This window comes from Panicum virgatum, chromosome 2K, assembly GCF_016808335.1.
Source record: "Panicum virgatum strain AP13 chromosome 2K, P.virgatum_v5, whole genome shotgun sequence".
Classification (NCBI taxonomy): Eukaryota; Viridiplantae; Streptophyta; class Magnoliopsida; order Poales; family Poaceae; genus Panicum; species Panicum virgatum.
The window spans coordinates 17,769,474-17,824,262 of record NC_053137.1 but is presented as its reverse complement, the minus strand read 5'-3'; the positions used below and the strand labels follow the sequence as shown (position 1 = coordinate 17,824,262).

The window sequence follows — 54,789 nt, the reverse complement described above, 5'->3', positions numbered from 1 at the left end:
GTTCATCTTCTTTACTTGCTTGTAGAGGTTGGGGTGCATTGGCTCTTTATCATCACTTGAGAAGCTTATTGCATCATCTTCTTCCTCGTCACTTGAGCTACCTTTGATGGCCATCTTCTTCAACTTCTTGAGTTGTTTGTATGCAAGAGCGCTATGTGTTGGTGAAGAAGAAGGCGCTTTTGCCTTGATGTCATTGCGTAGCTCATGGGCGATCACCTTGTTAAGGACTTGATTTGGTGTCATTGTGGTGAGATCTTTTTCATATAGAATTGTTGTCACCAAATCATAGTCCGGCTTTCGGAGTGAGTGAAGGATCTTGCGAATGAGTTCCAAATCTTCAATTTGCTTCACACCTAAGGAATTAACCTCATTCACAAGAGTATTCAATCGTGAGTACATAGATTCGACATTCTCATCATCAAGTTGCTTAAAACTATTAAGCTTATCAATGAGAACATGATATCTTTCGTTGGTAACATCATCCGTGCCCTCATGGTTCTCGATGATAGTTTGCCATAGCTTTTTAGCATATTCACAAGAATAAACACGATTGAACACATTATCACTAAGAGAAGACAAAATTATGCATTTTGCGGTGACATCATATTTCTTCTCTTGTTGACCATTATTTTTTATGCCCTCACTCACAACTCTCCAAACGTTTAGTCCCGTCGCTTGGAGATGGGCTTGCATTAGCACCTTCCATCGTTGGAAGCCCGTGCCGTCGAACCGTGGAGCGGGTCTAAAAGGATCCATCCTTTCCCCCTAAGAGCTAACTCACTAGGCGATGAAGCCTACCGATCTAATGAGCCGGCAAACACAAATTTGTCAATAGAATTGGCTTTCTTTGTGAGAGAAGTGAGAACCTGGCTCTGATACCAATTGAAAGTGATCGAGTGCTCTAACCTAAGAGGGGGAGGGGGTGAATTAGGCACTATTAAAACCTTAACCTATGGCTCCAACTAGTTTGCACAAAACTTAAACTAAAACAAGCTAACTAGATGTGCAACTACGGTTCACCTTAGTGTGTAACCCTCATCCCAAAAGAGATTTGCAACCTATAGCCAATCCTAGCAAGATACTACATTAACAGGGGCGGAGAGAGGGGGGCGGACAGGGTCCTGGCCCCCCCTATGATCCCCAAATTTACACTACAAATTTAAATTTTGATTAAATTTTTATATAAATTTGTATGGTTGGCCCCCCTAACAATAAAAAAACGACTTCCTGGCTCTGCCCCTGTACATTAAGAAGGTAAAGGCACACAAGTTGCAATATAAAATGTGGAAGCTTAAAGAGAGGGATGAGAGAAAGCGGACTCTCGACACGAGGATTTATCCCGTGGTTCGGATTGCCACAAAGGCGCCCCTACGTCCATGTTGTTGAAGCACCCACGAAGAGCATCGCTTCTCGGCAATCAAGTCTCTTCCATGAACATAATCACGGTCACCTTGATTCCGATCTTCACTAAGGGAGATTGCCCACGAAGGAGGGGTCTCCGTCCCCCGCACAATGTCGTCGACGCCGCTCCACCCCAAGCCGGAGGGTCGTTGACTTGCCGGCGAGCCACCAATTGCTCCAAGGGGCCGGCGCACCGTAATACAAGTGTGGTTCACTCTAGAACCAGGCACAAGGATCTCAACCTTGCTTGTTCACTCACTCAAGAGCTAATCTAGCACTCACACTTTACAAAGCTAGTGCTAAAACCTAAGGATATGATCAATGAGCTCTTGTATGGCTTGGAGGTGTTCTTGGGTGTGTATGAGATGTCTTGGGACTCCAGCAAACTTCAAATGGCCGGGGTGAGGCGTATATATAGGCCACCATGTCTTGTAGCCGTTGCTCCAACGATCAGCAGAAAACAGCATACCATCGGATGAACCGATGCCTCTGTATGGGACGGCGTCGGTTCATCCGGTCACTCTCAGACCTGAAGTAGCCGTTGAGCTTCTAACGCATTGTCTGCGACACCACCGGTTTAACCGATGACTGTGTGTCGGTTAAACCAGTCACTCACAGCACTCAACTAGCCGTTGGCCTCTTTCTCTCCTGCTGACGTCATTACACCGGTGCTATGCTCCGATGGACCACGGGTTCAACCGGTGCTGAAGACTTGGCTCCTGCGTGCTTGACATCGTCTCTGGAACATAGTACATCCAATGCACCGATGCCTAGCTTGACGTTGTCGGTTCAACCGGTGACTTGGCTATCTTGACTTGGTCTTCGCTTGATCTCCATTTGGTGCTCAGATTTGCACCGATGCTAGGGCGTCAGAACTTCCGACAACCATCGGATGCACCGATGCTACATGCATCGGTTCTTCCGGTGCTCCTGTTTTCTGCAGAACTCATCCAATTCAGCGTTTTTTTGAGTTCTTTCTTCGTGTATTGCTTTGTATGACCTTTTTACTTCATCACTAGGATCTAGAAATGTTCACTTAACAAAATCATTAGTCCCATTGATTACGTTGTCATATGATCACCAAAATCACTCGAAATGGCATAAATGGTACCATATTCGTTACATTGCTGCATGGAAATGATATTAAGCTGGAACGAGTTCTGTACATGACAGTTGTTTATTCTGGGACTATCACAAAGGTACAGGGAGTCGGATTCTCAGAAATGAAATCCGGTTCCTTTCAGTAGTGTTGTCAAAATCAGTCTCTTGTAGTTTTAAAAAGAAAATAATCTATTTTAATCTCCTCAACAATTCATTTTGTCCACTTAGCCCCCCTAATCAAAATTTAGGCTCAATTTACTTCCCCACACTAATTCAATTAGTCTAGTCTACCCCTACTGAGATTTCTCTTTTTTTATTTCTCCACATACAAGTGGAATTTCAACTTCAAATTGTGCAATGTAACTTATAATATGATGCCCTATGCTACAAAAATACATTATGACTTTTACATTAATATTTTTCATATAGGATTGTATCTCTATGGTAAATTTTGTGTTAAAATGTTTCCAACATATGAAACTAAATATGAAATTTTTTAATATATTCGCTTAACATAGAGAATCATGTTCTCTATCGACTCACAAAATTTGAGTCATAACTGAGTCTAATTTTTTCTCAGGGGGTTAAATGGATAAAATGAATTGTTGAGGGGAGTAAAATAGACTTTTTTTTTCTCTTAAAAACCTCCACTTGGGATGTCTTTTCTAAACCGTGGTTTTGCACATCTTTAACTTATAAAATTACTGTTTCTTGAAACTATAGTTTTCTAAAACCATATGCCCTAACTCTAATGGCAGTAGGCACATACATATGAAGCGGTTGAGTAGAGCATCTCCAAGAGACTTTTTAAAAGAAGTTGGATAGGTAATAGCCAAACTGGGGTGAAAACCTTATCCAACAGCGTGAAAGTAGTTGGATAGGTAAAAATAGCCAAACTGGGGTAAATCGCAAATCCAACAACCTCTCTATTTTCCAATCCTCCTAGCTAAATTGAATGGACCGTCAAAACTGAAATGAAGGCACTTCACCAAACAGACTAGACTAGGTAAATCTTAAGAACGTAAAATTCAAAATTGAATAGACCGTCAAGATTGAAATGAAGACACTTCGCCAAACACTTAAAAATTCAGTAGTAGTCCTTACAGGTTGCCCTCTTTGGTGCGTACTGTAATATTTTTTTGCAACTAATTTAACAATCATTTCGGATAAGCTGATTCAACATTTCATAAGAGGTGAGGTGCATTGCACTACTTTTTCCATCTGTCTTTGCTTCCCCAGCCTATCTTAACTAGTAAAGTACTACGTGTAAGCTAACTTCTTACAGAACATATGGATAGGAAATTGGGTACAAAACAATTAAACAAGGCAGCTCAAAGGGCTATCAGAAACGTAAAAGTTCATCTTAATTTGTGCAGGAGGCCCAACAGGTGTCAGCCTATGGCCCCATTTAGTTCGCGATTTTTTTTTGGATTTTGACACTGTAGCACTTTCGTTGTTATTTGACAATTAATGTTCAATCATGAACTAATCAGACTTAAAAGATTCATCTCGTGCTAATCAGTTGGATTGTATAATTAGTTATTTTTTCAACTATATTTAATAATTTATATATGTGTCCGAACATTTGATGTGATAGATAATGTAGAAATTTTTTTGAAAATTAAACCGGGCCATATCTAGATAATATGACCTGTCTCAGCTTCTGGGCATTGGGGTCGGAGCCCCACCTGGTCCATTTGAACAAAATGTGGTTGAATAATGTAAGGCAATGCCGGCCTTTTCAGGGACATTGGTCAATTGTCACTGTAGCAGCTTATTTCCTCCGTCTATATCATGTCAGGCATATTTTAATTTGGAAAAAAAGTTAAACTTTACAAATTTTAATCAATGATTTAGCTGAATTATACTATGAGTTCTGTAGGTAAAGTCCATCAAAATAGTTAGATTCATATAAATTTATGGAAAAATAGGCGATCCCTCTGCTTTAGCCAGAGGATAGAGTTCGTCCGTCATCTTTCAAATCCGTCAATTTAGTCCTTCAGCTTTTCTTTATATCAAACTTATTCTTATACTGGTGTTACACTTTATAATGACATGAATTAATGCAGTGTCGGCGGTAGGATCCCAACCTTTGGGTCCGCCCTTCGATTAATGTGAAAAGTCCTCTTTATGCAGACCAGTTTATTGTTACATTACAAATATTTTTTGCCAAAATTTAATATGATCTTGATTTTGTCACAACTAACTCTAGTACTCTGTTAATTTTGAGCTCAAATTTTTAGGAATATATCAGAAGAGAAATTAGTTAAAAAATCCTAGCCTTGAAGACTTGGTAAGAATGTTTTATATTGATCGACGGACCGTACACTCTAGCAGTGCACAACCACATGAACAAACATGGTGGCATAGAGGCCGAAGATCATCCCAAGCCAGAACGGCAGCCCAAAAATATCGCTTCCAACGGTCTCCGGCGCTTTCACCAGCTGGGGGTTGCCGTCACAGTACTCGGCGTGGAGGCCAGGGTTGTCGGCGAAGCTGGAGCACGGGAACGTGGAGAACTGTGCAGCGGCGGGGACAGGGCCGCGCAGCTGGTTGTGGGAGACGTCGAAGCACGACAGGAAGGTCAGCCCCGCGAGTGACGCCGGTATCTCCCCGGCGAGCTCGTTGTGCGACAGGTCGAGCGTCTGCAGGGCGCTCAGGGTCGCGAGCGTGGCCGGGATCGGCCCGGACAGCGCGTTCCAGCTCAGGTTGAGCAGGTTGAGTGCCCGGAGGTCGCCGAGCTCCGGCGGGATCGCGCCGGCCAGGCCGTTCCGGCTCAGGTCCAGCGACGGCGGGATGTTGCTGTTGTACCAGAGCTGGCCCCGGTCGACGTGCCAGTTGTACAGCCGCACGCCGTACTCGGACATGGACACCTGCGCGCCGGGGGAGCTGCCGGCGAGCGATCTCAGACGCGCGAGGCCGGGCGGGATCTCGCCGGCGAGATCGTTGTTCGAGAGGTCGATCCGGTAGAGCGAGTCGAAGCCGCCGAGCCACGGCGGGAGCTGGCCGGCCAGCCGGTTCCACGACAGGTCCAGCACGCCCAGGCGGGCGCTGGTGCGCAGCCACGGCGGCACGGCGCCGCGGAGCGCGCAGTTGGCGATGCCGAGCAGCCGCAGGCTTGGGAACCCGCGGATGGCGGCGCCGGCGCCGGGCATCGCCTCGCCTTGGAAGTTGGTGGTGAGGATGAGGACGGCGAGGGCGCGGCACTCCTGGAGCGCCCGGAGCGCCGGCGCTATGCCGGTGACGCGGTTGATGCCGATGTCGAAGAAGGACAGCGCCTGCAGGCGCCGGAAATCTGACGGGACCGGCCCGGAGAGGTGGTTGCGGCGAAGGTTGACCACCCTGAGGTCCCGGCAGCGCGAGAGGCTTGCCGGGAGGTGGCCGCTCAGCCGGTTCCAGCCGAGGTGGAGGGCGCGGAGCCTCGACATTCGAGAGAAGTTCAGATTCGAACCAAGGTTGCCGTGGAGGGAGTTGTTCGCCATGTTCAGGTACTCGAGCTCCGAGCACGACGACAGGGAGCCGGGCAGGACTCCGGTGAGCTGGTTCGACTCGGCGGAGAACGTCCGTAGCCGTGGAAGCCCGAGAAACACGCCGGCCCGCAGGCTTGTTAGCCTGTTGGAGGAGACGTCGAGGTGCACGAGCCCGGAGGCACCCGACGGATCCGCGCCGCCGAGCTCGCCGGTGAGGTTGTTCTGGCTCAGGTCCAGCACCTCCAGGCGCGGCATATGAAGAAGCTCTGGCGGGAGGTCTCCATGGAGCGAGTTCCGGGAGAGGTTGAGAACGCGCAGCTCGTCCAGTCCAGCCAGCGCGCTTGGCAGGGCGCCGGTGAGTCCCCGGCCGGCGAGTTCTAGGCTGGCCACCCGGAGCTCGCCGCCGTATGCACCGAGCCGGCAGCAACGAACCCCGAGCCACCGGCAGCAGTCGTCGGAATGCTGGTTCTCTGCGCCTGGCCACCCGTGGATCGCCGTGTCGATGTTGTTAGAGAAGCTAGAGAGTGCGATCCAGTCGGCCCGAGCGCAGCTCCAGACGCCATGAGGGAGCTGGCACATCAAAGAGAAGATCAAGATCGACCTGCTTGTCACGAGAGAGAGCTCGCTGTCACGAAGCATCGCGCTGTTGCTGACGGTGTGAGAAGCTTAAGCGTTCGGACATGGTTATAGCTGGAGAGACGCACAATTCTGCACGGTCGTCAATTCCACTGCCAGACACACAAACACAACCCTACGAGATGAAATGGAAACTGACGGATACGACATCGCACTCATCAGACCCAGTCAGTAATTCTGTATGCGCAGAATTTTCTTCCACAGATATCAGCTACGAAGACTTAGCTTCAGGGTGACGCTAAAGTGTTGGACTGACGATAAATTGCCTATATGGACCATTTCAGGCTAAAATTCCTGCTCGTGCTTTGACTTGTTTGATAAGGATATATGTCTCAATTCGATTGAAAAAAAACTTTCACAACACCACCAATAAACTTGGGCTAGCTAATACTCCGCAGCTACGCTCATTTTATAAAAAGTAAATTTTATTGGCGGTTCTTAAACTTATCATAAGTTTTTATCCCGGTCCGGTACTCATAAAATGCATATAATAGGCTTCAAATTTGTCCCATGCTCTCATCCTGGTCCTTGAACTTATCCCGAGTTCTCGTCCCGGTCCTCATACTCTCAAAGTACGTACAATAATCAGTAAACTTGTCCCATGCTCGTATCCCAATCCTTAAACTTGTCCTACACTCTGATCCAGATCAGTATGCTTCTAAAATGCATTATTTATTTAAAAGAAACTTTTGAGATTATTTTAAATTTATTTGGATTTCAAATCGTGTTTGACTCCCACTCAAAGTGCATTCAAAATTTATGGATAAATTATCATGAACTGAATGTGAAACATCAAAATTTCTAAATAACCTAGATTTGAATTTTTTTGTAAATTTTTCATGAATTTTTAGGGAAAATGATAAAGATTTTTAATATAATTTTAATATGTAAAATAAAACCAACTATTAAATAAATGTATTGAAATAACAATTCTAAAAATCATCAAATATTGTATCCAAGATGATTGCCTCATGAATTTTTTGTCAATTTTGAGTGAGATTAGAACTTGATTTGATATTCTAAAAGTTTGAAACAATTTGTAAGAACTTTTTTCTAAATATTTTGAAAGTATATAGACTTGTTTGAGACAGTGAGATAAGTTTATGGACTATTACATGCGTTTTGAGAGTACTGGGACCGGGATGAGAACTCGGGACAAGTTTAAGTACCGCAGTGAAATTCACTCTTCTAGAAATTCTATGACAAATCAACGAGAAGGTAAAATGACCATATTTAACCCTATTTATTATTCATATTTACCACTATTTGATTTTTGCATTACTTAGACTTCCTAAAGAGGATAAAATAACTTGTATTTTAAGAATAAATTTTAAAACCTTGAATACTTTTTAAGGGAGGGAGTACACCCACGCTGAGGATGACACATCCACAGCCTACACAGTGCCGCTCCAGTCAGGGTGACGTGCCTGTACCTTGACTTGTTGCTGAGACGGAAAAATATTGGACAGGTACGGTCCTCATGGATTGGACTTCAGCTACAGTCCTCATCTATAATTTTTTACTTCGTGTCAGTGTCACCCATTAACTGTGAAATTCAATTCTAAAAGATGTATTGCTGCATATAAAAAAAGGGAAAATTCGATTCATGCCACCACAACTCCGTGAAATTGGGTTTCACGTTGAAAATCATGCCACTCAATGGCATGGATTTCAACATGAAATCCAACTTCGTGAAATTGTAGTGGTATGAATCCAACTGACCCATAAAAAAATAATAAAGTCTAACTTTTTTACTATATAACCATATAGCTCAACTCGAATACTTGATGCACTCCCAACGTAAGTAAATAGAAGGTGCTGAGTTGAAGGTGCATTCGAGAACTAGGAACGGGGAGCTCTCCAATTTTTCCGCCCGATTCTTTGGTCTTAACTTAAGAATTCTGGTTTTCAGAACGAACTCTCCTTCTAATTTACTCAAGCTTCACCACGGGCTGCATATACGTGCTCAAATTAGATCTTGTCCAATGGCAGTTAATTTCGGATTGCCTCGACACAGAGGGTGAGAGACTACTGGAAAAAGTTCTCTGCGGCGGTGCCACACCGCGCGTTGTGCGACACCATCCAGATGCTGGACGCGTGGCACCCTGACCCACCATGCACATTTTTTTTGGCGAGCTTATCCCGGGGCAGATCGAGCCGCAGCTCCCTCACCTGTTTGAGCCGAGGCCCTGTCGGTGTTTTACCACCAAATATCTTTGGAATAGTTGATTGTAGGCAGGGAGTCACCGATATCTAGAATTTGAAAGTAAACGCAAGGATACAAGACACAAATTTAGACAGGTTCGGAACGCAAGAATAGCCTAATACCCTACTTCATGTGTGGTGGTTTGGTATATTACGCTCTGCACTGGTTGTATATTTTGGAGGGGTCCCAGCCCGCCCTTATATAGTCTGGATAGACAGGGTTGCATGAAAAGTCCTAACCGAATACTAGTTGAGTCCTACTCCAATAGGGTTGGGTAGTTTTCTTGTATGTCGACTAGTCCTACTTCTATACGAGTAGCTACTAGAGGATAAGGTACATGCCATGCGCTATTTCTTATTTTAGAATATTCCACACCTTTAAGCAGTCCCGTTGTCCCGGGTCTAACAAGCCCCCGAGCTCTTTGTAGTCGAGTCCTGCAGGCGTCGAGTACTTCTAAAGACGTCTTCAAGTGTTTTGAGTGCTTCTGAAATCTTTCAATACTTCATCGAGTGCTTCGAGTAGTCTTCCGTGTACTTCCTTGGCTGTATCGAGCGAGGCTATGAGGTGCTCAAGCCTCGAATCATCTTATTTTATATGATGCGCAATGAACCCGCGCTCCATATGGAGTAGCCCCCGAGCCTTAGGTTGAATCGTAGAATCAGGCTGAGGTTCAAATTAGTCTTCAATCTTCTGGTCTTTATCTTCCAAGAATTTGAAAAATAAGTCGCTGATGACTCATGTCCCGCAGCCCCTGAGCCTTGAATTCAAATTTTAAGATTTGGAATTAAGAATCCAGAAGTTGTGGCTCACGGTGTATAATTTTTCTTGCCTCCAGTCTTCACATGGAACAGCGTCGAGTAGCTTTGCAGCGTCCGGCCCCCTAGCTTGTGAGCTAGGAAGAGTCGTAGAAGCCACATCGAGTAGGTTTTTGTGTTCAGCCCCCGAGCCTGAGAGCTAGACATGCTCACCCAGCGGTATGCTTCAGGTCCAATTTCCTGCAAGTCAAACATAGAAATATGTTGTAAAATGATATACATAATATCCAATCCCAGCATTGTATAATGCATGTAAAAGTTTGGGAGAGCATTGAAGTAGACAGTCCTTTACAAGAACTTAAGTAGATCACTCGAGATCAAGTAGGCGTGAGAGCCCAAAAACTACTCGATTCTTGTTTCTTTCCATTGAAAGGTTGGGAATTCAAGTAGAATCAGGTAGGTGCTGCAACCCGCAACTACTCGATTCTCCTTCCTTTCCTTTAAAAGGCTGGGAATTCAAGTAGAATGCACTTTACCCTACTCGATTCTCCTTCTTTTCCTTTGAAAGGCTGGGAATTCAGGTAAGATATCCTTTACGCTACTCAATTCTCCTTCCTTTCCTTTGAAAGGTTGGGAATTCAAGTAGATTCAGGTGGGCATGGTGACCCGCAACTACTCGATTCCTATAGCTTTCCTTAGCTTTCCTTTGAATAGGTTAGGAATTCGAGTAGATAGTTGGCCAAAGTGTGGGTCAGGCACAAAATAGTCGGCGATAGTCCGGGTTGCGCACGAAATAGTCGGCAAAGTGCGAGCTTGCGCACAAATGGTCGGCGATCACGGTGTAGCCTCCGAGCATAACTCCGGTCGAGAGGCTTGATTGAACACTACAAAAAATCTGTTGATCCATGACGATTGAATTTCGTCACAGATCACTAAAAAACTGTCATAAAATAATATCTATGACGATCTCAAATAGCGTCATGTATTGAGCATCACAGATTACACCTCGTGACGTTTCTTAAATTTTGGTCATAGATTGGTTGATCCATGACGTTTTAAAACCGTCATAGAATGTCTCCGGGCCCCCTGAAGCCCAACCCAAGCCCGGTTTCTATGACGAAAATTAACGTCATAGATTCAATTGTCACATCATGTAGTGGCTGCTGACATGGCAATGATGTGGATTGTGGTCATGATGTGGCTTCCACATGGATGCTGACGTGGACAATGATATGGGTCCATTGCATATAGCCCATTTATGTATTTGCTAATGAAAAAAACAGCCCATTTACATCCAGCCCATTTTTCTGATCAATCCATCATCATTTCAGCCCATCTCAAGATATAAAGAAGCCCATATATAAATAAATTCTTATCCAACATCTGATCACATACATACATCAATGTTTTTCGATTCAACATGAAATCAGTCTAACTCTAGTTATCTAGCACAAAATCTCATAATACAGCAAATAAAAAGTAGCTTCAAGCAAACCCATGCTTCAAGGCCTGCCCAAGTTTTGTATTCATGCTCACATCCACAAACACATATGCTGATGCCCAGACCTCTTTGCCGATGAATCTGCAAGTTAAATTATAAATAAAAGACAATCAAAATGGATTACTTAAACAGCCAAATGGGAGATGATTTATGTGGCAGTGACCTGTAGAGGTAGAGGTGATCACCAAAAAGAATCAGCACACACATCTTCAATATATCTAGCTTTGGCGTGCTGCAAAATATAAGGGCATTACAGTTTGTACATGTTTATGCATTGACATGTGAGCAACAAAAGAGAAAAATCATATGGTCTTTCTAAGTAGACATTTAGCTAGCCATTTCAATCATGAGTATGGAAGAATTGCTGATTGGTCGAATAAACAAGCTAACAACTTCTGTAGTAGTCATGCAAATAAACAAGCTAACAGCTTCTGTACTAGTCTTGCAAATAAACAAGCTAACAGCTTCTGTACTCGATGACAAGCAAGAGCTGCGCTAATTATGCTGCTAGAATTATCAGTAGGTTTTATTTTTTCATTTCAACTCAACTAGTTCACAAGATTATCAATACAACAATGTGCAGCTTTCTGACAAAGATGCGCTAATTATGCTGCTAGAATTTAACTAAAAGCACAATCAGGAAAAGGGAATTACTGCACAAACATAACTCTGCTAGAATGTCAAGTGTTCTGTGCAAGTATATTTTTCAGGAATAGAAAGGATCAACAAATAGCAAAACATGCAGGTGAGGAGAAAGATTCATCAGCAATTACCTAACCTAAAGCCTAAAAGGCATTGCTTCCCTTTGTCGAGCAGCAGCAGACCCAGAGAAAACAGCTAGGATAGGTAAGAAAACAGCAAGAAGTACAACTAAAAATCATTGGAACCATGCAGAGGGGTTGAGAGAAGGCGGCCCTCATGGTTTTACCATAGCAGTAGGCTAGAAGTCCACCCAGCAGAACAGAAGCAAATGAGGACAAGCAGATCCACTCGATTCCTTCATAGATCAAAGGAGAAAGTGAGAAATCTCACCAGATTTACATGTAATCCTATGCAATTCGATGCTGAAAAGGAAGAAATCAAGAGGGGGTATAGATATTTTTCTTGGCTTTGCACCACGAGATCCAAAATTGACACTGCAAATCAAAAAACAAGAAAGAGGAAGGAGATTAGAGGCCGCACATAATCGATGAGAAGCAGCCAGAGGAGAGGATTGCTAGGAGAGGAGACAAGGGCACAGGCCTCTCACCGTCGGGCGCCGCCGTGAACCCCGGATGCGCCCATTTCGAACGCGCTCGCCTGGTGCCCCGCGGTGGCAACCCACCAAGCCGCCTGCCGGAGATCCGCTGCCCACCAAAGTCTGCGCTCGAGCTCCGCGCCAGATCTCAGCCCCGCTGCCCCGCAGCAGGGAGGAGGGCGTCGCGGGTGGACGGAGGACAAGAGGAGATGCGGCCGCGGTCACAGGAGGTGGTGGCGGCGGCGGCGGCGCAGATCCACGGCGGCCATGGCGGGGAGGAGTCGCGGCAACGGCAGCGGTGGCGGCGACATGCTGCGAGGAGGAGCGGCGCATAGAGCTCCTGCACCTAGACCGACCGCGCGTCCTTGGCCGCCGCGGGCTTGGGCGATAACAACGACGCCAGGACCGCCGCGCAGAGGTGCGCCTTCCTCCCGGCCGCCACCTGCCGCGACCAACTTGGTGAAGCCTTCCGCAGGCCTGGCGGTGGTGAGGGGATGGGGGAGAAGGGATAGAGGCACTGGGAGGTGGAGGCGGATCTGAGCGGGTTGAGGGTGTGATGGGATGGAGGACTAGGGTTTGTGTATCTTTTTATACTATGGTGCTGCAATTAGCGCCACTGGATCGATAATGAACGGTCACCAATAATTGGGTTAGTTGGGCTATTTGGGCCTTGTTTCATTCCTGGTCTGTTAAATGTTTTTCTTTTTATTTTTCTATTTATTGCACCATTATGAACTAATGCATAAAAATAATCATCTTATATATTTTAATAGATTTTTTATATATAGTACACTATGTATAAGTTATTTTGTAGAAGTTTCAATAATTTTCTGATTCATTTATCATTTTTAATAATTTAAATGATTTTCTATGGGTTTATTGAAATTATTTAGAATTTGAACTAATGTATCTCAAATAATATTTATAAAATTTCAAAAATATTGTTTAGGTATATATGTTCTGTTATAGCTTGTATCCTAAAAATAGATGAAAATTTCAAATGTTTGCTAGGGATAATTCAAGCTTCTACTTTCCCCCTTGTTACAAAATAATGATAATAATACCTAAAACTTCAGTAAAAATTCTGTAAATTGTCGTAGAATCATTTTATGGATGTATAAACTTTCCATAAAAAAACTTAAATAGTTTTGGTAAAGTTGGACCATACATTGTTCACTGAAAGATACATCTCTCACATAGTTTCTTGTAATTCAAGTCAAAACTTTGAGATTTGAATACCTAATAACATGTTCAAACTCGTATGCATCTCAATTTTTGACACCACCTTATGCCGACCATAATATTAAAAAATATCAAGTTACATTAGCAATTGTTATGCAAAAACATGCTTTTCAATGCTCTATTTTGTTGGAATAAAACATGTCATATGAAAATAATCAAGATATAGCAATTAACATATAAATAAAAGCCACAAAACAAAATATTTTGATTTTTAGAAAAATTCAGAAAAAAGAACCTTCAAATTTGGAGTTGTTATGAGGGAGAAATACTGATTACAAAATTTAATTCCGGATTAAAAAGAAAAGGATGAATCACACATCTGTTCTTCAATGCAGGGCCACAACAATAATATATAAAAAGTTTAATTGCCCTTTTCTTTCAAAAAAGATGGCTCGGCGCACTGGTAGGCCGCTAGGTTCATGCTTTGGTGATCCGTGTTCGAACCCCCAATGCCCCATTTCGCCTCTTTTTTTGTTCGAATTAAAACATGGGATACCTTGTATAAAAGACATAACATCTTACAATGATTTACGAACAATGTGTAGCGTAATGGGAAGATGATGCCCCTTATTAACCCGAGGACCAGGGTTCGAACCCCCCTTGCGCCCCTTTTTTTTGTTCGAATTAAAACATGGGATACCTTGTATAAAATACATAACATCTTACAATGAACTACAAACAATTTGTGTAGCGTAATGGAAAGGTGATGCTCCTTCTTAACCCGAAGACCAGGGTTCGAACCCCCCCCCCCCCCTTTCGCCCTTTTTTTTTAACCATACTGATAATTTAACTAAAAAAAGTAACGCCTCTTTTAAAACCATACTGATAATTGGTAAGTCATTATTTTATATCTTTGAGATTTAAGACTATGTTTCGAATCTCATATGTGAAAATGTTTTTGCTCTTTTTAAATAACTAATTAAGACCACATTGTGAAGTAAAATGCAAAACTAACAATCTTATAGATCCCAATAAAAAAGAACTAGCTCGCATCTTGTGTTTATTTGTTTATGAAATATGCCTCAAACTAAAATATGGTAATAGAATAATACGCATATTTCCAACATGATTTGAATGTAATTAAAACTAAATAACGAACCATGGCACAACCAAGGAGGGGGCCCGGTGGTTAGTTGTGATTGACTCAAACCCACCGCGCCTGTATAAAAATGATGAATGCCAAAACATATACTAGTCAAAATAACTATGACGATTTTTGTGACATTAATGCTGAAACGTCATTGTTTTGTGGGCTCGATTATGACGAATTCAATAAAACGTCATATTTTGTGGGCTCAATTATGACGAATTCAATAAAATGTCACAAAGTTCTTGTGACAGCCCAAGTATTTAAACTACTAAGCAAGAGGAATTAAACCTATCATCATGCGTCATTAACCAAGAAAAATTTAAATAGTTGCATGTGTGCGTGTATGTATGTGCTTGTAGTTGAGAGCAAATACACATTTTATAAAGAGCTAGTATACTTTTCACGCTTACCATGAAATGACACATGAAATGCATCAATGCACACTCTAGATGATGTTGCATAAATTCATTAGGATATTCAATCATGCATTGAATAAATGTCACATAAAATGACGAATTAATTCAAAATGTAACAAACCGGCTTTAAAAACAAATTTCAAACCGTAGCTCAAATGAACTTTCACCTAAAACCAAAGTTGTAGGGTTTCAAATGATGAACAACTTTCATGTTCAAAGTTTTTCAAGCTGCTACACAAAAAAAAATTCAAGAAAAATTTGAATTTGGATTCAAATAGAGCAATAATGCACATTCATCAAGAATTTAAATTTAACTCTTTATCTAGGCTTCAAATGAGTTTGTGCCTGAAACGAAAGTTTTAGGATTTTGAATTTTGAACGACTTTCATATTTAAACTTTTTCATAATCCAATTGAAAATTTTGAGAAAATTTAAAGTCAACTCTCTGACTTCTCTCTCTTTCCCTCTCTTCTCTCCCTTCCTTCACTCCTCTGCTTGTTCCTGCTTCCTGAGCGCAGAGCTGAACAGCCATCATGTCGCAGCTAGCACACGCGCCTGCTTGCCCCGTTCCATCGCCATTGGAGCACTGCCTCCCTCCTCACTGCGTCCCTGACCCGGAAATGATGCCCGTCGAGCACGCGCTGCGCCCTTGCCATCGCTGACGCTCCGCTCCGCCCGCGCACGCCATGCTCCGACGGCCGCTCGGCGACAGCTGCATCCGACCGAGCGCCGCGGCCGCTGCCCAAGCTGCCCGAGCTGCCCGGCCTCCCTTGCCAAGCCAAAGCATCCCACTCCTCCTTCCCTTCCCCCCTTGTTCTTTTTCCCCACGCAGAGCTCCCTGCTCGCGCAACCGAGCCGCCCCGCGGCCACCATTGCTGCGTCGAGCTCGAGCTCGCAGCCGAACCCGCCCCTCAGCCCCGTCCCAAACTCCACCGAGGCCCCAACACCACCACACCACCCTACTGAAGCTGCACGGCCTGGCCTCATCCCTCCTCCCTCACCGGGAAACGCGCACCCAGGAGCCGCCACCCCACCATTGCCGCCGCTGCTCGAGCTCCACCGTGGAGCCCTGCTCTCCGCCCTTCCTCGGTCCCAACTGAACCCCGGAACGGGTCCTCCTCGCCGCCTCGAAGCTCCTCGGCCCGTCCCTGCCACCTCCGCCTCGCCGGAAGTTCGCCGCCGCCGCCCGCTGCTCTCCATGGCCGGCGCGCCACAGCCCGCCCCAGCCCCCTCCAAGACCACCATCGGGTTCGCCTCGACGCCCTCTTCCTTTTCCCCCACCTACCCCACGCCGCCGGTGAGCGAGCTCGCCGGATTTCGGCCGCCCGATGTCTCCCCTGCTCCAAGTCCGGCCAAGGACCTATTTGTAATCGCCCAAATCTTTCCAGGGGCCTAGATGCAAGATCTCATTTCCTTTCCTTTTTGTTTTCAAAAACAACAAACTTGTAAAATCAATATAAATTCGTAAAAAAATTGGAAAAATGCAAACTCAATTGATCTGAGTTCTTTGTTACTAGATCTATAACTTTCATTACATGCACTTTTTCATTTGATCACTGGTTTTTGTTCTTGATTAAATAAAATTTTATTAGTCCTTTATTTAGATCTCAAGTTCTAGCCATGATATGTAGGTGATTTTTGGATAAATTGTTGTAGACTGTAAGTGTAGGACATTGTAAAACTTTGAGGTCCATTTGACACTCCTAGCTATAGGTTTTATTTAGGACTTGATGTATACCTAGGATAAATAGTTTTATTTATCCAAGTTGTTATGTTATGATTCATAGGTTCAAACTTTTACAGTACCTTTATTTTGGTTCCTAGATTCTACAAAAAAGATTGAGAATTATGATTCATAGGTTCAAATTTTTACAGCACCTTTATTTTGGTTCCCAGATTCTACAAAAAAAGTTTGAGAATTTTTAGTTAAACCCAACTGGACTAAATGAGTTTTGGTAAGGAGAAATACATTAAATCAAGGAAAATAGTTCCTATGCCTGGAAAAACATGATATTTTGACCATAGGTCTGTTATGTTCACCTAATCACTCTTTAAAAATTTGAGGCTCAGTATCTTAGCATAATAGTCTGTATAAATTAATCTTGATCTATGCCACTATATATTGCTTTATTTTTCATGCCTTGTATGTTTCTCTTTTAAACCTGAAAAATTTATAGTAGGTTCATCATCAGATCTTCAACACTTAGTTAAAGTTTTGTTACTAGTACTCGCATGGTTTCGCCTCTAAAATTTAATGTTTATTCTAGTAGTAGCAGCATACGCTATTTTTAGTGATTAATCTGCTTGACGAAAATGTCTGAAATTTTTGACAGTAGGTTTGTGTTTCAGCAAAGTACTCTGCATAAAAATCTCAGCACTGGAAACTATCTTGAACAACAGTTAGGAATAATTCGTGTTTGTTCATGAAAATAGCTTGTATAAAAAGGCAAAGCCCTCACTTACTTAATGTGAAATAGTTAATCTAGATAATACTCTATAAACGATTGCCCAAGTAGATGTAAATGAAATATTTTACAACTTTATAGTGAAGTGAATAAAAATTTGTTACGGTCACACAACTCATGCATGCGCATTTCATATAGATACGCCTACTCTCGCCGACGGTACGTACGAGCTGGTGCCGGAGTCCGAGAGTGAGCAGCGTGAAGCCCAAGCTAATCTAACTGAAGCCGCCGAAGACCCGAACCAAAGTTCGGAAGAGCCCAAGGCTAACTTTGCTTAGCAAGGCAAGCCCCGGAGCATGTCCCGTCTATTTTAAATTTATGCAACTTATTGTTATTCCTATTGACTTGTGCATTTAAGTTTACAGGGGTTGATTGGAACCTTAGTTGCATGACCCTAGGTACCTATGCTTGAACACTAGTATGTATAGGTCGCTAGTTGGGTATGCTAATGGTTCGGTAGAAGTTGAGTGATTTCCTGTCACTCGCGAGAATTATAGGAGCTGGATGCTTACTACACACTGCAATATAAGGTTTACGGGCGGGGTTGTTGTACTTGTGATACCCCGTCTGTTTAGTGAAAATGAATAAGGCCGCGGTGTGTGGTAGTTGTGGTTAAGCGTTTGAACGTACTAACCACATGCCAAGAATATGGTAATCGGTAATCTTAAGTACCTGATGGAACCGGCCGTGGAACATACTCCCCACTGTCTGGTCATTGGTCACGCACGGGTGCAGGGCACCCTACGGCGGTGGGCCTGTTCCATGCCCGGGGAAAAGGGGAAAAGTCGCGTGGGTGATTTCATTCCCCATGCGTGTGTTTAGGTCTTCCTGGCCAGGTTAACAAATTCGATTCGAATCGTCCGTCTCTCACGGATATTGAGACTGCTTAACCCTTTTGCCACATAGAGTAAGAAGTGGAATGATGATGAGGAGGAATATGGTTGAATGATGAAAAATAATTGTTTTTCACCATGTATGCTATTGGATAGATGCTAATGTAGAATGGTTAATCGAACTAGAACTTGAAAGCTAAAATCTGAAAATAAGGACTTACTCTTTGTTGCTTTTCGGAAAAAACAAACCCCTCAAGCCAAAATCCTTGCATGTCTAGTTAGAGGGCTAAATATATCCTAGTCAGGTAAGTCTTACTGAGTATTAGTATACTCAGCCTTGCTTGTGACTCAACTTTATTTTCAGGTGATACGTTTGAAGATCAGGTAGCTAGCTTGACTTGGCCGTGTACTTTACCTCCTAGTTGGTCGGTGGAGTGGGATACAACTCCGGCCAACGATGATAATGCCGAGTGATGTCATGTACGGGCTTCATCATGACATCTTGTATCATCGTTTAGAACTCGCTTTATTTCCGCTGCAGTTGAACTCTGAACTACTTTCATTTTGAACTTCAAGTACCTTTCTGAGATTTCGAACTTGGTTTGTAATAATTAAGTTAATGCTCTGTAATGTAATGTATTGGTGAAATGTTGTACTCTCTGGACCCACCTTCGTGTGGGTTGCATGTAAGCTTTGGGTTCGATCGACGCTCAGGTGGATTCTTCGGGACTTTACCCGACAGCCCTGCCGGATTACTCCGTTTGAAGTGCGTGTTAGCGGAAATTATCTTTAGGGTGATGGTTAGCGCACTTGAGTCGGATTAATTTGGGCGGTGCTGCCACAGTTCTGGGCCTAGGGTCCATACCTTTAAATTCGTCATAGATTGTGTGCAATTGTGACGCTCTATTAAAATGTCATAAAATTTTCGTCATATCACCACATTTCTTGTCCTAGCTTGATTGAATCCGACCAGTCAAACTTTTTTTTTCGAGTAAACATATAACTCCTTGATAGTTCAAACTATCAATTTTCATGGAGATATCATGGGGTGTAAAGCTGTGATTGCTAAGCTAGTACAGGAAGCCAACCTTAGTTGGTGGATACGAAAATACCCTGAGTTTTGCTCATTTGGGTGAAAAGCAAACTTCACTGCAATTTTAAAGTTTTAAAACTTATAAAACAATTTTAGCTTCAATCAATTTACAATGATCGGAGAAAAAATGGATGGCTCACGACGTTCGATCCGACGGCTGATAAGTAGGGAGGTACCAAGAGATACCTAGTATGCACCTGGTGCATACTAAATGTGCATACTAAATAGAGGGCCAGTATGCACCGGTTGCCTCCATTTTTGGTGGGATCCACATAAAAAGGAATATGTGAAATAATTGCAATTCTGGGATTAATTTTTTAGATTAGGAGTAAAGTAGTTAATCTATAATGATTGGAATAATATTTTGGTAGTATTGTTTTGAATCGAATAGTTGATTTATTATAGTTTGAGACCACTAATGTTGAACCCCAGGTCGGCCCTAGGAATCCTGCAGCGGCGCTGACGGCGCTCGCCGCCATCACGTTGGCGTTGTTCACCTCGGACCTGTCGGTGGCGCTCGCCTCATGGGCACCGGGATTCCGCCGGCCGCCTCCACCGTTGCGCCTCCCTCTGGGCTCCCGCTTGCCACTGTCGCATGGCGTCCCGGGGCTATGACTAGGACTGCGGCCGCGGCGCCGGTGGCAAGCGCCACCGTCGAGCTCTATCCCGCGCTGCCGCTGCCTCGCCCTACGCGGGCCCTGCTCCTACCGCGCCGGCGGCGGCCTCTCAGGTTGTCGGGTGATTCTCAGGGGGGCCTCGCCACGAGTGTCTCTTGCCTCGTTCGATCGTCCCCTTCTTCCCCGGACGGCGTTGCAGGTGCTAGTGCCACCGAAACGAATCGCTACTGCCTCTTCTCCACCTGTCGTTAGTAGAGAACCGGTGGAGGCCGCAAGTTGATCGCCAATTCGTTCGCATGCAATGAACCGGCACTTCATGGTGCTACGATTCCACCCCTGGTTGATTCTCGTGGATGCATTGCGCAAATGATTCGCTAACCTATGGCGTAGCTACCCACCCTCACCCACCGCCGGGCCTGCCGTCGCCTTGTAGGGGTGGCCGGTGGGAGGGCAGTCGCCGGCAAGGTCGCCGGCGGCCGGGATGGTGGAGGGAGACGGTGGAGCTTAGGGATTTTGGGTTTCGGGCGCTTCATGGCTCGCCGGGTATAGAAGAAAAGGTGGCGGCGGCGGCAGGCTCGGCGGCGTGGGCAAGGGGGCGCGATAGCGCCTCCGGCCGGAGCGAGGTGGGGCGGTGGCTGGCGGCGAGAGTGGGTAGCTATGCCATAGATTAGCAAATCCTCGTCGCATTGCATTGCAGCCAGAGAAGGATTAGAGTCCTTACAAATTGGAGAAACCGCCTCTTGATTGTAATTCTTGTTTGCTTGTGTTCATTCAAGGAGAGATTCATCAAGGCAATTACAACTCATTGCCTAATTTCTAGTCCCATTCATCTAGTGTAGCATGGAAGAGTTTCCGCTTTCCGGTCCCATTTGAGTCCTTCATCCGCTGCAACATCTTTGCTTTTGTTGCAAGGCAAGTGACGACATGGTTACGCTCCCACTGATTTTGTTCGAGCCGTAAAGTTGCGTTACGAACCATTCAACCAACCGGTCACTATTAATTCAAAAAGATCTCTCTCCAGTTTCCACGAGCAAATATATATGGTTAACTAATGGTGTTAATGCAGTTGTGGGGTGGCGTCCGGCGGCGCGGTGGGAGTGGGTGGGGTGTTGGGTGGGGAAATGACCATATTATCCTTGAAGGATTAAAATTAACTAAAACAATTAATTTACGAAGGTACCAAAAGATACCAAGATGTACTTCCCAACCACCGTAAGGACTTCTTTTAGCTTATTCGGGATAATTGACTCAAGCTCACTCCAGATTAAAACCTTTTTGAATTAAAGGTTGCATAATTAATAGCATTCCATTTTGTTGGATATTTTGTATGCTGGGTTTAAATTCGAATCTAATTTAAAATTAAGTCTTGACTCCTAATCTAATTGCTAGATCTACCTCGAGTTCATTTTCCAAATCAAGTCCTAATTCTCTAAACCCCCCCCCCCCCCAAATCAAGCCCCAACAAAATTTTGCAAATCAGTTCTTATCCATGCCTTGTCATCGGGTTTGTTAAAGACTACTGCCCCCTCGGCGCACGTCCGTGTTTCGCGACCCGCTCGGCCCTTCGCGTGAGGCCACGTAGTTACCAGGGCGAAAGCAAGGTCCATGCATCCGGAGCACGGTGGGCAAGACGCGAAAGAGCGGCCCTGGCATAGCAAGCAGCATGCAACGGGTTCAGCTTGGCGCACGGTAGCCAGCGGGTGGAAATTGGGGAAGAAAGCATGTGCTCTCTCCGTTCTCAAATGTAACTAATTCTGAAATTTAAAATTTGTTCTCAAATATAAGTCATTCTAAATTGAGAGTGGACTTAACTATTTTAATTGTGTATCGTTTTTTGATCTTTTCCAATAAAAAAATGTGCATGCAACCATGTAGGGAGAGATACATGTGGGGGAGGTGCATGAGAAAAGACATGCTAGTTTAATTAGCACATTCACAATGTTTAATAATTAGGGATAGAAGAGTCTTTTTTAAACAACCATAATTTATCCTAAAAATTCTAGAATGACTTACATTTAAAAAGAAAAAGAAAGAAGGGAGTATTATCTTCCCTCGCTTCGATTCCCACATCTCCTCTGTCTCGCTCATTCCCTTTTCTCTCCCTTCCCTTTTACGGCTGATGGTGGCGGCGCCAAGCAGGAGCTACAGCGGCTGGACTGCTGGAGCAAGGAGCAGCACACGGCTGTTGAATCTGAGGCTGTGGGTGCGGTCTCCACGGTGATCGATTCGGGGATCTCGCCGATGGCTCTTCCTGCGCTGGCAGGGAGATCGCCATCGCCGCGGTAACAACTACCAGTTCTGAATCCCCTTCAAGCTCCCATCTGGGGCACCACGCTTCCTCTCTCATCCCGTGCTGGCACAAGATCAGCACCCTTTCTAGGCAGAGAGAGATGGAGCTAGCCGAGGCACTAGAGGACATGATGACAAACAGAGAGCGAGTGAAGGTCGGTGCCAGCTGCCACCTACGTGTCTCTATGTCCACAGATGGTCGGCATGCAGGTGAGCGTGACATAACAGAGAGCAGTTTGTGCAGTTTTTGTTAATTTAACATTTTCCCATTGCTAATTTAATTCGTAAATGACCATCCTCTCCTGTTTGATCTGTCTTTGCTATGATGCAGACATGAAGCTGGTTTTACAGGTAATCACTGCTGCATGGGCATTGTGTTTTCGTTTGAGCAGAGTTCAAATCATTCAAATGAAGCAGCAACCGCACCTTTTATTTTGAAATACTACATTCATTCCAAAGTTCTGAAGGTTAGTTCAGTTTGCTTCTATTTAGTAAACCTCATGTCCTCTTATCATAAACTTCCATTCATGTAGTGACAAAATGACATGCTGGACTTCTCCTCTCCAATATGCTGTTCAGATAACAATCGTGAAGTAGATACAATTACTCCCTCCGTTCCAAATTATAATTAAGTCATTCCAAAAATTTTGGAGAGTCAAACCATCTGAAAATTTGACCAAAATTATAGAGAGAAATATAAAGATTTATGACATCAAATAAGTGCACTATAAAAATATAGCTAATAAAGAATCTAATGATACTTAATTGGTATTATAAATGTTATTATTTTGTCATATAAATTTGGTCAAACTTAAAAAACTTTAACTCTCCAAGATTCTTGGAATGACTTATAATTTGGAATGGAGGGAGTAGATGTTAGATTACAGATACACAACAACTACCTATATTTGAGAATTACATGTTAGATTATTATTCAATAGCCAAATAATTTGGTTCATAGATATGTATCAAATATTTTTTTTCACATCATAGTATACCTTGATTTATTGCTTTGTAGGTAGAATAAGCCATGTAGAAGAAATAAACTTGAAATTAGAAATAGTTCACAGCGACTTACAAATGGCAGCGACTTCAGTGCAAGCGGTGCTTGCGTGCAATCGTGCAAGCACCGCGTCTGGGCCTTCGGTTCCTCATCCGACGATGCCGTGCCAATTTGCAAAATAAACCCCGCACCAGCCGCTGCGTTTTTTCACAAAACACCCCTGCGGCCAATTGACCTACATGCAAGACGTTTGGTTTCTTCTTGCCCACGATCGTTCTAGCCGCCGCCGCCTTGTCTTGCTGCAATTCCTCCTAGATCGATCGGATCCTTTGTGTGTTCCTGCGGTGTTCTGGTCCCATGCAGGACGCCGTCCAGACCTCATGCGATGAGGTCCTGCCCGACGCCGTCCAAGTGCCGCAGCCTCCCGACGTCGTCCAAGTGCCCGACGTGGAGGAGCCAGATGTCCAGGAGCTAGACCACGATGATGACTTGTCTTTCATGGCAAACGACATTCAACCAATGTACGATGACAACGGCCCACTACTATCCTGCACCATGACATCATCTCAATAGAGCAAGTAGACGACATGGGGCTCCTTAATGCCGGTTTCGATATTGGTTCTTCACCTGTTCGTCAGGAAGTTGTCGTGGAGCAAGGTAACTTGCCATATCTTTACGTATCCTCTAGTTCAAGTGCAAGTATTCGTATATGATATGATTTGGTGTGTATTCATCTGATAGGTAATGATGTAGCCATTGATATGAATGATCCAGTGATCACGACACCAACAAAGAAAAAAAATTGTTCTTAAGGTAACATATTTTTGTATTCATATTTTTGTACAGTGAAATTTGTTCACGTGATAGACTACTAATTTTAAGCAAATTTTCAGAAAGGGATGTTATTTGACAATGTCGAATCTGCTAAGAAATTTTACAAGGATTATGCACATGATTTAGGTGCTGCTTTCTTAGCTGATGAGAAGATTGAAAGCTATATCTGGTTATTTCAGACCTTTCTACGATCTGTGGGAGGGAAGGCTCATTCATTTATTGTGACTGATGAGGATGCCAGTATGAGGGCTGCCATCGATGTTGTTTTTCCAAACACCACACACAGGTTGTGCATGTGGCACATTATGAAAAAGTTGCCTGACAAAATTGATGCCAATCTTCTAAGGGATGATGAGTTTAGGACAATGGTAAACTCTTGTGTATGGGGTTCAGAAACTATAGAAGAGTTTGAGAGCAGATGGCAAGCTTGGATAACAAAATATCATTTAGAGGGCAATGAATGGTTGCAAGGAAGGTATCTCATCCGTGAGTCATGGATACCAGCATATTTCAGAGACATTTGGCTTGGAGGTATTCTTAGAACAACGTCGAGGTCCGAGAGTGCAAATTCATTTTTCAACCGTTTTATAGGTCGTAAGCTTGCACTTGTTGAGTTTTAGATACGGTTCGACACCGCATTAAAATGTCAGCAGCAAGAGGAACTGATAGATGACAATACTTCAATGCATACGGATCCGAAGTTATTTACATCATGGGAAATAGAGAGTCATGGTGGTGCTGTTTTCACACATGAGGTTTTTAGAAAATTTCAAGAGGAAGTGTTAGCAGCAAGGGAGCACTGTGATGTGCAAACAACAACTGAATTGGAGGATAGAAGAATTGTCTACGTGGCTGGCAACTCCAACAAAGTTAGAGAGGTGATTTGGAAATATAATGAGCAGGTATTTAATTGCTCATGCATGCTATTTGAGTCTGTTGGAATATTATGCCGCCATATTATAATTATGTTACGAGGTGCAAGGATATCTGAACTGCCCATGCAATTCATCACAAAAAGATGGACAAAAAATTATAAAAGGTAACTTCTATTAATAAATAGCATATGTTCCGATATTGAGTAGTATTTGTATAACTAACACTCAGTTTTTCTTTCTTTAGAGAGGCAGCATATGATAGTCTCGGGAATTTACTACTAGATAACTCAGCTGTGCCCATTGATGATGTTAAAAGAAGGAAGATGTCAATTGCCCAAAATAAATTTGAAGATATTTTTCAAACAGCGAAGACTTCAGAAGACGCCATGGACATTTTGATACAAAACTTGGAGTCTCTCTCATTGTTGTTTCAGCCACCAACTCGCACTAGACAAGAGGAACAAGAAAGTTTTATTGGGATGTCCATTCCAGAAAATGTAGAAGTCCATCCTCCTAGTGAGATTCGTTCAAAGGGGAAGTGCAAGAGGATACAAGGCCATGCCAACAAGAAAAAGATCAAAGGGGAAGTGCAAGAGGATACAAGGCCATGCCGACAAGAAAAAGAAACAAGGTGCAGGTCCATGCAAATGCACGACATGCAAAGATGTTGGACATGATAGGCGTAATTGTCCAAAGAAAGATGCAGCCGCACCTTAAGTTCTGAAATTTATGTATTCTTTTTTTTAAGTCATGTTATAATTGTGCAAACTGGTTCTGGACACATATGTTTTTTGGTTTTTATAAACCTGCAAATGATCAGGTTTCATGCAACCAGATTCTTGATATATGATGTTTAATTCAGTTAAAGTAATAAAATTGTGTACAATCAAATGTCAGAACAACTATGTGAGTTTCATAGTTAACTCTCAAATCTGTAATGCTTATGGTTGAACCAAGCTGAACAAAAGTGAACCAAGTTAAGCAAAGCTGTAGAAGAACCTTCGGCATAACTGAACCAAGCTGAACCTTTGACATAACTGAACCCTTCGGCATAACTGAACCAAGCTGAAAAAAATCCAAGCAAGCAGCTAGCTGCCGCAGGCCTTCGCTGACGCTTCTGCTAGCACAACTAAACCAAACTTCGCTGAACTGATTAACGGCAGCGGCAGGTGCTGACCACTTCGCCGGCGACGGTAGCGTATTCACCGAGTAGACACCCCCACGCCAACGCCGGCACAGCAGGGGCGGCGCGGCACGGGCAGATGCACGCACCCCACATCAACGGCGGAAGCGGCAGGGGTGCATGAACGCATTCAGTTGGTTGACGACCGGGTCAACTCGTCGATTGGTTGGCCGGCCGGCGGCGGCGCGAAATTCACCGACAAGAGCATCACGGAGATGGGGATCCTCAAACCGTTTCCATTGTATATTGTAGTGTGGGGTGTTTTGTGAAAAAACGCAGCGGCTGGTGCGGGGTTTATTTCGCAAATTGACACGGCGTCATCGGATGAGGAACCGAAGGCCCAGACGCGGTGCTTGCACGATTGCACGCAAGCACCGCTTGCACTGAAGTCGCTACCCTTACAAATTAGCCTGATTTGTGACAGCATCATTTGCTACAGCCCGCACGCCCTCGCCCGTGCCGTAGGCTGCCCACGCCCACGCGCCCTCACCATTGCCGCAGGTCGCCCGCGCGCCCTCGCCCCAGACCAGCCGCGCACCGCAGACTGAGCCGCCGGCGGAGATGAGCAGGCCGCCGCCGCCCGGCGTGCAGTAGCACGTGAGAGAGAGGATAGGGATTGGAGGGTCAGAAGATGGAGAGGATAAGGGAGGCTGGTGTATTGTAATAGGATAAGGGGTATTCTTGTCTTCCCGCCCTATTATGAAGGGTTTTTCTTTTTTTTAATCAGTTATTTCACATCTCTCTAAGACTCTAACGAGTTAAAAAAAAGAGGCAAACTGAAGCTTCACTTTCATAAAACGAGACCTTTTACAATGCTTAGAAATACTTCGCAACGCCTTCCAATACCTCCCAACGGCTACGCAAAATAACTATTTTGGTTGATTTAATTTGTCAAAGGGTAGTATGGTCATTGCGCATTAAAAAAACCACCCTCCCCTCCGGCTCTGACGTGGCGTCGTTCCGGTCCGTCTGGTTGCCGTGGTGCGACGCCGTGCCGTTCGCGGCCTTGACGCCCATCCTGCTGCTCCCGTTCGGGCCCGACTCGGAGCGCATCATGCTCTACAGCGTCGATGAGGACAAGGCCTTCTCCCTGCCACCGCGCGGCAAGGTGCCGTACGACGCGTCGTGCAGGTGGCTGGTGCTCATGGACGGGCCGCGGCCGTCACGCTACTGAACCCCTTCACCGGCACCCGCGTCGAGGTCCCTCCGGCCGACGACGACGTTGCGGCCGCGTCCTTGATGCTCGTGTCCATGAAGGACGTCGGCCGGTGGGTGCTCCGACGACTACGGGAACGCGGCAGGAGGTGTGTGTTCGACGTCGACCAAGCAGAGAGCTTGCAAGTGCCGTAGTAGCCGGCGGGGAGCCCCAGCTCGGGCACGCCGCAGAAGTTGACGACGGCCACCACGCGCACCTCCTCGTCCGCCGGGAGCTCGAGCTCGGCCGTGCGTGTGCGCCAGATGTCCGCCGTGAGCGCCTCGAAGGTCGTGGCCGCGAGTTTCGGTGGGATGCCCCTTTGGGTCGCAGCGACGTCGTTTGGACTGAAGGTAAAGGTCTGCATGACCATAGCGGCGGCGGCGGCGGCATCGGGTCGAACTCGCGGTGAGGGAACGCGGGATTTGGCGGGCGGCGCGCTTCCAGGAGCCCGCGGGACCATGCCGGCTCGATGGTCGGCGCGGGCAGGCTGCGGGCGAGCTCGGCCACGGCGGACATGAACTGGGCAAGGCCGATGGCGTCGCAGATGATGTGGTTGAGCCGGAGCGCGAGGACGAAGCCGCCGCAGAGCAGACGGGTCACCTGGATGAGCAGCACGGGGCTGTTGAGCACGCCGTCGGAGCCGTCCACATCGAACAGCAGCTGGTCCATGCACGAGAATGGCAGCCTCAGCCCGGTCGCCTCCACCTCAGCCAGCCGCACGTCGGCGTCGGCCTCCACGAACATCGCCCCCTCGCCGGTGCAATCGACGACCAGCTTCCGCGCCTCGAGCGGGTAGTACGGCACGAGCGCCTCGCCGAGCGTGCGGCGGATCACGCCCGCAGGGTGGCGGGCGTCTGCGGCATGCGCTCGCGACCCGCCGTAGTAGAAGAGGAGGAACAGGACCTGCTCGCACAGCATCTCCTGGTCGTCGATGTCGGACATGCGCTTCGTCTCGCGCGGCGTCGGCGCGGCAGGGCCGACGAGCACCGGCTCCCTCCGGCGCCCCGCGAATGCGAGCGTCGCCATGGCCGGCGCTACGTGCTCCTTTAGTTCCGGCACGCGGTGCAGGATGATATGGCCGCTGATCGAGTGATCGATCGATGCCTGTGAGCACGCGTGTTTTGACGTGATCGATGCCTCTCACTACAGGACTTAAATCATACACCCTAACTATACTACATAATTGTGAATTTACTATGATACCTTTGATAAAAAAATACTACAGAAACACAATTATCATGGATTTCTAATCTTCTTAATTTTGGAGGCATTGGAAGGCGTTATGGCACATATGGGCCCACCGACCATAGACACATTGAAACGCCTCCCAATGCATCTTCGTTGACGCCTCCCAACGCCTACCCTCTATTGGGCCCATAAATCATAGACACATAAAATGCCTCCCAACGCCTCCCCAAACATTATAAAAAATTTCTCATAAAACAGAGGTAAAATCACAAAGTTGCGAAATGTGATGGTAAAATCACAATTAGCTTTCGAAACAGGGGTAGAAACACCAATTCCTCGTAAAATAGGTTGGATAGTTATATAAATGATGTCATCTATTTCCAATGATCTTTATAATTACTGCTTGTGCATTACATGATTTGCTTAGATTAGTCGCTGGCTGACGACAGCGGAACAGGGACACTGGGCCAGCACGATGTCGCTGCTGCTGAACCTACAGATATGGATATATCCTGATAGAGAACTTTTTTTTTGAGAGAGGATATGGATCACATGTTTCATGTTTGTTTGGGGGTCATGCTAGCTGCATGTATGTGGCCAACATGTGCGTGCAATCCTCTCAAGGTTTTGACTTTTGAAGACAGGGGAAAGGACAGAGGAGCTCAGGTTCAGGGTTCCTTGCTTCCTGCAAGCTCCAAAATCACGCTGGTCAACTTACAGGCTGTGCCACATCCTTTGTTCACAAATCCAGCCGCAGAATGAGCATTGCAATGTAGCATAATTGTTGATTTTGTTCGCGAGTTAAGAATTCAGATCAGCACTGAACAAATACAGAGAAAACAAGCTTTTTTTTCCTTGCGTCTTAGCGCTACCTACGAACATAGACACCAATTGCATCTATGAACCACCCTGCACGCACAAAGAAGCCAACAATGCTACCGTCGGTCAGATGAATGTCGAAGGTCGCCCCGCCTCCAGTTCCTAAAGGTCCATATTTGACGTTATCACTGGTGACAAAAGTAAGTGATGTTATGACGATTGTTTCGTCCTCACTAAATGGAGCATATGTTCCTGACATTCTCTTGAGAGTTGAGAGATGTACCAGCACCGAGTTTAATCTGAAAACAAAGATGGCAAGGATCAGTGGCAACAGCAACGACGATCAAAGAGATAAAGAAGATACTTGCACATGATTGTCTAAAAAGTATTTTTTTCTGTTATATTAATAGAAACGCCGTCAAGTGTTGTTCGTTCAAAGGATTGTCTGAAAAGGATAGATCACCGTACCGTAACATCCTCGAATCCACCAGGACCGCCCCAACATTCTGTAGTGCGAAGAGTCCCCTCGCGATCTCGGTAGGAAAATTGAATGGAGTCGACGATCAAGCCGTTCCTGACTGTTATGCTCTCTAGGGAGTGGGGGATCTTGGTGACGTCGCAGTGCTCCCCTCCTCCTCCACCACATGGTCCGATCTTGTCGATACCATCAGCAACTTGAGCGCAACAGAATGCCGTGTTCATGGAGGGGAACTACAGAAATTACAAAGAAACAAATGAAATGAAAGATTTGTATATATACATAATCAGGACACAGCAATAATCATGTATTATATCTACCAATGGAATAATAACAAAATACTACTTCCATTTTTCTGAAAGTTTGATTTACAGGTAGTAAAATGAACCTTTTTCCTTTTCAAGCCATGCATATTTTATTTTGTTAGGATAATTCTTTGGCTAATAATTACTCCACCAAATATTCATTCGTGTGATGCAAAGCTATAATCATAATAAAGTATTTTACCGTCCATGAATATTCAGTTTTACTCTATCTCACTCACACACACATTAATTTATTGTAACTCAGCAAAATCATATTTGTACCCTGATTAATGTGATGATAGTACCTATATATTGGGATTAGTCTTATTGGTCTTGCAGAGATAATGAGTTGTGAGCCACATAATACCACAGATACCAAGAGAAATACCGCTTACGTTCTGTCACTATATTTGTCCAATGGCTCTAGATAAAATGTTACACAATGTTTTCCATTGAGGTATTAAGGACATAATTGTTGCAATATTTCCACACCCTACCCTAATTAAATACTCCGATAGAAGAGAAAGTGTTCTATTAAAACATTTATTAGTAGGGGCATGGGTGGTGACTTCAAGATGATCTTTTAAAAAAACAGTTTTTTATCTATGCAAATGGTGTGATATGTAGGCAAAGAGGTTTACGACCAAGACTAGTAACATTCCAAAATTATATTCTTGTGGTAAAATAAAATTTGATGAACTTAGATGTGTTATCTTTTTTTTTCTCGAACACGCAGGAGAGCTGCGTATCTTTGTATTAAGAGAAAAAGGGGCGTTGGTCCAAATTACAGAGTCCAGCTCATTTCCTTGGACCAGGGAGAGGGCTGCAGAAACATCAAAGAGCTATTACATAAAAGGGTGATACTAGGACCTGACCACAACTGACTTATCAGCCTACACTTGTTCTACTATCCTTCCTGGGTACAAGGCAGCAAGACCCTTGGCCCCAGAGAACCTCGATATGAGTGATTCCTCCCTGAAAGCCTAGAGAGTCTGCTGCAGATTTGGAGACAGCCCATCAAAAACACAAGCATTCCTATGTTTCCATAGGATCCAAGCTCCGAGAATACAAAGGGAGTTGAACCCCTTCCTATGTTGTTTCTGTACTTTCTTCCAAGATCTTCTCCACCAATCCGCAAAGGAGACACTGCTGCTACTGGGTGTCAGGTGGGTTAGATTCAAGGACTGCAGGACACCAAACCAGAATTTTCGTGCAAATACACAAGATGTAAGAATGTGTTGAATATTCTCGTCATTTTGGTCACAAAGAGGGCAGCGCTCCGAATGAGGGAGGCCCCTTTTCTGCAACCTGTCTGCTGTCCAGCAGCGATTTCGAATTGCCAACCAAACAAAAGTCTTGCATTTGCTAGGTGCCCAAGCTTTCCAAAGCCGCTTCCAAGGTTCGAAGGTGATGGAGCCAGTAAAAAAGTTTTTATAGGCTGATCTTGTAGAGTAGATATCTGAAGCTTCAAATTTCCAATGGTGAGTGTCGACAATGGTATTGAGCTCAAGGACAGCAATGCTATCCCATAAGTCAAGGTACTCCACAAGACCATGACAGCCAAGTGCTTTTCTAATATCTCTCACCCAAGTATGATCTTGCATAGCCTCAAAACAGTTCTTATTCTTCTTATTTTCGGGGGCACGCAACTAAAAACATTCGGAGCGAGGTCTTCCAAGCAGCATCCATGCAGCCATCTATCAGTCCAAAATAAAGTATTCCATCCATTGCCAACGGTGGTGATGATTGAAATTTTAAACATTGCCGCCGTGTTAGAATGTACCGGTACCTCAAGACCAGCCCACGGCCGGTCCGGTTTGGTCTTCTCAATCCACAGCCAGCGCATTTGGAGCGCCCATCCCATGATTTCAAGGTTGTGAATACCAAGCCCACCAAGATCAATTGGCCTCATGACCTTTTCCCAGGCTACTAAACAACTGCCCCCATTAATTTCCTTCCTTCCTTTCCATAAGAAACTCCTCCTGATTTTATCGATTGCTTGTATGAACCACTTAGGAACTTTAATAGCCACCAGCAAATAAATAGGTATGGCAGTGAGTACAAAGCGTGTCAAAACCGCATGATCAGCCAGTGTCAACAGAGAAGCTTTCCACCCTGGCAGCTTATTAGCTATTTTTTCAATCCAAGGCAGCAGGTCACCTCTTCTTAGCTTCTTGTCAGATATAGGCAATCCCAAATAAGTGGTAGGGAAATGAGAAGTTGTGCACAGTAAGGTATTGTTGACTGTCTCCACAATTTCACCTTCACAATGGATAGGGGTCACACAGCTCTTTTGTAGATTGGTCTGTAATCCTGAGACATCACCAAAAACTTGCAAGAGGTTTTTTGTGAGGTGTAGTTCAGTTTCTTCAGGGCGAATAAAGAGTGCCACATCATCTGCATAGAGGGATAGATGCTGACCAGTGGAGTGCAAAGGTAGGAGGAGACCTTCAGATTCAGCTTGGATAAATAAGCTATTCAAGACATCCATGACCAAAATGAACAACATGGGAGAAAGAGGGTCTCCCTGCCGATGGTGTCGGTGTTTACCGCCAAGCCTACTCAGGGATACCCTTAGCAGTAGGGTTTGTAGGTAGGGATCGACTGCTCTAGAACTCGATGGTACAAGGAACACAAAGATTTAGACAGGTTCGGGCCGCGAGTTTGCGTAATACCCTACGTCATGTGTGGTTTGTATTGCCTTAGGTGTTGATAATTATTTGGAGGGGGTCTCTGCCCGCCATTATATATCCGGGGGGATAGGGTTACATGGAAAATCCTAGCTGAGTACAGTTGGAGTCCTACTATAACACAATCGGGTAGTTTTCTTTGTACTGCAGCTAGTTCTATGCCTATTCGGGTAGTTACAAAAGAGGTAAGGTATATCCATGAGCTATCCCTTACTCTAGAACATTCTATGTCTATAAGCAGTCCCGCTGTCCCGGGTCTGACTAGCCCCCGAGCTCTTCGTAGCCGAGTCCTGCAGGCGTCGAGTACTTGGCTGGGCGTCTTTGAGTACTTCAAGTAGTCAGAACATTCTTCTGGTTGCTTCCGGTCCTTCTCTCAGATACGTCGAGTAGTCCTTCAAGTACATCTGTTTGCTTTGAGACTGTGAGGTGCTCAAGCCCTGAAATCTTGATCATATATGGTGCGCAAAGTACTCACACTCCATATGGAGTAGCCCCCGAGCCTTAGGTTGAATCGCAGAATTAGGCTGAGGGTCACTTCAGACTATTTTCCAAAAAAATTGAAAAATAAATCTCTGACGCCTATATCCAGCAGCCCCCGAGCCTTAAATCAAAATCCCTTTTGCTGCGAGTAGCCCCCGAGCGTAGATTTGGAATTAAGGATTTAAGTCGTGGCATCAGATTTTATCCTTCAAATTATTTACATGATTCATCAGATCCGGAATCCGAAAAGACCTCTTTTTCGGGTAAAATTCTAGAAAAATGATATAATTGGATCTGCCACACTGATTGCACCCGAAATAATTTCAGGAATAAAATCCGGGATGTACGGCTCTTTATTCAGTGCTCACATGAGACGTTACTATTTGGAGAATTTGTATTATTGCAACTTTGACTGCGTCTGTGAATGCTGCCATGAATGCATCCGTGAAACGTGCACTGTTGATTCATGAATTCTCCTTCAGCAAGTCTCCTTGTGGCTATAAAAGGCAGGGGAGAGGTCCTTAGCAGAAGCACCGAAGTGTAGCAGCCATGGCTTTTTCTTGGTGTTCTTGCTCTCGCCCTCCTGAAGTTTGTATAGTCCTTTCCAGCAAGAGATGCTAGAAGAGAACTTACGAGTGACAAGAGATGTCCCTGCTACCTCATCCTGCATCCCTAGTGCTCTCATCGGATCCATTCAGGACATCATATCCTTGCATATCCCAATGAGGCAGGGTTTCAGAGGATGAGTGACACCACATTGTGTCCTATTCTTGGGGTGGCCTGTTTCTAGGTGCCCAAGAACTGCATCTCTGGTGGGAGACTTAATCTTGTCACAACGTATTCTGGGAGAAGGAGAAATTTCTCCACAAGATGCTAAAAGAGGACTTGAGAGATGATTACTGTAATCTGCCTCCAAACTCTTGAAACTTTCCTCCCAGAGTACTAGTATCATTATTCTCTTAGTGGAAATAACAAGTTTGTACTTTGTCATGGCCTAGGACCGATCTAGTCTGCAGCAGGCATCGACTAGAAGCTCCAAGAGATCCAGGCGATGGGCATGCATGTCCGAGTCATTGTAAAGTTTAGTTAGGAAAAGGTACTCGAGTTGTAATGTCGAGTAGTTGTACTGTGTCGAGTACTTATCTTTGTTTTGGAATGTAATACCAGTTAAGGAAAAGAGTGTCAAGTAGTCGACTAGGGATGTGAGTGTTTTCTTTTCCAGAATGTAATCTCAGAAAAAGGAATGTCTCTTTTTAAATCCCATTTTTTCCGCAATTTGCAACGAACTGTTGGCCTGTTGGATGTTTTTTCCGTGTTGCCACCGTCATTATAAAATGAAATGGTGACTTAGGTTTTACCCGACCGGCCGCCACTTGTTTTTATTGTTCTCAGATCTGTTTTTCGCTCTCGAGCTCCTAGATCCAAAAATTCCTGCTCCTTGTCGTTCCCCATCCTCCCCTTAGGGTTTCCGCCAGTTTATGCGCATGAAGCGATCTGTGGATTTTCGGATGTCACCCAAAAAGACGACCAAGGGGAAGCGTACGGCCGCAGAGCCAACCCGTGATGAAGGCTGGGAACCAAGTAAGTGTTCCAGATCTGACTTGGAATCCTTAGTAAAACAAGGTTTCTTGGCTTCTGAATCCATAATCCAATGGTGTCCCGCGTTTGGATTTGTTCCATATTTTGAGCGGGGGTTTAGTCTTCCCGGCTCTAATTTCTTTTCAGGACTTCTGTATTATTATGGGATCCAGCTTCACCATCTTACTCCCAATTCTTTTGTGCATATGTCCGTCTTCGTACATTTGTGCGAAGCGTTTCTGGGCATCGAGCCCCATTTCGAACTTTTCTGTCACCTTTTCCATCTTAAGCCTCAGCCCAATTCGGCTAGTTTAGATGTAGTTGGTGGAGCGGGAATTCAATTGAGACAGAAGATGGATAGGGTTTATATCCCCTATAAGTTATCTCAAAAGGTCATCGACCAGAAACCATGATGGTTTTATGTCGAGAATCAGGGAAACAGCCTTCCACTCATCACAGCTGGTCCTCCCGTTCAGCGTCCTGAATGGCTGAAAAAAACTTATGATATGAGCCAAATTCCAGAACTCCTGGAAATGATTGCAAATCTGAGGCAAAAGAGAGTAAGTGGAGAGTCTGTGGCTTTTGACTGGATGAACCGTAGGATCCAGCCTCTCCAAGCTCGAATTACTTTTGGTTTCGAGTATCAAGGGACAAGTGATCCCTCGCGATGTTCGGAAGAAAAGATCACAAACGGAGAAGCTCTTCGTCGAGTACAATGGTTATTCGACAAAGTGGAGCAAGTTCCTCAACTTCTTAACACTTTTTCAGTGCTGAAGCCTCCCAAAGAGGTAAGTGCTAAGTAGTCGATTTGCAAAATCGAGTACTTTATTCGGACTTCTGACAATATTTCCTTTTTCTTTTGCAGGACAATGTGAATGTTTATAGGAGTAGTCCTCCTTTGCCAGGCATATTTCGCCCGTCTCATCTCCTTCCGAGTGCTTATAACCCATTTGTGCCTGATTCGGAAGATTCTTCAGAATTTGAAAGCTTTAGTTCTGATAATGAAACTGCTAATGCAGAAGCTGCAAAGTCGGCTAGAGATGAAGACAAGGCGAATAGTCCTAGTCGAAGCGAGGGTGCTTGCGCGGATCACCCAGCGAGTACTCGCTCAGCTGCGAGAAAGCGAAGCAGCTCCTCACAAACTACTGACAACAGGTATGTTGCTAGTCGACTTTAATCAGGAACTTCCATTGTCAATTCACTGATTTTATGTTTTGATTTTTAAGTCCGGCGGCTAAAATGCCACGGATCGTATCATTTGGGGATGATATTGTGGTGGGACAGACTGTCCCCTCCACCACAGTGGACCCATCAAGTGGGATCGGAGCTATTTCTTCAGCGAGTAGTTCCGATGTGGATAAGACCGTCGATGCGGGTAAGCTGGCTGTGATCACAAAGCCTACCCGCAAATTTGGCATCAAGGGGTTTGCCCTAATAAGAGCTCCTGCGTAAGTTCTTTAGAACCTGTATGTGTAGGGTCTGTTTTGAATCTAGTAGTTTGTAACTACTTTGTCGTTGCAGCGATGCGGTCCTGGGAGAGGACGTGGGAGCTAAGAGCCACTCGGCTTCTCAGTCGGGGCTGGAAAAGCCCCCGAGTACTCCTGAGATGAGTGCTCTCGATGCAGAGGTGATGGCCAATAGTATGCTTCTAGATTCTCCATTGCTCGATCCTGAGAGGGCCAATGATGTAACATCACAAAATTCACTAAATTAAATCGTACGCTAAATATTTTCAAAATCGCTTTTCATCATTGAGCTCAATTAACCCTAAACCCTAATCCCCTCCCAGTTTTTCCGTTGTCCGGCCATCCGGTTTCAAACGCCGACCGAACCCTCCCTCTTTTTCCTCGCCGACGTCGCATCCCGCGCCGCTCGGTGGCCTGTCGCCACGCGCGACCGCTCGCCGCGATCGGCGCCGGCAATCTCCCTACCTTTTTCTCCCTCTCTTTCCCTTTTTCTTTTTCTTTCTCCATTTCTTTTTCCTTTTCCCGTTTTCCTTCTTCCTTTTTCTATTTTCTTTTCTCTGTTTTCTTTTTCCCTCCTTCTCCCTTCCTTCTCCTTCTCCCTCCTCCTGCTCTGTCCCGCACGCGCGCGCCCTCCTACCCCAACCTCCGCTCAGCCCGCCGCCGCACCTGGCCCACGCGCACGCGTGACACCGCCATCTCCCCTGCCCGCCCACGCGCCAAGCGCGCTCGACCCGGCCGCCCCCGCGCGCCTCCCCTGGCCGTGCACCCCGACCCGCCTCGCACGCACGTGCACGCCGCGGTGCCCCGAGCCGTGCGCGCGCCCACGCCACGCCACGGCCGCCTGGTCGCACCCGCGCCGGCCGCATCACGCCGCCCGGTCCCGCTCGCCCTGCGCCCCACGTGCACCGCCGCGCCGCTCGTCGCTGCCACCCACCGAGCCGCACGCACGCCGCCGTACGAGTCACGCCAACGCTTGGGCCACTGCCAAGCATGCCGAGCCACGCCCACGCACAGCGAGCTCGCCCTGTGCCGCGGCCCTGCCACTCGCACCACTCCGCGGACCACGCTAAGCAGGCCACCAACCCCCGCACTGCTCCACCGACCTACTCGGGCTATAAAAGCCCCCCCCCCCCCCGCTTTGCCCTTCGCCACCACGAGCGACCACCGCCGCCATAGCCCTTCTCTGCTCCCCTAGCGCCACCACCGGAGCCACCTAGCACCACCACCGCCGCCTGCTCCTGCTGCCCCGCTTCCTCGCCGCGCCCCAGGCCAAGGTGAGCAGGGGAATTGAATCCCCGCACCCCACTGCCCCTTCCCCCTCCACTCCGGCCGCCGTCGCGCCCCCAGGCCGCGGGCCCATGGCCGCCGGCGCCCCTGATTCCCCCTCCCCTGCTCTGTTCGGGAGAAAGAAGGAAGAGGAAGGGCTATTATGCCCAAAACCCCCTAGCCTTCCCTGTTTTTGTGAAAGAAACCCCCACCCTTTTAACCTTTTTCCCAAGAAGCCCTTCCTGTTTTCTTATTTTGCAAACAAGCCCTCCAACTTATAAACCCAAAAATAAATAAACCCCTACACCTTCCTAATAGGCCAAAATATTTCTAGAAATTACAAACCAAGCCCCTGCCTTCTCAAATATATTTACAAATAAGTCCCTGGACCCATATTTAACCCATAAACCTTTATATAACGTATCTTTTCATGCGCCAAACGACCTCGGATCTACCTAAAACTTTACCACGCTTCTCATGACATAGTTTTGTCCATACCATTAGGAAACCGCCCGAAAATGTTACTCCGAACTCCGTATCTTAATTATTTCCGATTCAAGCTCAACGATAAAACTTTTATTTCTTTTTCTTGATTTTGTGTTTGTTTGTATGCGTCATAGACCACGGTGTGAACGAAGGAGAGCCCGTTGACGAGCAGTACTGTGAGCCAGCGAACGAGGACCGTTGTATGGGCAACGGCTTAGCATAAACCCCACTAGTTTGTCTGATAGCCATCAGGAGAGCTGAGAGCAACGGGTGATCAAGGAGAAGGGATTAGCTCTGTGTGACTTATGCCCCGGTTACAACCTCTGTGATAGGTCAATGACCCCTTGGTGCATCCCGTGATGGCTAGTCAGGTCTAGCTAAGGTGGGTAATGACTTTGTTGGGATCTGCACCAACACTAAGGTGATCGAGTTGCGGTACCCCGCTTGTGGGTAAAGTTGCACACCTCTGCAGAGTTAAGAATCTATTCGAATAGCCGTGCCCACGGTACTGGGCGAGTTACGGTGTGGTCACATAACTAGTGTTTATTGTGGGATGGATTGGCGTGAGTTGTTTTGGAAAATGTGTCCGGTAGTTGTGCCATGTGCTACGGCGGATGAGGAGTCCGGTAGCAGCTTAAAACTTGGATCCTGTGTGGATCAACCCCTCGTGTTACTCGGTACAAGAAAACTGGTTTTGGAAAATGCTTTCTTTCAAATGAACCCATGCATAAAATATTGCTTTCTGCAAATCAAACCCTAGCCTTATCCTTGATTTACCCTGTGCATTATATTCTGTTTATACCCCCTCCGTGTGTGTGGTTGGACTTGCTGAGTACATTTGTACTCACCCCATTCTTAATTTTTACAGAGGAAGACCCAGACTTCGTTCCAGACGACGTTGAGTAGGGTACCGTCCTGCACCCAGCCTTGCCTGTGGATTTGGGTTACTCGCAGGAGATTCCTCATGGCGCAAGACTTTGATGGCCCTCTTTTTATAGTTAATATTGTTCTGTTGGTGTGGATTGTAATCCTCGCGATAGTAGCGCTTCTCTGCTCACTACCGCGTAGAATTGTACGGTAATGAACCATCTGATGTAATAAATATGTCATCAGCCTCCTGGGACTGATGTTTGTAACACATTTAAGTCTTCTCTTATGAGGGGACGCTTCAGGTGGTATCAGAGCCGTAGGTTGGCCGTAGGACGTGACCCTAGGAGCGAAACCCCTTTTCTGGCCCTTTCATATTAGGACTTTTCTTTCCTTAATCCTTCTTTCACACAAACACTCACCACTAGTTCTTGCCCTGTTCTAGATGGCTGACAATGGATGGATTGGCGAAATCTATCACGCAGAGCCCGGCCTTCCTAAGTTATTGATACTCAGCCTGGAACGCATCGGAGATGTGGATCCACCAGAGTACGTCTACCGGGAGTACGACTCCAAGGGCACTCTTCGGTGCGACGTAATGGTCTTCGTGGGAAAGAGCACCTGCTACCTGGATGTGGATCCCTGGTTCATCTCCACCACTGGATTTCGTTTCCCTGACACCTACCGAAAAGCCGCCCGCAAAGCCATGCGACGTCTACACGTTATCTACAAGCACCATCTTCAACGGACTCCTATGGGATTTTTCCCGCCGACTGAAGGAAGAGGACGCACATGGATTGCCCAAATGAGAGGACTTGGAAGAGAAGAAGAAGGCCTGGAAGATACGGTCTCTCACCTATCCATCTATCTCACCGGCCTGGATGAGCTCTACCGCGAACAAGCAGCACAACTGAAGCAACAAGTCCACAGAGCAGAAAAGGCAACCCAAGGGCTGGATGAACAATGGACACGGGCCGCACGCGCCGAGTACTCTCTGGCCGCTCTCCAAGCCCAAATGCAAGAGTGTGAGGCAGAACTGGAAGAGCAACAGACAAGAGCCACACGCGCCGAGGATTCCCTAGCCGCTCTCCAAGCCCGAATGTAAGAGTACAAGGCTCGCAGAGGAATAGGTGGGTGGATAGAGGAAGAAGAAGAAGAACTCGTAGAAACCCATTGGGATGTAGGCACTCAGACTGAAGAAGAAGAACCCAAAGAAACCCATTGGGATAAAGGTACTCAAACCGAAGATGACGTGATGGATCAGCATCTTCCACTGAAGAAGCACCCTCTTAGGATCGAGGAAGAATCCCCATGATAGGAGTAGCACCCCAAGCTAGAACCTTTAGCCAAATAATCGTGTAATCCATGAAGTCTGTATCCCACCATGTTGGAATAATAAATATCATCTACTCCCTTTGTGTACCCCAAATAATTGTGCAAGTTTATTCACCCTATCTTTGTTTTCAGATGGCTGAGGAAGGATGGACCCAGGGCAATTGCCAAGCTGCACCTGGCTTCCCCAGCCTGTTGATCAACGCCCTAGAAAGCCTTGGCGTTACACAATGCCCAAGGTACTACAGCAGAGAGTACGAGCACTATGGTACCCTCCGCTGCAGGGTGATCCTAGTCATCGCCAGGAGTGATCGCTACCCCGACATCCAGCCGTGGCGAGTGACCGCTACAGGGTTTAGGCACCAAGACACCTACCCCTTGGCCATCAGAAAGGCGCTTCGTTACCTGTGCCGGATTTTCGAAGAACACCTAGCCCCATGCCAATGAGGTTCTTCCCGCCGGCCATCAGAACCCCAGTTTGGGAAGCACGCATGAGAAGTCTAGAACGGCGCCGCCATGAAGAGGACCCTCTGTACCAAGTCGCTACCTACCTAGCCGCCTTGGATCAGCTCTTTGATGAGCAAGCCAACATTCTGAGGGAGCAGACCCATCGAGCCGAGCAAGCAGAGCTCGCGGTGAGACTGCAACAGGTACGAGCAGCCCAAGCCGAAGCAAGAGCCGCAGCCGCGGTCAGCAGTGAAGCAGTTGCTCAGGAGAGCCTCAGGCAAGCCCGAGACCGGCGTATGCAAGAATGGACCAGAAGTGGAACCCCAGTCCCGTCAATTGGGGAAAATCATGTTCTACTCGGGACACCCGTCATAGGATGGGGACCACTTGTGATAACCCCACAAGCCCCACCCGAGAACCCTGAAAGGTCTACTGCCGCCGATGAAGGGGAAACTGCTACGCAACCCTTGGCAAATGGAAACTTAGAGGATGGCGAGCAAGGGCTACTCGCACACCCCGCCCCATAAGAAGACTCGTCCCGCGAGTAGAATGCCCGACGCTACCCTAGTATTGTACTTCCCAGCCCCACTGGCTTAAGTTGTACCCTTAAGTATGAACCTGTAACCGGACGTGTAGCACGCGTTCTAGTCTTACCCCATGTTGTACCCTACCTTGCAGTAATAAAATTGTGTGTGCTTGTTGATTGACATATTTGTGTGCTTGTTAGTTGTGTGCTTCGGCAGAAGATAAATTCTGCCTTTTCAAAATTTCAAATTAAATAACTTAAACATCACTTAATCCCAATCTCACAAAAACTCTACCCAGAACTCTGGACCTTGCTTACTCCACAGATCAATCCGGATTTCAACACCCTGATGAACAAGGATATTCTTACAGAGAGGGCCAAAATTGATGAGAGGAGAGATAACAAGCGCAAGTTTCTGGAAAACAAGTCCCGCCAGCAGGATCGCTTCCAGAAACCAAGAAGCTTCAACTATACTGCACCAAGGTATCAGGCTCCAATGCAGTATAGGACTCAATCTCAAGTGACAGGCCCACATGCCTCTAACACGCAGTTCCGGAGCCAGAACACCATGAAGGCCCCGCAGAGCAATGCAAGCCAGGTCACCACCAACAACAGCAATGCTAGGGTCTCTTTCAACTACCGAGAGACAGGGCATTTCATTGCCAACTGCCCATATGCCAAGAACAAGCCTGCTACATCAGCCTTCTCTAATACAGTGAATGGACCAAGGCCAGTGCTGTCAGGTGCCAACCGAGTGCCCATCCACAACAACAACAACACCAACAACAATAGTCAGCAGATGAGGCAGCCCCAGTAGTCATTTGGACAAGCCCGCGTCAACCACATCAACGCACAGGAAGCTCAAGGAGCTCAGGGCGTAGTGCTCGGTGAGTACCTAGTCAGCTCAGCTCTCGCAACAGTATTATTTGATTCTGGAGCGTCACACTCATTCATATCCTCGAGTTTTGTGGAAAAGTACAAAATACCTATAGTACTACTAAAAACACCCATAATAACCCGGACGCCTGGAGGTGACATCAAGTGTCAACTAGGTTGTCTACGGGTAAGGATCAATTTAAGTGGGGTAGAATTTTTAGAAGACTTAGTAGTACTAAAGTCCAAGGGAATAGACGTGATCCTTGGAATGGACTGGTTAAGCCAACACAATGGCCTCATAGGTTGTACGGACAAGGTGGTACACCTGACAAACCCGGAAGGAGTACGAGTAACCTGTCATACCCGGGTAAGAGGATCAGACCCGATGGTGTTTAGCATGGAAGCCAAGTCCTTAGATGAAGTCCCAGTGGTAAATGAGTACCCAGATGTTTTCCCGGAAGAACTCCCTGGGATGCCACCAGATAGGGATATAGAGTTTGTCATCGACCTTGTCCCTGGAACCGCCCCTATAGCCAAGAGACCTTATAGGATGGCAGCCTCCGAGTTGGCAGAATTAAAGAAGCAACTGGAAGAATTGCAACGGATTGGCTTCATCAGACCAAGCTCGTCACCTTGGGGAGCCCCAGTACTATTTGTCAAGAAGAAAGATGGGAGTATGAGGTTGTGTGTAGATTATCGGGCGCTGAACGAAGTAACCATCAAGAATAAGTATCCCCTCCCCAGGATCGATGACCTTTTTTATCAGTTAAAAGTGGCCAAGTACTTCTCCAAGATCGATCTGAGGTCAGGATATTTTCAGCTCAAGATCAGAGAGAGCGACATCCCAAAGACAGCCTTTGTCACCCGATACGGGCAATTTGAGTTCACTGTGATGTCCTTCGGACTCACAAATGCCCCTGCCTATTTCATGAACCTCATGAACAAGATATTTATGGATGAGTTAGATAAGTTTGTCGTAGTCTTCATCGACGACATACTTATTTATTTGAAGAGTGTCCAGGAGCACGAGCAACACCCGAGAGTAGTTCTGGAAAAATTAAGAGTACACAGGCTATATGCCAAATTCAGCAAATGTGAATTTTGGCTGGAGAAAATAGCTTTCCTTGGTCACATTCTGACTATAGAAGGAGTAGCAGTGGACCCCGAGAAGGTCGAAGCAGTCTCCAACTGGCAGCAACCGACCAACGTCAGTGAGATCAGAAGTTTTCTCGGATTAGCTGGGTATTATCGGAGATTCATTGAAGGATTTTTCAAGATAGCCCGGCCCATGATAGAGCTGCTCAAGAAGGAGAAGAAATTCACCTGGATAGAGTCATGTGAGAGGAGTTTTCAAGAATTGAAGAATAGGTTGACGACCGCCCCAGTGCTGACCCAACCGGACATTCATCGGGATTTTGTCATCTATTGTGATGCATCCCGACAAGGATTGGGTTGTGTACTCATGCAAGACGGGAAAGTCGTTGCATATGCTTCCCGCCAGCTCAGGCCTCATGAGCAGAATTATCCAACCCATGATCTGGAACTTGCAGCCGTAGTGCACGCACTTAAAATTTGGAGGCATTATTTGATTGGAAATAAGTGCGAGATCTATACTGACCATAAAAGCCTGAAGTATATCTTCACCCAGCCGGATTTGAACTTAAGGCAAAGAAGATGGCTGGAATTGGTTAAGGATTATAATTTGGAAATCCACTACCACCCCGGAAAAGCAAATGTGGTAGCTGATGGCCTTAGCCAGAAATCCTATGGGCCCAAGAATGATCATCTGCGAGAGGAAATGGCACGATTGAATGTGCACATTGTTCCTCGAAGTTCCAGCCAAGTGCTAAATGTCCAATCCACACTAGAGGACAGAATCAGAAAGGCACAAAGTTCAGACAAGGGACTGATGGAAATTCGGAGGCAGACTGGAGAAAACAAGGCACCAGATTTTAGGGTGGATAATAGGGGAACCTTATGGTATAAAGATAGAATTTGTGTGCCCCAGAAAGGAGACTTCAGGAAAATAATCATGGATGAAGCTCACAACTCGGCATATTCCATTCACCCAGGATCCACCAAAATGTATATGGACTTAAAACAGAAATATTGGTGGAATGGGATGAAGGCGGATATTGCACGGTTTGTCGCCCGTTGTGATACTTGTCAAAGGATCAAGGCCGAACATCAGAAGCCTGCAGGGCTGTTGCAACCCCTACCCATCCCGGTTTGAAAGTGGGATGAGATAGGAATGGATTTTGTAGTGGGTTTGCCTAGAACCCACAAAGGACATGACTCCATATGGGTAATAGTGGACCGACTCACTAAAGCGGCTCACTTCATACCCGTACGAACCAACTACGGTGGAGAAAAGCTAGCCAAGCTCTATGTGGAAAACATAGTAAAGTTACATGGTGTACCTAGCAGAATTGTTTCAGATAGAGGGACCCAGTTCACCTCTAGGTTTTGGAAAAGTCTGCATAAAGCCATGGGCACCAAGTTGGATTTCAGCTCCGCTTATCACCCGCAGAAAGATGGCCAGACAGAAAGAGTGAATCAGATCATGGAGGATATGTTGAGGGCATGTGTTCTTAACTATGGCAAGGATTGGGAGCAGAGTTTGCCCTATGCAGAATTTTCATACAACAACGGCTATCAAGTAAGCTTGGGCATGTCACCGTTCGAAGCTCTCTACGGGAGAAAATGCAGAACTCCCCTAATGTGATCAGAAGTTGGGGAACGTGCCCTAGTTGGGCCCGCACTCATAAAGGAAGCCGAGGAAAGAGTAGCAGAAATCCGCGAGAAGTTGAAAGCCGCCCAGTCTCGACAGAAGAGCTACGCGGACAAGAAAAGACGGGAAATAAGTTTCAAACCAGGAGATTTCATTTATCTCAAGGTTTCACCCATTCGAGGAACCCGAAGATTTCAGGTGCAAGGAAAGTTGGCCCCTCGATACATTGGACCATACCAAGTCCTGAAGAAAGTTGGAGCAGTAGCATACCGCCTGGAGCTACTAGAGGAGATGTCGGATATACACCCAGTATTCCATGTCTCGCAATTAAGAAGGTGTTTGAGGGTACCCGAGGCCGAGCACGTGCCAGTAGAAATGTTAGATCTACAGCCAGACTTGCGATACCAAGAGGTACCGGTCAAGATTCTAGACACTGTCACCAGGAGGACCAGAAACTCCGAAGTGCGGATCTGCAGAGTCCAGTGGAGCAGACACGGAGTAGAAGAAGCGATGTGGGAACGCAAAGACGCTCTGAAGAAGGAGTTTCCCCACCTGTTTAGGAACCAGCCGAATCTCGAGGACGAGATTCATTTTAAGTGGGGTAGGTTTTGTAACATCCCAAAATTCACTAAATTAAATCGTACGCTAAATATTTTCAAAATCGCTTTTCATCATTGAGCTCAATTAACCCTAAACCCTAATCCCCTCCCAGTTTTTCCGCTATCCGGTCATCCGGTTTCAAACGCCGACCTAACCCTCCCTCTTTTTCCTCGCCGACGTCGCATCCCGCGCCGCTCGGTGGCCTGTCGCCACGCACGACCGCTCACCGCGATCGGCGCCGGCAATCTCCCTACCTTTTTCTCCCTCTCTTTCCCTTTTTCTTTTTCTTTCTCCATTTCTTTTTCCTTTTCCCTTTTTCCTTCTTCCTTTTTCTCTCTTTTCTTTTCTCTCTTTTCTTTTTCCCTCCTTCTCCCTTCCTTCTCCTTCTCCCTCCTCCTGCTCTGTCCCGCATGCGCGCGCCCTCCTGCCCCAACCTCCGCTCAGCCCGCCGCCGCACCTGGCCCACGCGCACGCGCAACACCGCCGTCTCCCCTGCCCGCCCACGCACCAAGCGTGCTCGACCCGGCTCTCGGCCGCGCGCACGCCCCCGGCCCAGCCCCCGACCTCGCCCCCACGCTGCAGAGCAGCGTGCCGCCGACCCAAAGCGCGCACACGCGCGCGGTACGCGCCCGCCGGCCCCCGAATGCCGCTCAGGAACCGCCTGCCCCCGCGCACCTCCCCTGGCCGTGCATCCGCCTCGCACGCACGCGCACGCCGCGCCGCAGCGCCCCGAGCCGTGCGCGCGCCCACGCCACGCCACGGCCGCCCGGTCCCGCTCGCCCTGCGCCCCACGTGCACCGCCGCACCGCTCGCCGCTGCCCGCTGAGCCTACAACGCGTCACGTCGCCTGGTCGCATCACCGTGCCACCCGCCGAGCCGCACGCATGCCGCCGTCCACGTCACACCAATGCTTGGGCCGCTGCCAAGCACGCCGAGCCACGCCCGCACACAGCGAGCTCGCCCTGTGCCGCGGCCTCGCCACTCGCACCACTCCGCGACGCGCGAGACCGGCCAAGCGCCATTAAGGGCCGCCCGCGGACCTCGCTAAACCGGCCACCTACCCCCGCACCGCTCCACCGACCTACTCGGGCTATAAAAGCCCCCCCCCCCCTGCGTCGCCCTTCGCCACCACGAGCGTCCACCGCCGCCATAGCCCTTCTCTGCTCCCCTAGCGCCGCCACCGGAGCCACCTAGCATCGCCGCCGCCTGCTTCGGCTGCCCCGCTTCCTCGCCGCGCCCCAAGCCAAGGTGAGCGGGGGAATTGAATCCCCGCACCCCACTGCCCCTTTCCCCGTCCACTCCGGCCGCCGTCGCGCCCCCAGGCCGCGGGCCCATGGCCGCCGCGCCCCTGATTCCCCCTCCCCTGCTCTGTTCGGGAGAAAGGAGGAAGAGGAAGGGCTATTATGTCCAAAACCCCCTAGCCTTCCCTGTTTTTGTGAAAGAAACCCCCACCCTTTTAACCTTTTTCCCAAGAAGCCCTTCCTATTTTCTTATTTTGCAAACAAGCCCTCCAACTTATAAACCCAAAAATAAATAAACCCCTACACATTCCTAATAGGCCCAAATATTTCTAGAAATTACAAACCAAGCCCCTGCCTTCTCAAATATATTTACAAACAAGTCCCCGGACCCATATTTAACCCCTAAACCTTTATATAACGTATCTTTTCATGCACCAAACGACCTCGAATCTACCTAAAACATTACCACGGTTCTCATGACATAGTTTTGTCTATACCATTATGATACCGCCCGAAAATGTTACTCCGAACTCCGTATCTTAATTATTTCCGATTCGAGCTCAACGATAAAACTTTTATTTCTTTTTCTTGATTTTGTGTTTGTTTGTATGCGTCGTAGACCACGGTGTGAATGAAGGAGAGCCCGTTGACAAGCAGTACTGCGAGCCAGTGAATGAGGACCAGTTCCGCGACCCCGAGCCCGAAGGATAGTGCTTCGACCAGGACCTCCCCGAAGGCTTTGAAGACTGCAAGTTCAATCCCATCCTTTGATGCATGTTTTGTCCTAAGTTTTTATAAGCACAACCTATTGGCCTGTTTTACAAAATTGCATATGTTCTGCTCGCTGAAAACACGGTTGGATAGCCAACCCTTGATTTGTTATAGCCATTCCTTGACCACCAATATTAATGTCTGAATGTGATTTTGTTTGGACATTAATCGCTGCTAGAACGCTTAGGATCTCATACTTATTACAACTTGTTTTATAAAGAAAATATGTGTGTGTGTGTGTAGGAAGGGATAAAAGTGGAATTTTCGAAAGATGAGTCTAGACGGGATGGATGGCATTTCTGTGTGATTTGCCGTTTGGTGTGCTTGTGCCTGTGTGGCAGAGCAAGGAAGGGAGATATCCATCTTGTCACCACTAAGGACCGATTTGGTGTGTCATCTCACCTAACTCCACTATCATGCAAACCACTCGACCGTTGTATGGGCAACGGCTTAGCATAAACCCCACTAGTTTGTCTGATAGCCATCAGGAGAGCTGAGAGCAACGGGTGATCAAGGAGAAGGGATTAGCTCTGTGTGACTTATGCCACGGTTACAACCTCTATGATAGGTCAATGACCCCTTGGTGCATCCCGTGATGGCTAGTCAGGTCTAGCTAAGGTGGGTAATGGCTTTGTTGGGATCTGCACCACACTAAGGTGATCGAGTTGCGGTACCCCGCTTGTGGGTAAAGTTGCACACCTCTGCAGAGTTAAGAATCTATTCGAATAGCCATGCCCACGGTACTGGGCGAGTTACGGTGTGGTCACATAACTAGTGTTTATTGTGGGATGGGTTGGCGTGAGTTGTTTTGGAAAATGTGTCCGGCAATTGTGCCGTGTGCTACGACGGATGAGGAGTCCGGTAGCAGCTTAAAACTTGGATCCTGTGTGGATCAACCCCTCGTGTTACTCGGTACAAGAAAACTGGTTTTGGAAAATGCTTTCTTTCAAATGAACCCATGCATAAAATATTGCTTTCCACAAATCAAACCCTAGCGTTATCCTTGACTTACCTTGTGCATTATATTCTGTTTATACCCCCTCCGTGTGTGTGGTTGGACTTGCTGAGTACGTCTGTATTCACCCCATTCTTAATTTTTACAGAGGAAGACCCAGACTTCATTCCAGAGGACATTGAGTAGGGTACCGTCCTGCACCCAGCCTTGCCTGTGGATTTGGGTCACTCGCAAGAGATTCCGCATGGCGCAAGACTCTGATGGCCCACTTTTTATAGTTAATATCGTTCTGTTGGTGTGGATTGCAATCCTCGCGATAGTGGCGCTTCTCTGCTCACTACCGCATAGAGTTGTACGGTAATGAACCATCTGATGTAATAAATGTGTCATCAGCCTCCTGGGACTGATATTTGTAACACATTTAAGTCTTCTCTTATGAGGGGACGTTTCAAATGAGGAGATCCCGGAGGGTGGTGGAAGCATCAAGCTTCCAGGAGAAGGAGAAGGCGAGAAGATTCCTGAGGGAGGCGATGATAAACAGCCGGCGGAGACCCCTGCAGGTAAGCTTGTTAGTGCCTTGTAGAAAGGTATCCTTTTGTTTGCTCTTAATATAATTAAGTAGCATGTTCTTCCTTTAGATTCCCAAAACACGGAGAATACTGTAGGAAGGATTGAAGAAGTGCCCAAGAGGTTGTTGTTGTGGCGAGTACTTCCCAAGTCACATCGGGAAGTGACTTGTCGCGAGAGAATGTGGAGCATGCTTTTAAGCTGCTGGAGGTAAGTAGTCAAATGCTTCGAATACTTTTATAGTAGATCGAGTAGTATACTGATCTTTTTGTTTTGCAGGTGGCACTGGGACGAAAGGGTGTCCAGACGTCAGATGAGACAGAACTAAATGCTCTCAAGGAGAGGGTTAAGACGCTCTCATCTCAGAAGACTGCTCTTGAAGAGAAGCTGAAAAAGCTTTCCCAATCTAAGAAAGGTTAGTCTTTAGCATTTGATATGCACTCAACTAGTAAATCTGCTTAGTGTTTATAAGATTTTCTTTCTATCGAGTACACAGCTTGTGCCAAATCTTTAGAGATTCAGGAAAGCTTGGTACTGGATTTAAAGATTCTTATGTACCGAAATGCAGATGAAATAGAGAAGCTCAAGAAGATCAAGGAGGACTCTGACTGTGAGGCAGCATCGATGCTGCAACAACTCAAGACTTTGTCAGAGTCTCGAGACTCGATGCAGCGAGAACTCGTGGAGCTGAGAGATGTCAGAGATGCCGCCCTGGAGGTAGCGGAGGCCATGGATATCCTGAGAAGGGACGGAAATGAGCCACTCACGCTGGTCGGGAGGCTTCGCAGGGTGCTTGGAGCCTTCGAGAGGTTTGTCTCCCACATTACCCGCCAGTATGTAGGTCACGTACTTGGGCTGGTGAAATCTTATTGGCCAACCACTCGTCTGGATGCTCTTGGACGAGGAGCCAAGGCTGATTGTACTGATGATCAGTTCCGTCAGTATTTGGCAGAAACTTCCGGGGTGGCTGATCAGATTGTAGAAGCCTTGAGTAGGGCAGAGTCTCCTTAAGCTTTTCTTGTAATTGAGTTGGCATGTGGGCCAGAAGTACTTTGAACAAATATTGGATATTTGTGTAATGTTAAGTACTTGGTGGTAGGATTGTGGAATCCCTTGTTGTGTCGAGTGGTTGTACTCGTGGGTCCTGAGTGTAGGCAGCATCGGGCCCACTCAGTTATAATAGTAGATACGATGCATTGTATCCGTAAGTGCCTCGGGAGGCATAATATTCTCGAATAGGATTGAGTTTGTATGGTTCTAGATTGAAACCATGGTGCTGACCGGTTAGGATTGAATCCCTCGGGATTAACCAAGTGGGAATAGCACTATAAGGGTGTTCAAAGCCGTAGCTTAGTATGGGTTTCCTTTTCAAAGGAAATATTTATTAGCACGAAGCTAATATGGACTTTGTTGTCCAATCAAGGAGAAAACTCTTGTTGAGTATTTTAGGAGGTATAATAAGTTTCTTGATAGATAAGAAGACAGGCAGCTCTCGACAACTACTCAGAGTACTAAGGGAAAACAGGAGTTCTTTTTGTATCTCAAGCAAGCGAGTAGTACCCGTCAATTACTCGAGGCAAAAAGATTCTGTAACGGAGATTCCCATAGTAAACCAAGAAAGTGGGAAACTTGTGTCAACTTATTTTAGAGTATCAAGGGCTTATCTGTACTCTTTAAGGGGTTTTCGTAGTTGACCATTTAGGATAGACCTTGTTTGGTTACCCAGATAGTATGTAGTTGTTTACGAAAATGGCCCGAACTACTCGATCGTATCGAGTAGTATGTCCTATTAATGGACTGGATTGATTTCTAGAATAGGACCGTTAAGATTGAACTCCGTCGAATTAACCAAGATGTGAATATTCTAGAAACATCCCAAACTTACTCGAGCAGAGCGAGTAAGGTGTCCTACCAGAGGACTGGAGTAACTCTAAGGCAAGTTTGATAGGTACTAACCCCGTCGGGTTGTCCAAGATGAAGGTGCCGAAAGAGTATCCAAGACCTACTCGAGCCAGCGAGTAGGGTGTCCTTTAACCAAGGACTGGAGTAATCCGTAAGACAGAATTGTTAGGTACGAACCCCGTCGGGTTGCCCAAGACGTAAATGTTGAAGGGATATCCAAAACTTACTCGAGCAAGGCGAGTAAGGTGTCCTTTAACCGAGGACTGGAGTAATCCTTAAGATAGAACTGTTAGGTACGAACCCCGTCGGGTTGCCCAAGGCATAAATATCATAAAGATATCCAAAACTTACTCGAGCAAGACGAGTAAGGTGTCCTTTAACCAAGGACTAGAGTAATCCTTAAGACAGAACTATTCGGTACGAACCCCGTCGGGTAGCCCAAGACGTAAATGTCAGAAAGATATCCAAAACTTATTCGAGCAAGTTGAGTAAGGTGTCCTTTAACCAAGGACTGGAGTAACTCTTAGGGCAAGTCTGTTAGGTACTAACCCCGTCGGGTTGCCCAAGATGAAGGTGCCGAAAGAGTATCCAAGACCTACTGGAGCAGGGCGAGTAGGGTGTCCTACCGGAGGACTAGAGTGTCTTTTAGGACAGAACTGTTAGGTACAAACCCCATTGGGTTGCCCAAGACGTAAATGTCAGAAAAACACTCGAGTGAGAACCATAAAAACTACTCGATAGCTGCTCTAATGCCTAGCAAGACTTTAGAGGTGGGGTATTGGTCGTGTGAGCGAGAGCCAAGTAGTCGATATAGGAGAAATCAACTTTATTTGGATTTGTCGAAATTACAATAACTGTAAAGTAACAGACTCTGACTCTTAAGACCTACCCCTTGCTCGTTGGACATGAGCAATGATTTACATAACTGAATAAAACTTATTCGAAGATAGTACTAGTCGACATGGGGGTCGACTAGATTTAGGGTAGAGCTAGTCGATGCAGAGGTCGACTGGATTTATTGGTGGGGTCTCCTTCAGGAGAGGTGCCCCAAGGGCCTTGCGGAGTGAGTCACACTGGAAGATCATGTGAGAGCTCTTTGGGTGGATAAAGCACTTGTGTAGTAGTACTTTGTTGATCCTGTTTCCGTTCTGAGACGATTCAGCTTGATGCTGGGTGCGTGGTTTACGCTGAGGACGGGTACTGAAGGTTGCCGGCTTGTGCTTCTTGAAGGATGCGAAAGCCGTTGGGGGGATGCAGTAGTTGGAAGAAGGGTTATATGCCTCGACTTCTTCCCGTTCCTTTCTCCTTGAGATGATGATGTTGTGCGCATCACGCCCAACATTGATCACACTGTGGAGGTCGCAGTTGGAGTAGTCGTAGTTGTCGCCTTGCTATTCTTGTAGGCTGTTAGCAAGGCGCTGACGCCTGAACGCCCTCTTCTGGTTGAGCTGGCGACGACGTTCATAGAGATCTTCAGCTGGATGCTGCATATCTAGTTGGACGGTGATGGTCACTGCTGGGGGAGGGGAGGAGCGGGTAGATCCTCCTTGGTAGTGACTTGGGCTTATGTGATTGTAGGAAGAGTAGTTTCCATGTTATCGGAAAGGTACTCGTTGATATCATCAGAATTGTAGTCGTCGAGGTTGAGACGCTCCGTGGGATCGCCCTCAGGTTCTTCGGCGATACGAACCATGAGGATTTCACGGCAGAGGTCTTGAATTTCTTGGTTTTGTTTGCTTGAGGACGGGTCTAAAGGAGTGCTCTGTTGGTAAGGCAGATCCGCTAGCTGTGAGGCAGAAGCGTTGGGATCTTGTGCCTTCCTGAGGTGCACCGTCCGTCCTTGTGGCGTTGCATTTATAATCAGGTTAGGGATGGAGTCCTGATCGGACTTGAAGTTCATAGCCGAGTTGGACTCGACTTGTTTACTATACTGGATTAGGTCATCCGGTTGTTCCTCCGGATCGGAGGAGTACTCGGATTCGGAGTCGGTTAGCTCACCGATTTTTGAGTATGTATGTTTGGGATGAGCGAGAAGTGGTATGCCCATCTCTACATGGAGGGCGTTCTCGTTCATCCAGTGTAGCCATGATTGAGTAGGAGTTAACCCCTCAGGCTCCTTAATCCAGGGTTTGTCATAGATTGAGTTGCTGGATTGTTCTGGAGTCTTGGCTTTTTCCTTTTTTAAGCTTGGCCAGTTCCCAAAGAGCGTCGGCATGCTCGGTTGGTTTGGCCATAGCGTCCATGAATAGCTCGACGTTGTCTGACCACTCTTCAAGATCGTCAAACGGTTTAAAGTTCTCGAGACCGTTCATGAAACGATCAAAGTCCTGATCGAACTTGGACTCGATTGGTTTCGGAGTCCGAGTGTGAGCAGGTTTCGGTGAAGGGCTCTGAGGTATCCTGGAGATAGACGGTCCCATCCGAACAAGCCGGGGGTTTGTCTCACCAGCTCCCCCGCAGATTCCTCCTCCCGATTAATTCTCTTTGTTTTGCAGAGTGCTTTCAGCCACCTTAATACAGTTGGCAAGCTTCGGATTTACCCGATCGACCCCTGAGAGCATATCGCTCGACCTCTTCTGCGGTGGGTTTAGTGCTTTAGGGTTCTGCTATGTCGCAGATGAGCTGAGAGCAGTTTCTGCAAGTTTTATGCAGCCCTCAATTGATCGTGAAACTTGATCTACTCTGGCGAGTAGTTTTGAGTTTTTGATCTTAGGGCATTTGATCATCTTGAGATGAGCCATGTATTTTCCAAGAGTTCTGGAAAAGTGAGGCTTTTCGGAATCTGAATTTATGTCGAACTCGACCAAACGAGGAGTTCGGTTTTGAGTTGACATGTTTCCCGGGTTGTCTGAGTCGAGTTCAGGTGGAACTCTTTCCTCGTCGAGATCCGCGGACTCACAGATGTCGGCGAGTTGGGAGCGGATTTTCGATTTAGGCGAGTTAGGCGTGACAAGGTAGCTGGAAAAGCCTCCCGTTCCGTCAGCCGTGCAAGCCCAGGAACCGAAAACGAAGGTCGTGCCTTCTGGCACGCCATTGGCGTCGCTTGGTCCGACCATCGAATTCGTTGGTGAACTCGCCGAATCCCCTACCTGGCGCGCCAGTTGTCGGTGTTTACCGCCAAGCCTACTCAGGGATACCCTTAGTAGTAGAGTTTGTAGGTAGGGATCGACTGCTCTAGAACTCGATGGTACAAGGAACACAAAGATTTAGACAGGTTCGGGCCGCGAGTTTGTGTAATACCCTATGTCCTGTGTGGTTTGTATTATCTTAGGTGTTGATGATTGTTTGGAGGGGGGTCCCTGCCCGCCCTTATATATCCGGGGAGGATAGGGTTACATGGAAAATCCTAGCCGAGTACAGTTGGAGTCCTACTACACAATCGGGTAGTTTTCTTTGTACTGCAACTTGTTCTATGCCTATTCGGGTAGTTATAAAAGAGGTAAGGTACATCCATGAGCTATCCCTTACTCTAGAATATTCTATGTCTATAAGCAGTCCCGCTGTCCCGGGTCTGATAGAAGGCCACGCTGATGAGAGATAATTTCCCCTGGCTCACCATTGAGAAGAACTTGAGTAGAAGCCGACTTAAGGAGGTTAGAGATGAGATTTCGCCAAATATCACCAAAACAGTGTTCCAGAACTTCAAGCAGGAAAACCCAAGCAACTGAATCGAAAGCTTTGGAAATATCAAGCTTCAAGAATAAACTTGAGATTTTGCGATGGTAGAGTACTTTGATTGTTTGCTGTACTAACATGAAGTTGTCATGGATACATCA

General features: G+C 46.5%; 1 protein-coding gene, 3 long non-coding RNA genes and 1 pseudogene across 4 annotated transcripts; 1 reads left to right on the top strand and 4 right to left on the bottom strand.

The window, feature by feature from the left end:
• Window positions 1-4,832: 4,832 nt before the first annotated feature.
• LOC120695166 (phytosulfokine receptor 1-like) lies at window positions 4,833-6,611 on the bottom strand. Its single transcript, XM_039978472.1, has one exon. It carries the CDS (start codon window positions 6,609-6,611, stop codon window positions 4,833-4,835), a length of 1,779 nt encoding a protein of 592 aa, XP_039834406.1.
• Window positions 6,612-10,906: 4,295 nt separating this feature from the next.
• On the bottom strand, window positions 10,907-11,405 carry LOC120669791. Its single transcript, XR_005672816.1, has 2 exons — window positions 11,234-11,405; window positions 10,907-11,151 (listed from the first exon to the last, which is right to left on the bottom strand). It is a non-coding gene; the product is annotated as an uncharacterized LOC120669791 (long non-coding RNA).
• A 10,573-nt stretch (window positions 11,406-21,978) lies between these two features.
• LOC120669782 lies at window positions 21,979-26,913 on the bottom strand. The gene is made up of 2 exons (XR_005672803.1): window positions 26,650-26,913; window positions 21,979-23,016 (listed from the first exon to the last, which is right to left on the bottom strand). It is a non-coding gene; the product is annotated as an uncharacterized LOC120669782 (long non-coding RNA).
• LOC120669788 lies at window positions 23,449-24,363 on the top strand. Its single transcript, XR_005672806.1, has 3 exons — window positions 23,449-24,012; window positions 24,097-24,168; window positions 24,249-24,363. It is a non-coding gene; the product is annotated as an uncharacterized LOC120669788 (long non-coding RNA).
• A 159-nt stretch (window positions 26,914-27,072) lies between the features above and the next one.
• LOC120669771 lies at window positions 27,073-28,497 on the bottom strand (annotated as a pseudogene).
• Window positions 28,498-54,789: the final 26,292 nt, after the last annotated feature.

What these genes read in the sequence shown, in the direction of transcription:
- LOC120695166 (XM_039978472.1), bottom strand. Translation starts at nt 6,611, where the DNA reads ATGCTTCGTGACAGCGAGCTCTCTCTCGTGACAAGCAGGTCGATCTTG.